The sequence below is a fragment of the Nicotiana sylvestris genome, chromosome 9 (assembly GCF_000393655.2).
Source record: "Nicotiana sylvestris chromosome 9, ASM39365v2, whole genome shotgun sequence".
Lineage (NCBI taxonomy): Eukaryota > Viridiplantae > Streptophyta > Magnoliopsida > Solanales > Solanaceae > Nicotiana > Nicotiana sylvestris.
This window is the reverse complement of record NC_091065.1, coordinates 124,407,109-124,468,056: the sequence shown is the minus strand read 5'-3', so window position 1 is coordinate 124,468,056 and position 60,948 is coordinate 124,407,109. Positions and strand designations below refer to the sequence as shown.

Genomic DNA, 60,948 nt, shown 5'->3' with positions numbered 1-60,948 from the left:
CATTTAAGCGTCATAACTATTATGTATCGACCACAACCTATTTTACGATGAAACGGACAACACCTCCCCTATATATATGACCTCACACCATTCAAAATAGTCACCAAACAGCCCAAACAACATCAATAATAAACATATTGAGCCTCCCAATATAGTCCACACACAGCCTAATCACTCCATACATACGACGACCACCATAGTCGTGTCAAACAATCTGGAAATGTTACGAATAACTATCAGCCCATAACCCTACATATATATGGTGTTTCCCCACACCCTTCCTCCTCCAAAACTCCACAAGATAGTAGTAAAATACGCAGCCCAACAACAACGCAAAACAGTCCACAAAACAATAACATTACTACCAAACCTTTCGATATATATCTCACAAGTTCTAGCTTCAATGGCTTAGCCGCAACTTGGATAATCTTAAATACATATAGAGTAAGAGGTTACTTACCTTTATACAGAAAGAACAACTCCAATTTGACCTTAAATTTCCAAGAAATATCCCTCCAATGCTGCCACAACAAAAAAAAAAAATGAAACTAGCGATCAATTAGTGTCTTTCGGCACTAGAATCACTTTAGAAGGCTTGAAATCACCTAGTATTGATATTAAGAACATTAGGGAGTATTTACAGAACATATACCCTTTAAAACAACCTCCCACACGAGCTGGAACGACACAAAAATGAGCAACAACAAGAAGAACAAGAGACTTACTAGCGCCACGGAATTCCCGACACTTGATTTGTGTTGTTTGCCCTTTTTTTGGGTCTTGAATCTTGAGAGAACCTTGAGAGGATGTTCCTAGGGTTCTAAGGTCTGAAAATAGTGAAAAGAAATGACTTAAAACGGGTTGTAGTCATCCTATATAGGTCCAAATATCTTAAACCGACTTAGTGGGCCCCATAGAGAGGTGCTTGGCGCAGTCTCGCGAAAACGCGAATATCTCTCTACTCCGAGATCGTATCGATGAACGGTTTAATGCGTTGGAAACTAGACTCATAGATCTTTAATTTGGTGGGTAGATCACCCCGTAATTCCTTGTAAATTATGAGAAAAGATTAGAAACATTTGACCTAATGTTTAAGTAAAATTATGAACCTAAGTTGCGACAACTTTTGTCGACTTTTGTTTCATAACTCGTTTGACTTCAAGACTTATGATACGGATATTATATGATTAAAATACCTTAATAAATGACCTATTGAGTGTATTAAGCACCGCTAGATTACCTGAAAATACGAGTTACAACATCCTTGATTCGTTTAACTTCTAATATTGGTTAATCACCCTTATACACTCTTGTATCACTTAAGACCAATAGGATTGACTTCTTATCATCTCAAAGATAATTCCTTCTTGGATTTATGTTAACTAATATATGGCATGAACTAACACATGTGGATATGGGTTGTAACAGGACATAACTGCGTGTAGTTAATATCGAAGTCGGGAGCCGCCCGTATCAAAACCCGAACAAAACGCCTGCCCCGGAGCCATCGAGATCATGCCCCCGGACCTGATTCGAATAGCGAGACCTCGGAAAGCATTGCCAAACAACCGCACACGATTAACAAAGGGTTGTGATATCGTGCCCAATATGATACCACGACGTGAATCTTGGCCCGTATCAGTGGTAGATCAGTGATTAGAAAAAATAATTTTTTTTACCTTTTTTTAGAATTGTACTTAGGGTAAAACTCCTCTACTATATAAAGAGGAAGTTGATTATTCATTAACTACTTTTGTAACACGCATACCAAGGCAATATACATCTATTTTTCTTTGTTTCTAAAAGTTATTGAAGGTTCTTTTTTTGGTTCATAAATTCTTTATCAACATTGATTCGAAACAGAAGGCGAGCTTTTTGTTAAGCCTTTAACCGAGCCTGAATTCATTATCATTATTGGTTTGGCTATTTACTCTATTTTTTATCTGCTTATCTAACATCATTACTCACTAGTATCGAATTAAATCACGTATCCTTAAAACCACGAACAAATTCAATTGCTATCTGTTTAAAGGGGTAAACACACATCTCTGCCAAAGCAAGAAAAATATGTCAAGCAATAGTGTTTCCTTTTTTAGGAGTTGAATCTGAAAACTGTTTCATCTTCTTATAAAGGAAACCTGACTGGAACTGTGGAAGAATGATGTTAGTCATGACTTTATAATTTCACCATGCAAAAGACAGAATTTATATCAATTAATTGAAAAATCTTTCGGGAAAGAGAGAGAGAGAGTGACCACTTGATAAGTGAAACTCACTGTATCTATGCAGAAGTAACTGAAAACATGATAAATATATAGATTACATATCCACACATATATATACACACATATGCAGAATCAAATCCGGAATTAAATTCTGGAGATTTTTCACATATATTTATACTTTGTGGTGAAATATTGAGTTTAGTCAAATCCGTATTGACAAGTTACGTCCGCCATTGCCAGTACATTATCTGTGTATGTAAGGCTGTATTTTGAGCTGGGCCTGGGCTTAAATATGCTAAACGGGCCAGGCCTAACGGTCCCGGGCTTTGGCGGGCTGGTCCCTGGCGGTCCCGCGCTTAAAGGAACCGGCCCACTATGGGCCTAAGCCCACATGGTCCCGGGCTAAATGGGCCGGGCCCACGAGCCTAAGTGTTCCGGGCTATGTTTTTTTGAAATTATTTTATCTAAGGCAATTTTTTGTAAACTATATATATATATATATAAAATAAGCATCTTGAAATTTAAAAAAATTGTGATACAAAATGGTTTAGTTATTTCTAAATAAAAAATGAGTTTATTCCAAACTGACATTCGATTTTTAGGCCATAATATTTGCCAAGGAAAAATTACTCCTATTCAAAGATCAATTGACTTTGCATCAAAATTTCCTGATAGTATTACTGACAGGACTCAATTACAAAGATTTTTGGGAAGTCTTAATTACATATCCCCTTTCTATAAGAGTCTACCTCGAGATTTAGCCCCTTTATATGACATGTTAAAAAAGGGTTATAAACAACCGTGGACTGACAGTCATACTATGTTAGTCAAAACTATTAAGCAACGTGTTAAGTCTCTACCTTGTTTAACTCTTGCTAATCCTGCATGGCAAAAGATTATTGAGACAGATGCGTCCAGTATCGGCTATGATGAATTTTGAAACAAGTAAATCCCAGTAATAATTGTGAATATCTGATAAGATTTCACTCTGGCAAATGGACTGAAGCCCAGAAAAAATATGCTATTGTGGCTCATAAAATGTTAACTATTGTTAAATGTGTGTTAAAATTTCAAGATGATTTGTATAATCAAAAGTTTTTGATAAAAACTGATGTTCAATCTGTTAAGTATATGTTTGACAAAGATTTTAAACATGATGCTTCAAAATTAATATTTGCTAGATGGCAGGCTCAACTAGCACCTTTTGATTTTGAAATTCTATATAAAAAGGGAATTGATAACTCTCTTCCGGATTTTTTATCCCGTGAATACTTAGATTGATAGTATGGTAGAAGATGAATTTTCTATCCAAGGTTATTCTGATGAAAATCAGAACTAGTGTGCAAAATTAAAATGAATTGTTATCTGTGCAGAATGGACCCTTCGTGGGCCAGAGGCAGAGGTAGAGGAAAAGGACGAAGATCATTGTCACGACCCTAACCCGGACCCGGTCGTGATGGCACCTCTCGTGAAGACAAGGCCAACCAACTATTCCCAATTTGACGTTAAACAGTTAATCAACAATAAAATAGCCTAAACCATGATTAATAATATGAAGTAGCAGATAATATCAATAAAATGCGGAAGTACAACCCAACACAGCCCTAACCGGGGTGTCACAAGTCACGAGTATCTAACAACACTAAGTCCTCAAATGTAACTACAAAGTTTAAATACTGAACTAAGGACATAAAGGAAAGAGATAGGGAGGAGCTCCAGGCTGCGAACGTCAACAACTACCTAAAGACTCCTCGAAGATCCGCCTGAAGCTGGAATGAATCAGCACTCGGGAGCGGGACCAGCTACGCCTGAATCTGCACACGAGGTGCAGGGAGTAAAGTGAGTACTCCAACTCAGTAGTAACAAATGCAAATAACGACTGAAATTAAGAAAATACGTAAGGCACACGACATTTTATAATGAAGCAGTAAAAATCATTTAAAAGCAGTAAACCAGTGAAAATCAAGTAAAACTTCTTTCAACAAGCAAACAAGTAATTGACAGGTAATTAAGGTAAAGTAAACAAATAGAAGTTTGCCCCTCGGGCACAGTATCAGCAAATCCGCCCCTCGGGCAACATCTCAGAACAATACCAGCCCCTCGGGCTCAATCTCATATCACAATGGGTACCCGCGCTCACTGGGGGTGTGCATACTCCTGGAGGGGCCCCTTACGACCCAAGTGCAATAACAAGCCATCTCGTGGTATCAAATCTAGGCCCTCGGCCTTATATCAATCAAGCCACCTCGTGGCGTATATATCTCAGGCCCTCAACCTCAAATCAGTATCACTGTTTCCTCACAACTGGGCCATCGGCCTTACTCAAACAAAAAATACTTACAAGCCCCTTGGGCAATAGTAAAATAGTGTTTCTGTGCCCAAACATCATTTAAAATATCATTTAAGTCTTAAAACTGAGTAAAACATGGCTGAGTATGAAAAATAGTGAAAAAATAACATGACTGAGTTCAAGTATAAAGTCAAAACAGTGAGGAAATATCAATAAAAAGCCCCGAAGGGCTCAAATAGTTGGCACTAGGCCCGAATATGGCATTCAACCCAAATCATGATGATAGCAAATAGGTTTCAGTCAAATACGCGGTAAAATAGTCATTCGGGACGGACTAAGTCACAATCCCCAATAGTGCACGACCCCATGCTCGTCATCAAGCGTGTGCCTCACCTCAACATAGCACTACGATGTGCAAATCCAGGGTTTCGAACCCTTAGAACATCATTTACAATCATTACTCACCTCGAACCGGCTAAATCTCTAGCTCGCGACACCTTTTCCCCTCGAATCGGCCTCCACGCATGTCGAACATATCCAAAAATCAGAACGAGTACATCAACATATGCTAAGGGAACAAAGCCCAAGCGAAAACAATCGATAAAGGACACAAATCCTGAAATTACCAAAACCCGACCCCGGGGCCCACATCTCAAAAATAAGAAATTTTTGCATCAATAGATTCCTCATCTCCCCACGAGTCTATGCATATCAAGAATACCAAAATCGAAGTTCGAATGACCCCTCAAATCCTTATTTTAAGGCCTCTTAAACTCAAGCCCTAATCCTCCATTTTTAGCCCTTTAATTCCTTTAATTACAGCCTTAATCCATGAAATACTACCATAGAAATGTGTTTTAGGTCTAAAATCCTTACCTTAATGAAGTTCCCTTGAAATCCCTCTTCCAAATCGTCCAAAAGCTCTCAAGCCGAAGTCAAAAATGGTGAAATAACCCAAAATTTCGCGAAGGACTCTTTTAATTCATCTACCCAGTTGTTCCGCATCTGCGGCAACTTTTGCCGCTTCTACGATACCGCATATGCGGTCTGTCCACTGCTTATGCGGAAATCACTTAAAGGCCAATTCCGCCTCTGCGGTCCACTCTCCGCATCTTCGACTATGCAGGTACGGTCCAACTACCGCATCTGCGGTTCCAAACTTTCCTCTCGAATATGCTTCTACGGCTCTCCTTCCGCACGTGCGGCACCGCACCTGCGGTCCCCAAACCGTAGGTGCGGAAACACTAGAAGCAGCATAACTTCATCAGTTGCAATGACATCTCAACTTCTCCGTTAACCACCCGAAATCATCCCGAGGTCCCCGGGACCTCAACCAAAAGCACAAACATAACCCAATACCTTATTCAAACTTGTTCCATTCATCAAAATGCCTCAAACAACATCAAATCTACCAAATCACATCGGATTCAAGCCTAAGTTTCTAAAATATTCCGAAATTCAGTTTTGATCAAAAACCCAACCAAACCACATCCGAATGACCTGAAATTTTACACGCACATCCCAAATGGCACAACGAAGCTACTGCAACTCTCGGAATTCCATTCCAACCCCTATATCAAAATCTCGCCTACCAACCGGAAATCGCCAAAATATCAACTTCGCCAATTCAAGCCTAATTCTACTCCGAACCTTCAAAACCCGCTCCGATCACACTCTTAAGTCACGAATCACCTCCCGAAGCTAACTGAACCATCAGAACTCACATCTAAGTCCTCTAACACATAAGTCAACATCCGGTTGACTTTTCCAACTCAGACTCCCTTAAAAGAGATTAAGTGTCTAAAACCTTACGAAAATCATTCTGGATTCGATCCGACCAACCCGATACTATAAAACATAGATAACGAAGCATAAAGAAGTAGAAATAGGGGGAAACAGAGCGGTAACTCATGAGACGACTAGCCGGGTCGTCACATCCTCCCTAACTTAAACAAACGTTCGTTCTCGAACGAGTCAAGAAACATACCTGAAGCCTCAAATAGGTGAGGTTATCTACTCCGCATCTCCCGCTCGGTCTACCAGGTATCCTTCTCCAGGGGCCGACCTCTCCACTGCACTTTCACTGAAGCTATATCCTTTGACCTCAACTTCTGAACCTGACGACCCAAGCTACTGGCTCTACATCATAGGTCAAATCATCATCCAGCTGAACCGTGCTGAAATCCAGAACATGAGACGGATCCCCAATATACTTCTGGAGCATAGAAACATGAAATACCGGATGCACACTCGCCAAGCTGGGTGGCAAGGCAAGCTCATAAGCCATCTCCCCAATCCTCTGAAGCACCTCAAAAGCCCCAATGAACCGATGACTCAATTTTCTTTCTTCCCAAATCTCATAACACCCTTTATGGGTGAAACCTTCAACAGAACCTTCTCGCCAACCATGTAGGACACATCTCGAACCTTCCTATCAGCATAACTCTTTTGCCTCGACTACGCTGTACGCAGCCTCTCCCGAATCACCTTCACCTTTACCAAAGCATCCTGCACCCAAATCAGTCCCCAATAGCCTAGCCTCACCGGGCTCGAACCAACCAACTGGAGATCTACATCGCCTCCCATACAAAGACTCATATAGAGCCATCTGAATAGTCGACTGGTAGCTGTTGTTATAAGCAAACTCTACAAGCGGTAGAAACTCATCCCATGACCCTCCGAAATCAATGACATAAGCACGCAATATGTCCTCCAATATCTGAATAGTACGCTCGAACTGCCCATCCGTCTAAGGATGGAAAGCTGTGCTCAACTCCACCTAAGTACCTAACTTTCTTTGCACGGCCCTCCAAAACTACAAAGTAAACTGAGTACCTCTATCTGAAATAATGGAAACTGGGACACCATGCAAGCGAACAATCTCTCGGATATAAATCCCTGCCAACCACTCTGAAGAATAGGTAGTACACACAGGAATGAAGTGTGCGGACTTGGTCAGCCGATCCACAATCACCCAAATAGCATCGAACTTCTTCAAAGCCCATGGAAGTCTAACAACAAAGTCTATAGTGATCCTCTCCCACTTCCACTCAGGAATATCCATCTGCTGTAGCAAACCACCTGGTCTCTGATGCTCATATTTCACCTGCTGACAATTGAGACACCGAGCTACAAATCCCAAAATATCTTTCTTCATTCTTCTCCACCAATAGTGCTGCCTCAAATCCTGATACATCTTCGCAGCACCCGGATGAATGGAATACCGCGAGCTATGGGCCTCCTCCAGAATCAACTCCCGAAGCCTATCCACATTGGGCACGCAAATTCGGCCCTGCATCCTGAATACCCCATCATCGCCAATGGTCACATCTCTGGCATCATCATGCTGAACTCTGTCCCTAAGGACAAGCAAATGCGGATCATTATACTGGCGCTCTTTGATGCACTCATATAAGGAAGACCGAGAAACCACACTAGCCAATACCCGACTAGGCTCCGAAATATCTAACCTCATAAACCTATTGGCCAAGGCCTGAACATCAACTGCAAGAGGTCTCTCCCCAACTGGAATATATGCCAAACTCCCCATACTCACTGCCTTGCGGCTCAAAGCATCGGCCACCACATTGGCCTTTCCCGGATGGTACAATATAGTGATATCATAATCTTTAAGCAACTCCAACTATCTCCGCTGCCTCAAATTAATATCCTTTTGCTTGAACAAATGCTGAAGACTGCGATGATCAATGAACACCTCACAAGATACACCATACAAGTAATGCCTCAAAATCTTTAATGCGTGAACTATTGTAGCCAACTCCAAATCATGAACGGGGTAGTTCTTCTCATGGGGCTTCAACTAACGAGAAGCATAAGCAATAACTCTACCCTCATGCATCAATACACAACCAATCCCAACTCTCGAAGCATCACAATACACGGTATATGAGCTTGAAGCTGATGGAAAAACCAACACTGGAGCTGTGGTCAAAGCTGTCTTGAGCTTCTGAAAGCTCTCCTCACACTCGTCCGACCATACAAATGAAGCACCCTTATGAGTCAACTTGGTCAAGGGCAATGCGAGAGATGAGAATCCCTGAACAAACCTGCGATAATAGCCCGCCAAACCAAGAAAGCTGCGAATCTCTATGGCTGAGGATGGTCTGGGCCAACTCTGAACGACCTCTATCTTCTTCGGATCAAATTGAATACCCTCGCTGGACACCACGTGTCCCAAGAAAGCCACTGCACTAAGCCAAAACTCACACTTGGAGAATTTTGCATAAAGTTTCTCCTCTCTTAATCTCTGCAACACAACTCTCAAATGCTCTGCGTGCTCTTCCTGACTATGCAAATATACCAGAATATCATCAATGAAGACTATGACAAACGAGTTAAGATAAGGCCGAAACACGATGTTCATCAAATGCATGAACGCTGCTGGGGCATTGGTCAACCCAAAAGACATCACCAAGAACTCATAGTGATCATATCTGGTCTTGAAAGCCGTCTTAAGAATATCTGAATCCCTGATCTTCAACTGGTGATAATCCGAACGGAGATCAATCTTGGAGAACACCCTCGCTCCCTGAAGCTGGTCGAATAAATCATCAATGCGAGGCAAATGATACTTGTTCTTAATTGTTACCTTGTTCAATTGCCTATAATCAATGCACATTCTCATTGTGCCACCCTTCTTCTTCACAAACACAACCAACGCACTCCAAGGTGACGCACTAGGCCGAATGGACCCCTTATCTAGGAGTTCCTGAAGTTGCTCCTTCAATTTTTTTCAACTCTGCTGGTGCCATACGATACGGCGGAATAGAAATGGGCTGAGTGCCCGGCACATGTCAATACCAAAATCAATATCCCTGTCAGGTGGCATGCCCGACAGGTCTGAAGGAAACACATCGGGAAAATCCCTCACAACTGGAACAGAATCAATACTGGGAGCCTCAGCTCTGACATCCCTCACAAACGCTAGATATGAAAGACAACCCTTCCCAACCATACGCTTGGCCTTCAAGAAAGAGATCACTCTACTAGGAACATAATCAGTCATACCACGCCACTCGATCCGTGGCACATCCGGCATAGCCAATGTGACTGTCTTAGCATGACAGTCCAGAATAACACAACACGGGGATAACCAATCCATGCCCAAAATGACATCAAAATCCACCATGCTCAATAGTAATAGATCCACTCGAGTCTCCAAACCCCCAATAGTCACCATGCACGACCGGTACACACGGTCTACAACAACAGTATCGCCCACCGGGGGTAGATATATGAATAGGTAATGCAAGAAACTCACAGGGCATACCCAAATAATGAGCAAAATACGAGGACACATAAGAAAAGGTGGAACTGGGATCAAATAATACAGAGGCATCTCTATGGCAGACTGAAACAATACCTGTAATGACAGCATCTGAAGCAATAGCATCGGGTCTGCCTGGGATGGCATAAAAACGGGCCTGACCGCCCCCTGATTGACCTCCCCCTATCGGGAGACCCTTGGCTGACTGACCTCCACCCCTAGTTGGCTGAGCGGGTGGTGGTGAAGAAACTGGCGCCGAAGCCGACGATTGACCCCTCTGCTGGGATGTACTAGCAACACGACGAGGACACTGCCTTCACATGTGGCCCATCTCACCACACTCATAACAACTTCCAGGTGCTGGAGAAGGGGACTGAAGGTAACCCCTAGCACCGGAGTGACTAGTAGATGCACTCGGCATAGAAGAGCCCTGAGCTGATGGAGCACGAGATGAACTTTGAGTTAGAAGGGCACTGAGTGATGACTAGACCTACTGAGATCCATGATAAACATGACCCGAAGATGCCCCACGATAACCTGGGCAAGCTGACTGAGCAGTCCTGAATGAACTGCCTCTGCTGTGCTGAAACTGGCCCCTCGAAGGAGCACCACTATAGCTGCCAGATCCTCGAGGCCTCTTGGCCTCCCTCTCCTCTCGCTCCTGACGGCGAACCGACTCAATCTCATGAGCGATATCAACCACCTCCTCGAACGTAGCACCATATACCCTCTCCCTGTTTATAAGGATACAAAGATGATAAGTAAGACCATCAACAAACCTCTTGATCCTCTCTCGATCTGTCAGAACCAACCAGATGGCATGACGAGCCAACTCAGAAAACCTCAACTCATACTGTGACACAGTCATATCCCCCTGTCGCAACCACTCAAACTGCCTACGCAGCTCCTCTCTGCGGGACTACAGCACATACTTCTCCAGGAAGAGAATGGAGACCTGCTGCCAGGAAATGGGTGTTGCACCAATAGGCCTACGCCTCTCAAAATCCTCCCACCAAGTGAAAGAAGCTCCTGAAAACTGATAGGTGGTAAAAGCGACCCCGCTGGTCTCCAGAATACCTGCAGTACGAAGCATCCTCTAACACTTATCCAAAGAGCCCTGGGCATCCTCGCCCTCTGTGCCACTGAAGGTCGGAGGCTGCAATCTACCAAATCTCTCCAACCTACGCTGCTCATCCTCCAATATGACAGGAACCACATAGTCCTGAGCAGCTGCGACCGGCTGAGCTAGATGCGACCCCGACGTCTGAAGTCTCTGCACGACCTGCTCAGTTGTGCGAGCGGCGGGAGTCTGATTGCCTCTCCCGGCCTGTGAAGTAGCTGCGGCTGTAGTGGCTGAAACCGCTGAGCCAAGCCAGTGCAAACTAACAAGATCTGTACCAAGGCCTCCTGAAGATCCGGAATCACGATGGGCACAGCTGATGCCTGAACTAGTGCTGCTAGAGCGTCCATAACTGGGACCTGGTCCTGAACTGGGGTAGCTGGTGGATCTACAGGTGCTGCCCTCGCTGCTCTGCCTCTACCACGGCCGCGTCCTCGGCCTCTGGTGGCCACAGCTGGTGGCACTGGTGGTCGCCCTCCCTGTCCGGTAGCACGTGTCCTCACCATCTATCAGAGAATAGAATAACAAAGGTTTAGTACTCGGATCAACAAGTTCGCACGACCAGAATTTCAAGAATATGAAGTTTTTCCTAAAGGTTCTACAGCCTCTCGAGGATAAATACAGACGTCTCCGTACCGATCCGCGAGACTCTACTAATCCTGCTCATGACTCGTGAGACCTTTGTAACCTAGGCTCTGATACAAACTTGTCACGACCCTAACTCAGACCCGGTCATGATGGCATCTCTCGTGAAGACAAGGCCAGCCAACTATTCCCAATTCGACGCTAAATAGTTAATCAACAATAAAATAGTCTAAACCATGATTAATAATATGAAATAGCAGATAATATTAATAAAATGAGGAAGTACAACCCAACACAGCCCTAATCGGGGTGTCACAAATCACGAGCATCTAACAACACTAAGTCCTCAAATGTAACTACAGAGTTTAAATACTGAATTAAGGACATAAAGGAAAGATATAAGGAGGAGCTCCAAGCTGCGAATGCCAATAGCTACCTAAAGACTCCTCGAAGATCCGCTTGAAGCTGGAATGAATCAACACTCGTAAGCAGAACCAGCTATGCCTGAATCTGCACACGGGGTGCAGAGAGTAAAGTGAGTACTCCAACTCAGTGAGTAACAAATGTAAATAACGACTGAAAGTAAGAAAACACGTAAGACACACGACATTTTATAATGAAGCAGTAAAAATCATTTAAAAGAATTAAACCAGTGAAAAATCAAGTAAAACTTCTTTCAATAAGCAAACAAGTAATCGACGAGTAATTAAGGTAAAGTAAACAAATAGAAGTTCGCCCCTCGGGCACAGTATCAGCAAATCCGCCCCTCGGGCAACATCTCAGAACAATACCAACCCCTCGGGCTCAATATCACATCACAATGGGTATCCGTGCTCACTGGGGTGTGCAGACTCCTGGAGGGGCCCCTTACGGCCCAAGTGCAATAACAAGTCATCTCGTGGCATCAAATCTAGGCCCTCGGCCTCATATCAATCAAGCCACCTCATGGCGTATATATCTCAGGCCCTCATCCTCAAATCAGTATCAGTGTTTCCTCACAACTAGGCCATCGGCCTTACTCAATCAAAAAAATACTTACAAGCCCCTCGGGCAATAGTAAAATAGTGTTTCTCTGCCCAAACATCATTTAAAATATCATTTAAGTCTTAAAACTGAGTAAAACATGGCTGAGTATGAAAACCAATGAAAAAATAACATGACTAAGTTCAAGTATAAAGTCAAAACAGTAAGGAAATATCAATAAAAAGCCCCGAAGGGTTCAAATAGTTGGCACTAGGCCCAAATATGGCATTCAGCCTAAATCATGATGATAGCAAATAGATTTCAGTCAAATACGCGGTAAAATAGTCATTCGGGGCAGACTAAGTCACAATCCCCAATAGTGCACGACCCCACGCTCGTCATCAAGTGTGTGCCTCACCTCAATATAGCACTACGATGTGCAAATCCGGGGTTTCGAACCCTTAGAACATCATTTACAATCATTACTCACCTCGAACCGGCTAAATCTCTAGCTCGCGACGCCTTTGCCCCTCGAATCGGCCTCCACGCGCGTCGAATCTATCCAAATCAGAACGAGTACGTCAACATATGCTAAGGGAACAAAGCCCAAGCGAAAACAATCAACAAAGGGCACAAATCCCGAAATTACCAAAACCTAACCCCCGAGCCCACATCTCAAAAATCAAAATTTTTTACATCAATAGATTCATCATCTCCCCACGAGTCTATGCATATCAAGAATACCAAAATCGGAGTTCGAATGACCCCTCAAATCCTCATTTTAAGGCCTCTTAAACTCAAGCCCTAATCCCCCATTTTTAGCCCATTAATTCCTTTAATTACAGCCTTAATACATGAAATACTACCATATAAATGTGTTTTAGGTCCAAAATCCTTACCTTAACGAAGTTCCCTTGAAATCCCTCTTCCAAATCGTCCAAAAGCTCTCAAACCGAAGTCAAAAATGGTGAAATAACCCAAAAATTCGCGAAAAGACTCTTCTAATTCATCTGCCCAGTTGTTCCGCATCTGCGACAACTTTTGCCGCTTCTGCAATACCACATATGCGGTATTTCCACTGCTTCTGCGGAAATCACTTAAAGGCCAATTCTGCCTCTACGGTCCACTCTCCGCATCTGCGACTACGTAGGTGCGTTCCAACTACTGCATCTGCGGTTCTAGACTTTCCTCTCGAATCCGCTTCTGCAGCTCTTCTTCCGCACATGCGGCACCTCACCTGCGGTCCCTAACCACAAGTGCAAAAACACCAGAAGCAGAAAAACTTCAGTAGCTGCAATGACATCTCAACTTCTCCGTTAACCACCCGAAATCATCCCGAGGTCCCCGGGACCTCAACCAAAAGCACAAACATAACCCAATACCTTATTCAAACTTGTTTCAATCATCAAAATGCCTCAAACAACATCAAATCTACCAAATCACATCGGATTCAAGCCTAAGTTTCTAAAATCTTCCGAAATACGCTTTTGATCAAAAACCCAACCAAACCACATCCGAATGACCTGAAATTTTACACACACATCCTAAATGACACAACAAAGCTACTGCAACTCTCGGAATTCCATTCCGACCCCTATATCAAAATCTCGTCTATCAACCGGAAATCACCAAAATATCAACTTCGTCAATTCAAGCCTAATTCTACTCTGAACCTCCAAAACCCGTTCAGATCATAGTCACGAATCACCTCCCGAAGCTAATCGAACCATCAGAACTCACATCCAAGTCCTCTAACATATAAGTCAACATCCGGTTGACTTTTCCAACTTAAACTCTCTTAAAAAAGACTAAGTGTTTCAAACCTTACCAAAATCATTCCGTATCCGATCCGACCAACCCGATACCATAAAACACAGACAACGAAGCATAAAGAAGCAGAAGTGGGGGAAACTGAGCGGTAACTCATGAGATGACTGGCCGGATCGTCACAATCATCCTCCTCCTCAGGAAGATCATATTCTTAAGGATCGTCGTACGGATCCTCATCCAACTCTCCAGTAATACAAATGGGAAAGGGAAGTTTGATAAACTCAAAGGTTTCTCTTAAAGCTGAATCTTCGTCAACTCCTTCCATTCATCTAGAAGATATTCCAGAAGATAGTCTGTTATACGGTCATCTACAGGCATATCTAGCCACCCAAAAGCAAAGTGATACATTTTCTTCAGTTGCTAAAGAAGAGGACACTGATGCTATCAAGTCCTATGAAAAATTATCAAACAAAGAAATGATATTTCTTGTAGAAAACTCTAAGATTCAGAGAAAAAATGAGCCATGGAAAATATTCCAAAGATATCTGATTAATGGATTATACTATCCGGGGGAGTCATACAAAACCCGTTCTTATTATGAGACTATTCTCACCAGTATAGGCAGTGCAGAATTTCAGCACTTCTCTGGCTATAACACGAATGAGAATGTTTATAACTTCTCAAAGATTATTATTAAATAGATTATATCTGTTGAAGATTGGGAAATTTCCATGATGAAAGAAAGGCAGATAAGTCTTAATAAATCTCTGATGAATTTTACATACTGGGATTATATCCAAGCCTTTGATAAAGTGCTTTATTACAACAATGAGAAATGAGAGACATAAACATACATGGTTTATAAAAGTATGTGCAAAGATATTTGCAGGACCAATTCCTAATTGGTTCCTAAAATGGTGGTTATACCATTAACAATAAAAATTCTTCCTGATCCTTTTCTTTCATTATACAGAGAATGGGCTAAGGTCTCACCGGATTTAAACAAGTTATGCAACACAGATTATATCTATCATTTAGAAAAATTTGACCAAGTGTATTTCTTTTTGGAATTCTCTATCCCATGGATTCATAAATGGACTCCAGAACTGGGATTTACCGAAGAACAAATTCCCTGCTTATATAGGGTATTCTACAATAATTTCTGCGACAAGTGGATGAAAACAGACCCCAAAACTAAAGTGTTATACAGTCAAGAGCTCTTGGATTCCATTAAAATAAAAATCCAGGAATACTCAACCAGTCCTCACAATAAAATGATCGATGATAACTAGGTCAAACATATTGCCAGAAGAATCTCGGTGTAAGAAGGAGATAAAACTGAAATGATTAACCAATACTTGGAAGAAGTGAAACAAAGTTTACTCCCGTCTCTTAATCAATATGAGAGATCTGACACTTCAATGCAAAGTGAAACAAGCGGCGATGATATCGCAGACAATGATTCCCAGCCTATGCAACCAGAGAAGATATTATCTGGTAAAGCCATAGACAAGGCGGAAGATTTCCTCCAACAGATGAAAAGATTAGAAGAAAGGGGACTGTGATCAACGATGATGCTACCAAAGACCCCTCTATAACAGTAGAAACACTGTTTAAAACAGTAGATACACTATATACACAGTAAATACACTATGTAGGGACCCACATAAGAGACCCACGTTACTGTACATAGATTCTTTATGTTTTTTATTTCTTCTATAAATAGGAGCCTTCTTCTCATTTAGAAGGCAAGGAAGAAAAAATTAGAACTCTCTCTCTCTCTCTACTGTAAATTCCTCTTGTAACCAGTTGAAGTAAATAAAGATTTGGGTTCAACATTTTCAGGCTTTGCCACCTGGCCTTTTAAAGGTATTTTATTTATCATAGTATTTTAATTACTTCGTCTCTCTCCCCAGCCGTGACTATGTCCGGCTAAAAAGGATTCATATCTATGTTGAAGATCTAACTTCTCTTGCATATTAACCATGAATGATCGAGACTCTTTCAAAATATAAAGAATTTAATATAGTTTCTTGGCTTGGTTCCGAGATGGTGGTACAGTCGACTCTAGTACTACTCTTATTGGCTTTGCCTTAGTGGCTCCGTCTAGCCAGCTGTGACACTAAAGCCCGCTGAAATTGTTAAAAGGGCGTTCTCTTTCACAGTTAGAACCGCTAGACACATGGGCTCAATAAGAGTATGTATTAGACCTAGACAGGCCCCTTGCTTGGGTAAAAGGATAGATCCTTCCATACAGTCATTAAATCTATAATACAATTCTCGTATATTTCGAATCTTTACTGGTCGTGCGGACTATTGCCAACCTTTAAAGGTACTAAACAGCTAGATCTGGATGGCCAACGCTATTTTGTGGTTGGCCGACCCGATCCTAGATGTAAATGGTATTGTCTCCTTGTGGTGACCTTTGACCTAGCAAAATTGGTTTCCACTAAAATAGTCTGATCCGATGTATCATATAATTTACATCATGGATTCAAAGTGGACAATAATTTGAAATAAATTCTATAAGATAAACATATAAGTTCAGAACCAGGCGCATAATTATAACCATGCGTTTTCACATTTAATGTCAAAGCATCAAGTATATTAGCATTAGAAAGAGATAGCTGCAGATTGGGTTGAGTATTAAAATATCTGGACCATAGGCCACAGTAGATTCAATCGAACCCATCAGAGACTGTCTGAAATTCAAATTTCTAGCATCTCTAAGAGCTGCCAAAAATGTCTCTGGTAACCCTTTAAGGGTTAATGGCTTAAACGCAATTTGAACCATGCCAATATGCAGGTAATTGTAATGTTGTTTATATAAATCAATATCGTGTTTGCTTAACAGACAAATAGTCTGTTCAGAAGAATTTAACGTCAAAGACTGTTCAGTCATTTTTATCAATTATTTTTATTATCATAAATGGTTTTAATAGAAACTTTAGGACGATATACTTTGATTAATATGAAGCATAGACATATTGATCTTTTCAATTAGAAGTATTGAGTATAAATATATTCGATACTCTAAAATCTCCTAAAGTACAGGAGAAGATTAAATTGATTGCTGAACAAATGGCCGTTGATATTTGTGCCGATCATCCTAGTGCCTTTTGGAATCAGAAAAGGCATATTGTCACTCTTCCTTACGAAGAAAACTTCTCCGAGGAAGATATTCCTACTAAGTCTCGACCTTGCCAAATAAACGCTGAATTGGTTGAAGTCTGCAAAAAGGAAATTGATAATTTGTTACAAAAGCGTTTGATAAAACCCTCAAAATCTCCTTGGTCTTGCTCTGCATTCTATGTAAACAATGCTGCAGATTATTTCTTCTATAAATAGGAGCCTTCTTCTCATTTAGAAGGCAAGGAAGAAAAAATTAGAACTCTCTCTCTCTCTCTCTCTCTCTCTCTCTCTACTACAAATCCCTCTTGTAACGAGTTGAAGTAAATAAAGATTTGGGTTCAACATCTTCAGGCTTTGCCACCCGACCTTTAAAGGTATTTTATTTATCATAATATCTTAATTACTTTGTCTCTCTCCCCAGCCGTGACTGTGTACAGCTAAAAAAGATTCATATCTATGTTGAAGATCTAACTTCTCTTGCATATTAACCATGAATGATCCAGACTCTTTCAAAATATAAAGAATTTTAATATAGTTTGGCTAGTCATAGATTCTTACCTACTGTTCAACATATTTCTCCTGTTGAACCAGTCTATGGACCAGCTCGCAATCGTGCAGCCTCTTTACACACTATCACTACAAAAATTAGTGATAAGCCTGTTGAAAGGGTTAAAGTTAACCCTCAAACAAATATTGTTCAGGACAATGATGATATTTCTGATAAGGATATTCCTTCTGCATCCGAAATGGATTTCAATGAGATTTAAATGATCCCACATCAAATTGATTTTAGCCCAGGTTCTCGGGCAAGGAAATATATTCAAAAAGAATTTTTTTAAGGGTTACCAGAGACGTTTTTGGCAGCTCTTAGAGATGCTAGAAATTTGAATTTCAGACAGTCTCTAATGGGTTCGATTGAATCTATTGTGGCCTATGATCCAGTATATTTTAATACTCAACCCAATCTGCAACTATCTCTTTCTGATGCTAATATACTTGATGCTTTGACATTAAATGTGAAAATGCATGATTATAATTATGTGCCTGGTTCTGAACTTATATGTTTATCTTATAGAATTTATTTCAAATTATTTTCCACTTTGAATCCTCGATGTAAATTATACGATACATCGAATCAGACTATATTGGTGGAAACCAATTTTACTAGGTCTAAGGTCACCACAAGGAGACCTATTAAGTGAGAAGAGATAAATTTCCCAACTACTTGGACTTTAAATTTGGTTATATCCCCAAGTCAGATCACCAATGATTTGTCTAACAATGAATTTTCACATGTTACTCAAAATCCGGATGGTAGGATTTGTATTCAATTTGATGATAAGTCCACGATTTATAATAGACATCATTTTCTAGTCATAGATTCTTACTTACTGTTCAACATATTTCTCCTGTTGAACCAGTCTATGGACCAGCTCGCAATTTTGCAGCCTCTTTACATACTATCACTACAGAAATTAGTGATAAGCTTGTTGAAAGGGTTAAAGTTAACCCTCAAACAAATATTGTTCAGGACAACGATAATGTTTCTGATACGAATATTCCTTCTGCATCCGAAATGGATTTCAATGAGATTTAAATGATCCCACATCAAATTGATTATAGCCCAGGTTCTCGGGCAAGAAAATATATTCAAAAAGAATTTTTTAGTGATAAATGGAGCCATTTTAAAACTTGGTTTTTCGACGCTTATAACAAAGATGATTTAAATAATATTTCTCAAGAGTTTTGTGAAACTTGTGCTTTGCATAATCAAATTATGTATTTTGTTCCCTGATTTATAAAAACTTATTTACCACTTTATATAAAGGTTTTGGAAAGATCTTATAAAGATGAGAGTGGTAATATTACTAAAGCCATATACCCTCCTCAAGCACCTTTTATTTTACCTAATAATACTGGTATCACATTTGCTGCTTTCCAAAAATTTGTTGATGAAAATGTTGCAGCAGTTAGTATCGCAGAGATCAATAAATTGATTTCTCAAAATAATTATTTGGGTTTATATGTAAAAATTTTGGGAGAACATATCGGTTCTCTTGACAAAAAACATGATGATTTGATTGTTTTGATAAAAGAAATGAGTACTAACAAAAAGATAATTGATATTGCCTCCACTTCAGGAAGCAAATCAAATGATCAAACTGTTCTCATTCATGTTCAAAGACCTCCTGAGAGTCAGGATTTCAAATTTAAATCTTTTGATGATTTAGAAGAATTTCTTGATAAAAAGCTTTCTGGTTTAAATATTAAACCAAATGATTTATCAAAAATATTTGCTGATAAAATTGAGACTATTTCTGATTATAAAAATGAAACTTGGTCAGAGTTTAATAAACTCAAGGGTTTAATTTAACCAAATAGTAAGTATGCTGGCAAACACAGAATGCAAACTTACTATTATCCTCGTCCTACTCCTCAAGATGTTTTGATAGAGGAATGCGATTGGAATAAGACTAATACGTCTTACAACGGTTCCGATATTTATGAATGGAATCTTGATGGTTTAACTAATAGACAGTTAACTATTCTTGTACATAGAATGCTTATGTACGCGACTATCTGTAAAAGTGTTAAAAATACCGATAAAACTATTTGCAAAATGATTATTGTAGGCTTTACTGGCCAACTTCGTGGCTGGTGGGATAACTATTTATCCACTGAAGAAAAAGCCTCAGTTATTAATGCTATAGCCACTGACGAGGGAGTTCCTAACTTAGGCATGACTCTAGTAAAAAATAGAGAGGATGATGTTTATACCCTCGTCCTTACAATTCTAGAACATTTCAATGGTAGATTTATCAATCAGCATGAGATTATCCGTACTCTGCTAAATGGGCTTAGATGTAAGACTCTTAGTGAATTCAGATGGTACAAAGATACCTTTATGAGTAGGGTTATGGAATTACCCGAAAATAAATATGAGCATTAGAAAGCTAAGTTTATAGATGGCCTTCCCTCCTTATTTGCTGAGAGAGTAAGAAAAGCATTAAGGGGTAGTTACGGCGAAATTCCGTATAAGAATTATACCTATGACAAACTTATAGGAGTTTGTACACAAGAAGGATTAAACTTGTGTAATGAGCTGAAACTAACGAGACAGATTAAAATAGATAAGCTTAAAGAGAAATCTCAATTAGGAGATTTCTGTACCAAGTTCGGTATACCAGAAATTTCCACCTATAGTAGGAAAAGAATAATAGATATCATAGATATCCTAACCCTGATAGCCCGTATAAGAAAAAGAGATCTAGATATAGATCTAAGGAAGAGCGTGATACTAGAAAAGCTTATCGTAAATCTACTAGGTTTGCGAAGAATAGGTCTAAGCGAGATCTTGCTGACATTAAGTACTATAAGTGCAGAAAATTTGGTCATATTGCTCCAAATTGCAACCTTCAAAAGCTGAAAACCTTAAAACTAGATGATGAGCTACGTGATAAGGCTTATAGTTTGTTATACACTTCTGGATCAGAATCTGATTATAATTCTGAGACTGATTCTGAAGCTGAAGTTGATTTACTTGATTTATCTGATAATGATAAAAATATTGATAATACTTGTACAGCTTGCAAAGGTGATATTTGTACTTGTGATGATGATGAATTTTATAAATTATAATCTCAATTTCAAGATTTGAACATGAAAACCGTTACATCCGAAAATGTAATATAACTTCAGAAAGAAGTTACCGATGACAAATTTCGTGAAAAATTATGAATTTAGCTGCAGGTTTTAGTTCTAGTGGCTCAAAATCTTTTGAAAAACAAAAGAACGAATTTGAATATTCTGCGCCTTATTCTTTGTTTGAAATTAATAATCGTCTTCATAAGGCCAATACGCCAAGCAGAGATGCTTCTTTTGACGACTTAGAAGTCGAAATTGAAAACTTAAAAAGAGATATTAAGTCTCTTAAACAAAATCAAATGATTTGTGACCATTGGATTACTCAGATAGAGAAAAATAATTCTCTAACGAATTTTGCAACTAATGGAATTTCTGTTTTTTTTATTGACAAAGGAAAAGAAATTTCGGATTGCAATGATAATGAAAAACCTGATATGTTTTTAGGTATGATGCAAATAGTTACTACTCATAACTGGTACATTAAATGTACTATTTTGATTGACAATATCAGTTTTTCTATAACTGATATAGTCATGATTGATAGTGGAGCAGATGTAAGCTGCAGCCAAGAAGGACTAGTTCCTACTAAATACTTTCAGAAAACCACCCATTAAAAATATTGAGTATAAATATATTCGATACTCTAAAAGTATATATAATATATATAAGCTATATATATAAGGCAATATATATATATATATATATATATATATATATATATATATATAATTATGACTTAAATCTTCTAATTAAAATTTAAACACAAAATAAATTACAAAGAAATATTCAAGGGAATGCCTTATAATTTTTATTATTACGAAATTAACAAAAAATGGCAATATATTTCTTAGTCTTCCTCCCTCCAATGGAATGAGCACAACAAGGTACTAATACCACCATTAAAAGGAAAAAAAACTAATGAAGATGTGCCAAAATACAAGTTACATATTAGTCTATGTATTATCTCTAACAAATTTCATAAATCCTTCAAGGTCCGGAGGAATTTCCGTTGGTGGTGATGGAAAAGAAGCTTGTTCATCACCGCTTCCGGGCGAAGCAACATCCTGCGCAAGTTCCGCTAGCATTTCTTCATAAGTTTCGTCTATCTCTGGTTGTGATTCAACAAATCCAAAATTTCTTCTTTCCGAACGGATCCAATCTCTGAAGAGTACTGATTTTTCCAAGCTCTCCCTCATAGAAGCTCTATAACCACCGATTTTTGCCAAAGTGAGGGTTAGAAGGAAAACTATAGGGTAATCACATAACAGTAACCATTTTTTCCAATTCTTCATGATCTTTATTTGGATCGTAATATAAAATGCCACCGGTAACAGTGTTAATTCCCGGTTGAACTAGATTTGACCCGGTACTAGGGTTAACCTCATTACCTACACTTGTCCCCTCTTGCGCAACTTTCATTTGAAGATATCTAGCTTTATCTCTAGGGTGTATCTTTATGTGTCTAGTCAAAGTACCCGTACCGCTATGGTCTCCAGTATATTTATGCGCCATCAAAGCCCCACAAGTTTTACACTTAGCCTTATTTTGAGCTCTTAGTTGAGTAAAAAAGTTCCAAACAAGAGATGTTTCAGGCCGTCTAGAAGGTTGTCTATTAAAAGTAGGGGGCACTACAGGGGGGTTAGGCGGGACATCATTTGGATTATTTTCAGTTGGGTTAACAACAGGACTAGTAGGTGTATCATCTAAATCCGGTTGCGTTTCATCTAAATCATCATTTTCATCGATAGTTTGATTACCATAAAGAGCATTCATAACTTCATCATTTAATTGTTGACCTGGTGCAATATCATGGCAAAACTAACTATCGAAAAATTGAAAACAAGGGTTATCACTATCAAGAATAACAGGTGGAGGAAGACGGGTAATAGGTCTGGGTCGGGGAGCCGGGGGAGGAGTAGTAGCTTGGCGAGTAGATTCACCAATTTTAGATTTTCACTTACCCTTACCACCAAATATTTTTTTCAAAGAAAAGTCCATATTAATTATAATTATACATACTAAAACAAACAAAACTATAATAGTTAAACTTAAGAGTTGGAACGTACCGAATTGACGAACAACTTCTTGAAAATTGTATATCGTTGAAGACTTCAATTCACCAACTTCACAATTGTTCACAAATTGCAATAATAAAGTAAGCAATTATAGAAGAAAATTAGAGGGAGATTGATAAATTTGTGAGTCAAAATGAAAGAATGAGGGGGTATTTATAGTTGAGAATAGGGAAAAAGTGTAATTATAAAAAGTTTGGAGTTAAAACAAAGTTTGGGGGCCAAATGACTATTTTTTAAAAAACCAAACGGTTAGTTTTTAATTTTTTTTTAAAAATAGCCGTTTGGCCCGGTTGAACCGGCCCAGGCCCGCCCGCCGGTCCCGGGCTCGCGGTCTCAACCTGGAGGACCAGCCCACAGTGGGCTCCAAGGACCGTTTGAACCGGCCCGTTTGGCCCGTGGTCTCGCGGTCTCGGGCTGGGCCCAACCCACTTATATGTATGTGTGACTGTCTGTAATTAACTGTATTGAGTCTAAATCCTGAACTTGTCTATGCCTTCGCACATTGTTCACAGCAGTGGCGGACGCACGTGGTGGCAAGCGGGCTCAACTGAACCCGCTTCATCAAAAAATAATATTGTGTATATGTATAAATTACGATTAAGGCTGCGTAAATTTTGTATAAATATTTTATTTGAACCCACTTGACAACTACTGTTTTACGACTAAAATTATATATTTCTAAGATTGAACCCGCTTGCACAAAATCCTGGGTCCGCCACTGATTCACAGGACTTGCTGAACATCTGTATACGGCATCTCCTTCTACGGAATTCTAATGTTATAGTTTATGTCTGTTTTGCACCCTGTATAATCTGGAATCTGGAGATCAGAAGGCATTGTTTCAAGACTTCTAACGCATTATCTGCTTTAATTAAGTTGACAGAAAGTTTTACTGTTTTAGGATGGGAACGTTCATATATTCAACCAAAAGAAATTGAAACCATCCTACCCCACTCCCTATCGACAGGGGATTAAAAAAAACAAAATAGAGGTATAGTAATACATATATAAAGTCAAAGTTCAATGGTAATGTTAGGGAAAGTCTCTCGCTCCTCTCCCTCTTTTTCTTGGTAAGTAATTCCTTCCGGAGTTGATCCAGTGGCATCTTAGTTAGGACGAGTGGATTGATTTCCTTTGCACCACGGAAAGAACTGAAAGAGAAAGAGATAGACTGATATCCAGACATTGCCTAAGAGTTAGTTATGGGCTCACGTGAATCCAATGATTTTTAATTAAGAAATTCACTAAATATCTCTTACTATATAAATGTGAGGCTGTTTTTTTAAAAACTTAAAAACTTAAAATTCTAGATCCACCTCTATCTGTTGATAGACAAATATTATCTAGCAATAGAAACGTGGAGAATAGGTTAAGATTTTCAAATTTATTTGTATGCTTTAATATGCACTAAGACAAGAAGTTATGCCCACAGAAATATTATTCGTTGAGTGCAAAAGTTGGTAAAGAAAATAAGATGCCTGCGTCGTGCTATCTGGGTCGGCAAATGATGTAAGGTCATTCAAGAATTTGCAGTAGTACTTAAGTCAATATATTCCACTTAAAGTTCTTTATTGTATAAAATACTACTCAATTGCTAAATCAATCAAATAATCTTTCGAAAAGCCATGCATTAATATTTCAGAAGATCAATTTGAAATAAAGCTTCTTTTCACTAATACGTTGTTCTTTCCCTTTCTGGATCACAATAAAAGGTTTAATTTTACAAAAGCATTGTACCACATTGATCTAATTATATTTTCTGGCTATAGCTTTAGTTAATAATCTGAATAAAGTAGTACCTTTTTGGGTTTAGATTAAGCTTCAAACTTGAAAAAGCTTTCAATAATGACAACCTTGTGTGTGAAAACTTACATGGAAAGCTCAAGAACGTACAAAGGAATATTTGGCCTTTAAGCAACCTTTGTTCCAAGCAATTCTAAAACTTTTTCTCTTTATGGCTAATTCGACAGAGTACAATCTTTATTTTTTGTCTTCTGTACCATCCATTAATTTTGAACTTGACCAAATTGATCTTCCTGTTGTTGCTGGAATGGCTGTGACTCATGCAGATCTTGCGCCAAGTCGCCCTAGTACCAATTTAGGTAGCAAAATGGGTGCATTTCTTATGGTCTTGTCAATACTTCTTGGCCTCCTCTGCTTCATTCTCTCCCTCATTGCCGAAGCCACACATTCTCAAGTAGGTTTCTTTTTCGTATTTAACTTATATACGCAGATGGTGTAAAAGAACTGTATACTATAAGTATGTCTTAACATATTGCAACATGTAATTTACTTTATGTTTCAAATTTACTTTATCGTTATCTTTTAGGTGACCTGATTTTTGTAAGAAGTTAAATTATGCTACATAATTTCTCTCAAAAAGATGTACCACAATTTCTGTTGAAAACAGGGAAAGGTTCATGAAAGAAGGCCAATTTTAGTTAAAAGCATCTTTTAGAACAGTGAATTGTTGCATATTGGAATTGAAAAATACTTATGTTAAATGGAAATTGCAGGTGATATTGAGTGGGAAAGGAGGAGGGAGAAATGAATGCACATATAGTGGTAGAGGGAAAATACCTCTACTGTGTGCTTCTGCTGCATTTTTGGCTCTGGCTATTGCCATGGTGATTGAGCACACATATTTGTTGATTGTTGTGAGCAAAGCAACTCCTCCTCATATACTTTATTGGGATCCTCATTCTGATTCTCTCAACTCTCTTGTTTGGCAAGCTGGCTTCTTCTTTGTTTCCACATGGTATGTATTATGTCACCTTTCCTTCTAATCATCTTAAAATGATGTTAACATATAACTTGAGATATGAGAAAATTAGGGGTGTCAAATAGTCGGGTTGAGCCGATTTTGGACGGGTCAAAATGGGTTGAGTCAATAAATGGGCAGGTCATTGACATGCCTAAAAATTACTTGGGCTGAGGTGAGATATGTTAAGATGTACTAAAATATTCGATCCACCCCTGGTTTCAATCTTGTTTTTCCATTTTGCAAATATCCTAACAATAACATACTATAATATCTAGCTTTTGTTAAACTAGAGTTTTAAAACATCATTAATGCGTGTAGTATTTCAATCTTATAACAGGGTTTTTTTTGCTGTTGCGGAGATATTGTTACTAATAGGGCTAAGTGTAGAGTCTGGACATCTAAAAAATTGGGAAATAGCAAAGGAAAGTTGTTTAGTAGTAGGACAAGGATTATTCTCAGCTGCTGGAGTTTTTGGTCTACTGACAGTTTTCTTGGCGGCTGGTTTATACATGATAGCACTAAGAGCACAAAGACTATTGCTTCATCAAGAAAGTATAAGTCGTCAAGTCCTAGAAACCTCTATGCTTTTTGCATCTCCACCAACATCTCCTCGAACTATCATTAGACCCGTTCCTAATGAAAATCCAATTTCAACAACAGCTCAGAGTAATGAACATACTACTTCATTAGCACAGTACCTTTCTGACTTTGATAAGTATTTATACTTGGTTTGAAGAAACACAAGACTTCTGAATTTCTCCATCCTAAAAATGCATTTCAAGTTCGTCCAAGAGCTGAGGAAAAAAATCTTGTATGTTTTTACTGTTTTCCTACAAGATTGATTTGTATATAAGTTTTTACCAACTCCCTTTTTTGTTTATAGACATGACTGTTTCTAAGTGTAAGTACTACACCTTTTGATATCAAAAGAATTTTCTGTTGGGATCTCTAAAAGAACTTATTGTAAAATATGGCCCACGTTGGTTACAAGTTATTTTGGGTTTAATAAATATTAAATTAAATTTGCTAAATTTCTTTTGGCTACTTGGGGAAGTTAATTTTGATTAAAACTCCCCACTCCCCACTATGATAGAAAGTGGGATTATGCGTTAAACTACGGGTCCATCATTATTGTTCTGAAAGAAAGCAGAAAGAAAAGAGAGAAAGAACTTTTTAAGTCACAAGTAAAGGTCATATAATTTCGCTGCGAATTATCAATGGAATCGGGTATGTTTTTTGATTTATGCATTTTATAAGAAAATCATATAGTTTGACAGTTCTAAATAATTGATAGGATTTTACATAAATTGCTTATGAACCACAATTTGACAAGAGTGGGTTGCTCTAGTAGTGAGCACCCTTCACTTCCAACCAAGAGGTTCTGAGTTCGAGTCACCCAAGAGCAAGGTGGGGAATTCTTGGAGGGAAGGATGTCGAGAGTGTATCGGAAACAACCTCACTTGGAGGGAGGTATGTCGAGAGTGTATCGGAAATAGCCTTTCTACCCTAGGGTAGAGGTAAGGTCTGCGTACACACTGCCCTTCCAGACCGCACTGTTGAGATTATACTAGGTTGTTGATGTTGCTGTTGTTGCTTATGAACCACAATCTAGAACATGAAAAATACTTACATGCGGTATCAAGAGCACAAGTTTAGGAACTAATGATTCTCCGTTAAAATTAAAGTTTCCTCAATTTTGTGAACCCTAATTATGTATTTAAGAAATTTCACAATTACTGTTAATAATAATAACGAAGCAGATGTAAATTGATTTTATGTGTTGATGACCAACAATATATTTGATAATCATTTGATTTCATGATCATGTTGGCGCTGTGGATTCAGCAAGTAAAAGGATGAAATACTCTCCATGTCGTCATGTAAATGAATTCTTTAAAGGACTTAAACTGACACTTGTACGTAAATTCTTTGTTATATGGGCTTGATTTGCTTCAGAATGCTTTTAAAGTTGAATCCATGTGAAGTATATTATCAAATATATAAACTCAGTGATTCATATGTCTGCTTTTAACTTATTGTTATGAAATTGACTTACTAATTTTAAAAGGTATGCATACTGTTACTATGGTTCCTATGAATAACCTGATTATGGGATTTGCTTATTTTGTTCAATGGTGATTACAAGTACTTGTAGCTATCATTTTTAATATGATTGATAACCGTAAGATTAAACACCATTGGAACTTCTTTTACTGGAAATACTTGTTGGCACAGTAGTGTAAATTATGACAGCCCTTCTAGTTAGACAGAGTCTAGTTAAATCCAAACTTACTAATTATATTTGCAAGAATCACTACTAGAAATCCGGGAAAAAGCGATAAAAAATTAGCGACCAAATTTGGTCTGTCAAGAAAAGCGACCAAAGTTGGTCGTCAAACTGTCGAAAATAATAAAAAAATATTTGAAATACTTTTGGTCACTATTTGGCCGCAAATTTAGTCAAATTGTTGACTGAACTGGTCAGACTTGCTTGGTCAAATATATACTGAGATTAACGACCAATATTGGTCGCTAAAGTGGGACCCACATTAAATTTATTAATAATTTTATTATTATTTTATAAAACTTATAAAATATAAATATATATAATTTAAAACTTGCGACCAACGTTGGTCGCTAATTGAAGGATAAGTTGATAGCGACCAACATTGGTCGCTAACATGGGACCCAGTTATAATATTTTAATAAATATATATTTATTTTTAAAAAAATTAAAATATAAATAAATATAATTCAAAAGCTAGCGACCAAAGTTGGTCGCTTAATGAAATAGAGACCAACGTTGGTCGCCAATGTGAGACCCAGTTCTAACGTTTAACAATTTTTATTATTAATTTAAATATTATATAAAATATAAATAAATTTGATTAAAATTTAGTGACCAAATTTGGTCGCTAAATTAAATTCATGTACTGTTAGTGACCAAATTTGGTCGCTAAATTAAATTCATTTACCGTTAGCGACCAAAGTTGGTCTCTATATGGTCAAAATAAAAAATCACTTTTGTATTTACTATGTAAATAATATAAATGTAAGTCGTTAATACTTTTGTAATACAAGGGATGAATAGTACTACGAAGCGGGCGTGTGTGTCTATATATATAATATATATATACTTACGCTATATACTATGCACTAAGTATAAGTGTATTAGGTAATACTGTATCGAATATAGCTTATATATATAATATATGTACTTACGCTATACTATGCACTAAATATAAGTGTACTTACGCTATACTATGCACTAAGTATAAGTGTATTAGGTAATACTGTATCGAATACAGCTTATATATATATAATATATGTACTTACGCTATACTATGCACTAAGTATAAGTGTATTAGGTAATACTGTATCGAATACAGCTTATATATATATAATATATGTACTTACGCTATACTATGCACTAAGTATAAGTGTATTAGGTAATACTGTATCGAATACAACTTATATATATATATATAATATATGTATTTACGCTATACTATGCACTAAGTATAAGTGTATTATACTATGCACTAAGTATAAGTGTATTAGGTAATACTGTATCGAATACAGCTTATATATATAATATATGTACTTACGCTATACCATGCACTAAGTATAAGTGTATTAGGTAATACTGTATCGAATACAGCTTTATATATATATATAATATGTACTTACGCTATACTATGCACTAAGTATAAGTGTATTAGGTAATACCGTATCGAATATAGCTTATATATATATATATATATAATATATATACTTACGCTATACTATGCACTAAGTATAGACTGTTTGACCAAAATAGCGACCAACATTGGTCGTCGTTTTTGACCGTTTGACCAAAAGGCGACCAAATTTGGTCGCTTTTGTAGGATATATATATATATATAAAAGAGGAAAATAATTATTTTATTTATTTAATTTCAAATATAGCGACCAAAGTTGGTCGCCATTTTGGTCAAACGGTCAAAAATGGCGACCAACGTTGGTCGCTATTTTGGTCAAACAGTCAAAAATAATTTGGCTACCAAAATAGCGACCAAGTTTGGTCGCTATTTTTTTTAACAGGAGCCAAAACGGGTTTCAGGTCCATTCTTTCAAAATTATTCCCCAAATTAAAATCTTTCTCCTCTAACACTCAAAACCCCTTCCCCCATCTACGCCCCCGCCACCGGCGACCCCTGACGGCAGTAGCAAATTCCGGCGACCTCCACTCCCAAGGTTAGTTTCTCTCTCCTTTCTTTTATTTTTCCGAAAACAGTGATTTTAGGGGTTCAATTCCAATATATTAGGGTTCAAAGTTATATATTATTTGTTCAACTATGTTTAGTTCAAAGTTAATTCTATGTTAGGGTTTAATTTCTCCATGTTAGGGTTCAATTTCTCCATGCCAGGGTTCAATTTCTCCATGTTATATATTATTTGCAATTTTTAGGGTTCTTATTAATACTTTTAGGGTTCAAATAAATTAACTATTTAGGTAGACTAATTTATATATGGTGTTAAATTTCATTTTATGAAGCAACAATAATAGGATATGAATTGGACTTTTAGTAAACTAAAAAAAGATTAGGCTATGAATTAACTAATTTAATTTGTTCTTGTTTTATTTAAATAGATGGAACATCGTTCTTGGATGTACAATAGGAATTATCCTAATCGGCGGAGATTGCGGGAGGATTTTGTAGAAGGGGTTGAGGACTTTATTAGACATGCAATGTCACTTCCGCCATACATAAAAGAAGGAGTAATTAGGTGCCCTTGTGTTAAGTGCGACTGTATGAAGTTTGGAAAACCGGAGGAAGTTAAGGTTCATCTTTATATGGTGGGGTTTATAGCGAATTACTTTGTGTGGACTAATCATGGAGAGATGGATGGTAGCCATGGGATATTTCATAACATGGTTGTTGGTGAAAGTAGTAGGTCGAGAGAGAATAGAAATAGTGATTCCAGAATTCATGATATGGTTGCGAATGCTTTTGGAATGCACTTTGGGGGTGAGCCCAACGAAAATGTTGAACAAACTCCTAATGACGAAGCAAGACATTTTTATGAACAGTTAGAGGAAGCTAGTCGTCCACTACGTGAAGGACGTCCGCACTCTGAGTTGTCTGTTGCAGTTAGATTACTAAGTATCAAATCTGATTGGAATATTTCTCAAGCAGCCATGGATTCTTTCATTGACCTTATGCGTGAACTAGTTGACGAGGAAATCGAATTACCTGGTGATTTCTATAAGGCAAAGAGATTAGTTTCTAAGTTAGGACTTTCGTCAATGAGAATTGATTGTTGTGAAGATGGTTGCATGTTATATTATAAAGATGATGCAAATTTAAGCAGTTGTAAATTTTGTGGAAAGTCTCGTTTCAAGAGGCTTTCCAGCGGGAAGATGGTCGCTATCAAGGCGATGCATTATTTACCTCTTATACCTAGGCTAAAGAGGTTATATGCGTCGATGAAACCTGCTCCTCATATGAGATGACACTTTGAAAATAGAAGACCACCTGGTGTTATATGCCATCCTTCAGATGGAGAAGCTTGGAAGCACTTTGATAGGACATATCCATGTTTTGCTAGTGAACCAAGGAACATTCGGTTAGGTCTATGTGTGGATGGCTTCACGCCTTTTTCTGTATCTGCGACACCGTATTCATGTTGGCCTGTCTTTCTTACATCTTATAATCTACTACCCGAGTTGTGCATGACTAGTCCATATATATTCTTAAATTGTATTATCCCCGGTCCACGTAATTCGAAAAGTTTGATAGATGTATATTTGCAACCTTTGATTGATGAGCTAAAACAATTGTGGTACGATGGTGTTGAAATATATGACATATCAACCAAGCAGAATTTCAATTTGCGTGCTAATTTAATGTGGACAATTAATGATTTTCCTGCGTATGGAATGTTGTCTGGGTGGATGACTGCTGGGAAGCTAGCTTGTCCTTACTGCATGGAAAATAGTAAAGCGTTCACTTTGAAACATGGCCGAAAGCAATCATGGTTTGATTGTCATCGTCAATTGTTGCCCGACGGTCATGAGTTTAGAAGGATGAAAAATGCTTTCAAAAAGAATAAGCTGGAATATGATTATCCACCTCCGATACTTTCAGGTGATTAAATTTGGGAGAGGGTCCAGAACTTCAGCAAAGTTACTGAAGTTCCACCGCATAGATTCCCCGGATACGGTGTTACTCATAATTGGACCAAACAGAGTATATTTTGGGAGTTGCCTTATTGGAAGGATAATCTTCTCCGTCACAACCTTGATGTCATGCATATTGAGAAGAATTATTTTGACAATTTGTTCAACACAATGATGGATGTTAAAGGTAAGACAAAGAATATTGTAGGCATGAAATCTATCTACAAGCCTCTAAGAGTACATAAATGTCATAAAAGTCGGGACAGCGCCCCGCCATACTAATCAATATATGTCTAAATCATACTGACCAAATAGACAACTCCAGAGCAAGTGCAGTACACCAACACCTTCCACTGAGCTGATAGCCTACTAGGATGACTCTCAACCTGTCTATCGGGATTTGCGGGCATGAAATTATCAGGACCCAAGATCCGCTAGTCGTGATGGCACCTAACCCAACCCGGTAGGTAAGCCAACTAATAACTTTCAATAATGTTAGCAGGTCAATTAAACATAATAAATTATCTAGATCTAATATATTTTCCAAGGAATGGTAGTACAAATCATGAGCTTCTAAGAGTAGAGATTTCAAAACTGATAGAAAATAAATGCATCTTCTGTTTGTAAAGAACATAAACAGAGTTATATAATCTAAGGCTACCATGAACAAGAGGCAGCTACAACCGGGACACCGGTACATCTTCCAATCCAGCTTCCGTCGAACACAACAACATCGATATCCGAAATCTGCATGCAATGTGCAGGAAGTGTAGTATGAGTACAATCAACCCCATGTACTCAATAAGAAATAAAACTAAACTTAGGTTGAAAGCAGTGACGATCTGGAACATGGTCGGGTCCAATGTCGCGCCCCTTTTTTCCCTCCGCGGAGAGGAGTCCGGGTTTCGACATTCATGGGGTGTAATGACTCATTTCCTTTTGGGGAATTGGGTATTTGAAGAGTCGTCACCTAACGATTTTAAGGTGCGTTAGGGAACCTATAAGGTTTAACTACAACTATGTTTGATAACCAGAGATAGGGTAAGGGCTTGAAATTATCCTAAGGGGAAGGTGTTAGACACCCCTCAGGATCCACTAGTGTGATTCCCGGCCAGACAGTTTTTGTGAATTTGTGCAATTAGCAAGTAAACAAATAAGGCCCAAGTAATAGGGGATTTTAAGTTTAAATACACAAGTGTTTGAAAAAACGATTAATAAAAGTAAGGTTTTGAAAAGAGTTATAGTCTAAGCATACTTATAAAAATAAAGGGGGTGTCCTAGGTTTGTTTGTAATATGGATCACTTCAATGCAATACCCGGTATGACACTCCTAAGAAGAGGGGATACACGTGGTATCAGCGCACCGGTCATCATATCCATATCTACCATTTTCTGCCCTATTAAGGTAATTAAAGCGAGGGTTGGTCTCGACCTCTATTGCATGCTGTTACCCGTCCCATTCCTATCAGTCTCGGAGGAATCTAGGACTCCTATTCCTATAAGAAGGAGGTTCTAGGCTGGCTCTTAGGTTTAAAGGTAAAATGCTAAGGCGACATACAAAACATATAAAACTGCAATTAGGGGAAACATATAAACAAATAGAAGGCTCAGTTATACCTCCGCAAACAGTGCACATAGACAGCATGACTTATACACAGTTAAGGTTTGAATTTTAAAATCCTAAAGCAAGGTGTTTAAATCAGAAACAAATTCATTATATAACTCTGAAAAGAAGTCCGAATCAGGCCTGCTTACTGGTTGTAGTAGTTTATAATTAAACAAAAGCAGCTCCAGTTTTATTTAGGTAATTACCTAAGGCTTGCCTAGGCGTAAGCAGTGTTTAGTAGTTATTCAAGATTGCTAAGATAGTTTGGAGATTATTATATTACCTACAACATGCTGTTCTAGATGTTCAGCATACAGAATTATGGCCAGTTGCCTTTAAAAAAAACTGAGTAAAATTGTTTTATTCCTTTTATGCATTCATAGTTAGCCTAAGCGTGTTTAAGCGAATGAAATCCTAAAGACATGGTATCTAATATACATAGATGCAAAATAATACAGAATCCTAGGCAGGATTTCTATATGCACAAATATTACAATGTTTGAACATGATTTCCAGGATATACAGAAATGACATGTTTGTTAGTGTTGTTTAGCGTAAAACAAGATCTCTAAGTGTGCATGGCAGTAAGAACATGATCCCAGAAACACCGATTATTAACACATTTAATGCAGGATTTTCTAAGTAATGTGATAGTGAAATGGACATGCTGAAAACAATAATGATCTCTAATGCATAAAATGAGTCCTAAGCATGGTCTCTATTACGCAAGTAGGAATATAAACCTAATAACATGTTTTCTACCCTTTTGATAGCTAAAGCATGCATAGTCACCCCTTCCCTTTTCACTATCCACCCCCAGAGTTGTTTAGAAATTATTACAGACCAAATGATTGAATTACAAAAGAAGTGCAAAAATAAGAAGTTACAACCATAGGAAGCCTGATCCTGACTTCCTCTCTGAGTTATATAATAAACCACTTCAATGCCAATATTGTTCCAAAAGCCTTTCTCATGTTTGGGTGTGTCAGAGTTCCTTAAGGACCTCAAAGGATCCCGGGCAGTGCTCACACCCAGATTGCATAACCAAGAGTAAGTGCAGTGTGGAAGGGCCAATTCTTATGTGTCCAAGTTCAGAGGGAGCTCAAGGGTCCCAAGGCAAGGCTTACACAAGAGGGGCAAAACCTAGTATTCTAAGAGTCTATGTGAGAGTGCTTGACATAGTTTGAAAAAGAGTTTGTGTAAAAACTGGACTGTCAAATTCATTTTTATGAAAAGCAATCAGTAACAAAGATGATTAAAATTAGTTGTAGTAGTAAACAAAACCCAAAACTACCAATATGGGATCACACATAGAATCAGTAGTCACACAAGGGGTCAAGGGGTTTGGGACACACAGACATTTGACTGTAAACCCATAACCCTATCAAGGGTCTTAAGACTAGTTGGACATGCAAAACAATAGCTGATACTGTCATGATCACAGGCTAGTCAGAAAGAACATAAGCACATTGAAGGGATAGGGACTTAGGATGGCAAGTACACAATAAGTGACTGACAAAGTATGCCTTGAAACATACATAGGGGAGTGCATTAATCTAAAGGGGACAGAGAGACATTATAGCATGCTGGTAATGTAACTTGACTGCAGGTTTCACAACATAATCACAAGTAGAAGTAGACAAAAATGAGAGAAACTGAAACAATTAAAGAAGCATGTTGTTGTTGGAGCTTTAAAATTAAACTAGGACATACTAGTCAAAGAAGCAAAGTACAGAAAAGAAAAGTAATCAGGGTTCCAAAGTCCAGCCTTGGCTTCCAGCCGGCTAGACATGGCAGTAGCACAAGTAGTAGAGAAATAAAGAGAGTTTGAGTGTGTAAGTGTGTGTTTTTGAACTCAGTTGTTCGTGTCTTTAGAGAAGAGAGAGTAGGGTATTTATAGCTTTGAAAACGAGTAGAAAATAAGGTAACAAGTAAAGTTTTAACACAAACATAGAAATAATCACAATCAGAATCAATTAATACAAGTACTTTCTTTTAATCAAGGAATTACTGTTCAAACGGATACTGACAGGAATAATTAAGGAAAGAAAACCAATTTGAGAAAGATTGATTTTCGACCATATAGGGGATAATAAAAATATAGAGTAAATAAATTGAGTCTAAGTACAAAATATACTTAATTGCGTAAAAGATTCAGCATGGGTACAATATCACGACAAATAAAGGAAAGGAATCAATCAATTCAAACAAATGGGTGGAATTAGGGGTTTATAAGAAAACCTTCGCAATCAATCAAGATCAATCAAGAAAGAATCATGATTCTGCACTTCGCCATATAAATAGAGAAGAATTAACAAGAGTATCAGTCATGCAAGGCCAACCATATTGACAAAAGAAGCAATACAAACATACAGTAGTAACAGGAGTAGGCTAGGGCTCAGTAGTAAAAGAACCTACTCGAAGCATAGTACTCAACATAGTCAAGTAGTCACATAGAACCAAAAATGAAGGAAACAGTCTAACACATAGCAACAGGTAAAGAAGATCTTCTTTAAAAACACTCAGTAACAAGTGAGAAGAATTTTCAGGAAATTAGGGTTTTAACAGAGCTGAGTTAAAAAGGTAAGAACTTTAGAATTAGTCAAGTTAAACGAAGAAAAGGATATAAACACAAAGAACTCAGTCGAAACCAGTATACATACAAGACAAACAAAGACAGTTTCCAAAACTCGGATGAAACCAAAATACTTAGGGTTTTAAACACGATGAACCAGGTTGAAGAAGAACATAAACAAACCGTTTAAACATAGTTAAATCCTAAAACAACACTGAAAATAGGAGAAAAGATCTTTTAAAAAGAGTCTAAGAAACCCTAATTTTTTAAGACGGAGAGTCGCTTTGAAAAAAATCAGAAAAGCTTTGAGGAAAACACTTAAGGGATTCATAACATACACAGATCTAAGATAGATCTGAAAGAAAATTGAAAGATCTTAAAGGTTAGGGTTTCAGAGAACCCAGAAAAGTGAGAAAAACTTCGAAAAGTTACCGATCTAGCCGGAAAAGACATGGATCTGATATATATATATATATATATATATATATATATATATGCTATTTTGAAAGTATTTTGCATATTGAAATTATATAAGAAAAAATTGGGTATCAACATCCAACACCAATAACCAACAACAGTTCATAACAATGTAGAGCATATATAGATAAGGAAGTAACTAAGAGATAAAATGCTCAGTTTTTCACAATTTTCCGAAGGCAGTTCCACTTTTCAAGTATACCAATGAAAGTCCAAATCCTTTACCGAAATCGTCAAAAATATGAGTAAGTTTGAAAACTGTAACTTTTTCCCAAAAATCCTTTCAATAGTAAATATGATGTTTCATTTTCTTCCCAGATAGCATGTGTGAAATACCTCTCTATAACCACATCAATGTGTGTGAAAAGTCATAAATGACGTAATACCGTACAACATGAGGAAAAATGCATCTCTATGCATGTATGTCATGTGCACGTCAAATGCAATTCGACTTAGTAATAAAACCATATGCATAATCTCAGAGTATCAATTCATTTAGTCCTCCTAGTCACTCAGTCCTCACAGCCACTCAGTCCTCCTAATCACTCGGTACTCACACTCAGTAGGTATCTGCGCTCACTAGGGGTCTGCAGACTCCGGAGGGGCTCCTTCTACCCAAGCGCTATAACAAGCTAATCATGGCATAAATCAATCAGGCCATCGGCTTCACTCAGTCAAAAATCAATAAAATATGTTGTGACGTACAACCCTATCCCATAAATATCCTCATAATCAGGCCCTCGGCCTCACTCAATCATCAATCTCTCCAGTCTCACGAGCTCTCAATGTCATGAAACTAGCCTGACAACAATGGTATGATGTATCAATACAAAACAACTGAGACTGAGATATGATATGAATGCATGAATATGACCGAATACGAAATATCAATGAAATCAGTAATTTGACAGTAAGAAACGACCACTATGAGTCCTAACAATATCAGCATAAAGCCTAGACATGATATATAGCATGATGTACAACTCATTTACTTTATCACATGGTGAAAACATAGATATCAACAAAATAGGGCCAATATTTTGTGACTAAGAAACAACAGAGTCACAATTCACAGGGTGCACACTCACACGCCCGTCACCTCAATACCAATCACACAACACGTAATTTGGAGTTTCATACCCTCAGCACTAAGTTTAGAAGAGTTACTTATGTTAAAAAGCCAATTCCAATACCGAACAAGCCAAGCGATGCTCCAAGAATGCCATCACACGCATAGCGACCTCTGAATGGCTCAAAACTAGCCAAAAACAACTCAAATATATCAGATAAAACCCAAGGAAACAATTACAATTAATAAAGATCGAATCCTAAGTGAAATCCCAAATCCGGCCAAAAATCACACCCGGGCCTGCACCCTCGGAATCCGACAAAATTCACAAAATCCGACAACCCATTCAATTACGAGTCTAACCATACTAGTTTCACACAAATACGACTCCAAATCGATGTTCAAAACTCAAAAATTCATATTATGAAACTTTAGGCCAAAACCCCCAATTTCCTCTTTTAATTCATCGACCAATTGCTAAAAATGAAGATAGATTCATGAAATGTAATCAAAATTGAGTAGAGAGAATTTACCCCAATCCTTGTGATGAAGTTTGCTCCAAAAATCGCCTCAATCCGAGTCCTACATCTCAAAATATGAAGAAAGAACAAAATCCTCGATTTTTATAACTCTGCCTAGCACTTCTGCATAAGCGGTCAAAATTTTGCATATGCGATCACCGCATCTGGGGTCACTACTTCGCTTTCGCTACCACAACTCACTGGGCGACCCTCGCACGTGGAACCATTTCCGCTACTGTGCACTTGTAGGTGCGAAGTCAAACATGTATCTGCGCTAAACCTCGCTTCTGCGATCAATTGTCTGCATCTACGGACTCGCATCTGCGCCCATACTTTCACAAATACGGAAACACCAGAACCAACAATGATACACCTTAGCCAAAATTTCCAAAATGCTTCGGAATCAATCCGATACTCACTCGAGCCCCTTCGGAACCCGTCCAAACATACCAACAAATCCCATAACATAACATGGACTTACTCGAGGCCTCAAAATACACATAACAACATCGAAACGACGAGTCACACCTCAATTCAAAATCATTGAACTTTGAAACTTTACACACAACCGATGCCGAAACCTATCAAATCACGTCTAATTGACCTCAAATTTTGCACACAAGTCACATTTAACATTACGAACCTGCTCCAACTACCAGAATTGGATTTCGACCCCGATATCAGAAAGTCCACTCTCGGTCAAACTTCCCAAAAATTTCAACTTTCGCCATTTCAAGCCAAATTCTACCACGGACCTCCAAATCACAATCCCGAGGCGCTGCTAAGCCCAAAATCACCCAACAGAGCTAATGGAACCATCAGAAATCCAATTTGAGGTCACGTACTAAAAAGTCAAATTTGGTCGAACTTTTCAAATTTAAAGATTCAAGCTGAGAATCATACTTCCAAATCAATTCCGAATAACCTGAAAACCAGAACCAACGATTCACATAAGTCATAATACATCATACACAGCTACTTATACCCTCAAACAACTGAGCGAAGTACAAATGCTCAAAACAACCGGTCGGGTCGTTACATCCTCCCTCACTTAAACATACGTTCGTCCTTGAACGTGCCTAGTGTTGTTCCAAAAACCATCAAATCGTTATGTAACCTCACTGCACATACCGGCGGTGATCCCACGTCACCCTATCCCATATAGGTCTGATAACATAACATGACTAAAATTCCTTTATCCAACCTAGCCCATAAACCTTAGAATCCAATTCCATATCCGAAATTTTCTATAAGATCATAATCTCGCATCTACACACTGTATATGTCTGAACAAGCTATATCCAACCATAGCCATAACCCAAGATGAAATCACACGATACACCACATAACTCAAACACTCATAGCGATAATTTATAATCATAGTAGTTGCTCAAAACAACCCAATATCGGTAATAAACCTCTTATCAAATAGAGCCTCGTGCTAACACCTTCATACACTGCTAACGATGAAAGAAACACACTGAAACTCATAACCATTCATCAGATCAACCGGTTGTGGAAATCTTCCTCTCCTTTGACAAGAACTATAACAAATTTTCTGAGCCGACTTTCGATATTATCCTTCCAACATTGTTGTAATCAATTCCGATAGTCTCTATTCTAGGTCCAATGACCTCATCTCATCTAACACGACCACTCGGTGACATGACACCTCAATACAATCTAAAACCACAACCCGTGCAATCCATGCACCAATAAGCAACATTCCAAATGTACTTAAACATGAAAAATGACTTAAACAAGAGAACCATCCTGCAAGCTCAACGGGTACCAACACAATGAAATGCTAAGAACCCATTACACACCAAAAAATCAAAACACACGAGTCTCACACAAAGTATCGCACCTCAATACAACTCTGGTACAATGCGTGACCCCATCCAAATGCTGGTCCATATTATATACCTCGAGCCACCCTGCTGAAAATCAATAACCATGCAAAATTCGACGTCAAGCACCCAACGTGCATTACCATAACCTTGGAGAAGCAAATGACACAATGCCACACGAAACCCGAAAGAGCATAACCAATACGACATCAACCAAGCAATACCTAATATCTTCTCGCTCAAATTCCGCTATAAGGCCCCAATAGAACCGCACCATATGTGCATATAACCAAAGAATCACAACTCCTCATAGCATAAGAGTAACTCACAGATCATTTCACAACATGAATAAGCTCCACAAAAACTGAATGACACATCCCTTAACAATACCAGTTCGGAGTTAACAAATCTGACCTGGTGCAGAACACACCTCTATATTGGGCCTAACAATGGACCCCAAATCAACTCTCACCACCCACAATAGATAAATAACCCTCTGAAAATCCACAATGACTGAATCATAACACATACTATCATCTGGCTAGCTTTGCCCACATCTTCACAGTCCATAACCATGAAAGAATCTACTCATAGAACTCCTAGTCTCCAAATCCACAGAGCATACGAATCACCATATCTGATCTCCAACTCCACCGACCGAATACCTACACATCTCTCATACACGATCATCCCATGAGGAATACTTCTAAATTCTTTCGTGCCACATAGCAAAATTCGAATATCAGCAGTCGATCAATTATGAGAGCGCTATTATACCAATAAAGTATCCATAAATCAAAACACATTGCCCTTTCTGAAATGTATACTCTCATAAAGCCATACCAAATAGTAATATCATATACGTAGTCATCTGAAACTATCCATGCTGCCTAAGGACTCATGGCCTTCCCTTCAAAACTGAACTATGACCTTGCTCATACAAATCTACATCCCATTCAACACACCACATATACCATCCCATCATATGAAAAATAAAATACGAGAACTCCGTAATCCACTCCGAGTCATGAGCAACTACATACTCAATTTGCCAAGAACTTTTTCATTTGATCCCATTCAGGAGAAAATCACTATACGCAATATGCCTCACACACCAGTAGGAAATATACTTCTCGAACTATGGTAGAAACCATTGAGAACTCTTTGAAGCCCATTTGCACATAACTCAGCTGACAGAACTGAATCTCTCTAACTCAACCAAGCCACGAAGGTCGTCAAAACCCAAGAGCATTGCCACGAAATACCTTTAGAAACCCACCACATCAGAAGTACCCAAAGAACTGATAATATCCATTACCATGCCGATCCAACATACTACCAAGCTGTCCTATTTCTCCGAGTTTCTTCTGAATTACTTTCAAATTTATACTTCTCCTCGCCATAATACCACAATCCTCAACAAAAATCACCACATGAGACCCTAGAATAAAACCACTGCCTTAAAGCTCATAAGCCACCGAATGCTCTCTTAAGCACCCCAAAATACCACAACTGAGATACTCTCTCCGAAGAGACCTCCTGCGAATTTCAAGCTAGTCTTTCACCTTCCCTATACTGAAATGTAGAATCCATAATGATATAGAAATTCCGAGAGTCCCGACACCATCGAATGTATCCCTCCGATTCTAGCCATATACAAACCCGCAAAAATTCTCAATTGCCACATATAAATCTTGAATTCATTATAACCATTCTCGAGAGTCATCCACTTTACTCAAATCTCAATAGCACCACCCAAACGGACCGAACGACCTCTGCCCCATTAGTACAACAACACCCAAGGAAGTAATCCATTCTTCTAAGCAGCTGAGCGATTTCCTACTCCATGGTCGCTACATTCTTTACAAATAACAACTAAATCCTCCAATGCTTCTCATATACCCATAAAGAATAACACAACCTTTATATAAAATTTCCTTTACTCGAGTCATCCTCGATCTCAACCTCTATAAGCCATAACTGATTCACTAGTATACCTCAAACTGAAACCAATGCAACACATAACTGGGTAATCAACTTATCAATATCAGAATCCCCCACTTGGCTCAAAGCCACAGATCAAACACGCAATAACTCACAATGCCCATACTTTATTACTTCCATAATGCCATAGTGAGATTCAATTAAATCCCTCATAAGCTCATGCAACACAAACCATCTAATATCTCAAATCATTTGCAAATCTCGCATTCACCATTGTAACAGTCAAGCCAACTCTCATAAGCGATCCAAACTCAAATTGCAACAGATATAATTCACTGGTAAAAGAGTACTCGCTACAAAACAACATAGGGATCACACAACCCTCAGGACACCCCGTAGGAGATAACCCACCTGCTTCGCCTCAAACTAATATATCTTTATAGCCTTCCACGATTATAAATATTACGCAATCCGTTAATCTTCCTGAGTCTGAACTCATATCACGACATGAAATCTACTTTACTCCTCAACCAAATAACATGAAAAGATCCTTCAACACACCCATAACTCGGGGCTATACATCAAATCAAGATGGGAATCAAGCACCAAATTGCTCTTTCTACACCTCAAGCAGACCCTTCTCGTCACATTCAAATCATATGAACACATCTCGCAGTCACATAATGCTCATCACGTAGCCATCCAGCCATCAATTCCACTAATAGGGACACTACCAGATATATAAATCCAAATGCACGTGCTCACACAATCGACACCTTAGTGCTCAAAAAACAGTCAGAAATCAGCCTTAATTCCTCTAGACTAGCCCATCATTAGCATTTCGAAATCACATCTCGCACCTCTTCCAGGGAATCATAAGTTGTCGATGCACAGCTAATACCGAGCTCTCATGTGCGCATACGCATGCGTGGAAAGAATTCAAAGGATTATGCTTACAACTGAATCAATGCCGCATGATAAGGAAAGAAATATGGGAAGTATATCCTAAAAGTCATGTAGCCTCTCAAAGATAGGTATGGACGTCATCATACCGATCCGCAAGACTCTACTAGACACTTGCTCATGACTTGTAGAACCTATGAACCTAGAGCTCTGATACCAATCTATCACGACCCAAAATCCTCTAGCCGTGATGGCACATAACCTAACCCGCTAGGTAAGCCAACTAATAACTATCCAATTTCAATAATGTTAAAAAGTCAATTAAACAGAATAAATTATCTAGATCTAATACATTTCCCAAGTACTGGTAGCACAAATCATGAGCTTCTAAGAGTAGAGATTTCAAAACTGAGGAAATAAATACATATTCTATTTGAAAAGTACATAAATAGAGTTATATAATCTAAGGTTATCATGAACAAGAGGCAGCTACAACCGGGACGCCGGTACATCTTCCATTCCAGCTTCCGTCGAACACAGCAACATCAATATACGAAATCTGCATGCAATATGCAGGAAGTGTAGTATGATTACAACCGACACCATGTACTCAATAAATAGCAAACCTAAACTAAGGTTGAAAGCAGTGACGAGATGGAACATTGTTGGGTCCAACACCAATAACCAACAACAATGCATAACAACGTAGAGCATATATAGATAAGGAAGTAACTCAAAGATAAAATGCTCAACTTTTCATAGCTTTCCGATGACAGTTCCACTTTTCAATTATACCAATGAAAGTCCAAATCCTTTATTGAAATCATCAAAAATATGAGTAAGTTTAAAAAGTGTAACTTTTTCCCAAAAATCATTTCAACAATAAATATGATATTTCATTTTCTTCCCAGATAGCATGTGTGAAATACCTCTCTATAACCATATGTCAATGTGTGTAAAAAGTCATGAATGACATGATACCGTACAACATGAGGAAAAATGCATCTCTATGCTTGTATGTCATGTGCATGTAAAATGTGATGCGACTCATTAATAAAACCATATGCATACTCTCAGAGAATCAATTCACTCAGTCCTCCCAGTCACCCAGTCCTCATAGTCACTCAGTCCTCCCAATCACTCGGCACTCGGCATTCGGCACTCAGTAGGTACCTGTGCTCACTGGGGGTGTACAGACTCCGGAGGGGCTCCTTCAGCCCAAGCGTTATAACAAGCCAATTATGGCATAAATCAATCAAGCTATCAGCCTCACTCAATCATAAATCAATAAAACATGTTGCGGCATGCAGCCCGATCCCATAAATATCCTTACAATCAGGCCCTCAGCCTCACTCAATCATAAATCAATAAAACATGTTGCGGCATGCAGCCCAATCCCATAAATATCCTCACAATCAGGCCCTCGCCCTCACTTAGTCATCAATCTCTCCAGTCTCTCGGGCTCTCAATGTCATGAAACTAGCCCGACAACAATGGTATGATGTATCAATACAAAACAACTAAGACTGAGATATGATATTAATGCATGAATATGACTGAGTACAAAATATTAATAAAATCAGTGAGATAATAGCAAGAAATGACCACTATGGGTCCCAACAATATCACCATTAAGTTTAGAAGAGTTACTTATCTTAAACAAGTCAATTCCAATGTCGAGCAAGCCAAACGATGCTCCAAGAATGCCATCACCCGCGTAGCAACCTCCGAACAACTAAAAACTAGCCAAAAGCAACTAAAATACATAAGATAAAACCCAAGGAAACAATTACAATTGATAAAGATCGAATCCTAAGTCAAATCCCAAATCCGCCCAAAAATCACACTCGGGCCCACACCCTCAAAATCCGACAAAACCTACAAAATATGACAACCCATTCAATTACGAGTCCAACCATACTAGTTTCACTCAAATCCGACTCCAAATCGGTGTTCAAAACTCAAAAGTTCATATTATAAAACTTTAGGCCAAAACCTCCAATTTCCTCTTTAAATTCATCGAACAATTGCTAAAAATGAAGATAGATTCATGAAATGTAATCAAAACTGAGCAGAGAACACTTACGCTAATCCTTGTGATGAAATTTGCTCCAAAAATCGCCTCAATCCGAGTCCCACATCTCAAAATATGAAGAAAGAACAAAACCCTCGATATTTATAACACTGCTCATCACTTTCGCATTTGCGGTCAAAATGTCGCATCTGCGACCACCGCATCTATGGTCACTACTTCGCTTCTGCAACCACAACTCACCTAGTGACCCCTCGTTTGCGGAACCATTTCTGCTCCTGCACACTCGCATGTGCGAAGTCAAACATGCATCTACGCTAAACCTCACTTCTGCGATCAACTGTCCGCTTCTGCGGACTCGCAGATGCGGATACACCAGAACCAGAAATAATACACCTTAGCCAAAATTTCCAAAATGCTCCGGAATCAATCTGAAACTCACCCGAGCCCCTCGGGAACTCGTCCAAACATACCAACAAGTCCTATAACATAACATGGACTTACTCGAGGCCTCAAAACATACATAACAACATCGAAACGATGAGTCACACCTCAATTCAAAATCATTGAACTTTGAAACTTCAACTTCCACAACCGATGCCGAAACCTATCAAATCACATCTGATTGACCTTTAATGTTGCACAAAGGTCACATTTGACATTATGAACCTGCTCCAACTTCCAGAATCGGAATCTGACCCCAATATCAGAAAGTCCACTCCCGGTAAAACTTCCCAAAAATTTCAACATTCGCCATTTCAAACCAAATTCTACCGCATACCTCAAAATAATAATCCGGACGTGCTCCTTAGTCTAAAATTACCCAATGGAGCTAACGGAACCATCAGAATCCAATTAGAGGTCAAATACTAAAAGGTCAAACTTTTCAAATTTAAAGCTTCAAGCTGAAAATCATTCTTCCAAATCAATTCTGAATAACCTAAAAACCAGAATCGACGATTCACATAAGTCATAATACATCATACAGAGCTACTCATACCCTCAAATAACCGATCGAAGTGCAAATGCTCAAAACGACCGGTCAGGTCGTTACAGAAATGCATTGTCCCCAAGCAAATGGACGTTAGTACAAATAAAGTACCGAGTATGTAAGGCATCAAATAAATGGAGTGCACCAATACCTTCTGCTGAGCTAATAGCCTACTAGGAAGAATCTCAACCTTTCTATTGGGATCTGCGGGCATGAAATGCAGCGTCTCGAGGCAAAAGGGACGCTAGTACAAATAAAGTACCGAGTATGTATGATATGAAAGTAGAATAAAAAGGACATTCTGAATAGCTCTATAAATCATAAAAATTTTATAATGTCATGCATGTGCATATAAATGTCATACTATGTATAGGTATATGTGTACATAACATCATCAAGCCTCTGAGGGCATCCCATCATATCATCTCAGCCACTGAGGGCGAAATCATCAACGTATATCAGCTGATCAGATGGTGGTGCGTATATAACGCCATAACCTTTTCCCATACCCCATAATATAATATACGCATATATAACGTGATCTGGTCATGGGTCAATGTACATGTATAAATGAATGCAATGCATAATGAAGTAAGTCAATAAGATCTCTTGGAATGTCTTAAGATCAATATGCCTTCGGATAAACTTTAGCAACTTAGGAATTTTTTTAGACCCATGAATAGAAGATATAATAATAGGACACCTGGGGAATCAAGAACATAGGCACCCCTAATACTTCTATGAATAAAGTCATTTATGAAAGTTTTATGTTTGCTCGTTTTGTTTGTATCATATGGATCATGCCAAAAAGAAAGAAGGGATAGACTTAACATACCTTAACTCCATTGAGTCCTTAATACCTTCCAGGAAATCCGTCAAACAACTCAATTCAATCTACCATAGCATAAGAAGATTCAAAATCAGTGTTGAGTAAAGGCTAATTCCGCAACCTAAACTAGTAGGTCATTTATATAAATTTGGGTACCATACCCCCTGTAACAAGAGCCTTCTCCAATACCATATCCCAACAATAATGACAATAGCAATCAATCAATATTTAATTATCAATAACAAGACCCCATATAACCACAAGTTACAACTACTTTACGACGAGCGGCAAGCTCTGATTGGAATCCGTATACCCCTTATAGACTCTTAATTTAACTTACCAATATCATTTAAATGATAATGAAGTCATTCATCAATGATTTCAGCCTTATACCATATATCTATAATAAAGAAAATAACCCACAACTCCAATTATCCTCAATTAGCAACTTTATTCACTAGTTCATGTCTAGCCCATCCATTTAACTTAATAAATATCAAGATAACCTTAAGCACATGTAAGAATATAATACAATTACCTCCTACAGTGGATGCAAGTAGAAATCCATGTTATATTTAGCTTACAACAGTCCAGCACACCCCAATTACTTCATACCCAAAATAACAATTATAGTAGTGTCAAACACCCCGAAAATATTACAAAGAATGACTAATCCACTATTTTGCCATTATGTGTTATTTCTCCACACCATTTATCCTCAAAAAAATCGATTAAATAGTAGCAAAATATACCACCCAAAAGCAACACGAAACAGCCCACAAAACAGTATACTACAAGTCAAATAACTCGAACTCACGGCTTCCGATCACTGTCCCGTGAGTTCTAACTATTAGGAGATGAAAATATCAGCCTTTCTTGATATTTAAAAGCGTAAATACAGAAATTAGGAATTTTCTTAAATATTAAATACCTTCCAAAACTCAAACTACAAAGAAAAGAGAGGCGATATAGCAATACTTATGTCGTAGGGATCGTTGTAATGTTATCGCTACGTGATTTTGTGCCCGGGATGATAATCTTGTTTGAAACCCTTGTAGAGAGCTTAAGGGTAAGGTTAGGGGTGTTATTTGGTCGTGCTCTCTGGAAAATGGAGAAAGAGACGAGTTAAGGGATGTGAATATCCCATTTTCTAAAAAGTGAAAAAGGTACTACTTGGCACCCTATCATTGGCCTTCTTCATACACTTATATCTTTTTATTCGGACGCCGTATGAATGAACGGTTAAGAGATTTGGAAACTAGATTCCAAGAACTTCAATTTGGTATATAATATGTCCCAAAAAGACCTCATATAACACACAAAATATATCCTTACAAGACAAATCCTTAGTCGATTTTTCCGCAACTTAAATCCGATTTTTTCCAAACTTTATATTTTATATCCAAACATCATATATAGTCATATCATGACTTAAAACGCTTTTAAATCATGATTAACAAGTCTCATATTCATCTTAACTTACTTAAGACTTCGGTAAATCTTTCTTATCCTTGTAGAAGAATTTCGTCCTTTTTGAGCTTACATTAGATAATCCTATAATGACAATGACGTCTGAAGTATGGTGTGTAATAATATTAAATAACTTTATATACTTTTAAATAGGATCTCATCTCCAAGCTTACATTAATTGACTTACAACGTAATTTGACGTACTAAAATATGGGGTGTAACAAATCATTTGACCAAAGCCAAAGTAAGAGAAACAATGGTGCAAGGCTTACCTTTTCCTTAGCCCTATAACTTTCTTCTATTTATTCCATATGAAACAATATCCCTACGTTTTTCACACCTTGCCAAATACCCAACAGTGACAGTAGAAGTTTTAAAATTTTCTCGCTATTTTCTTCAAAAATCAAACCACAAAATCACTATTTTCATCCATTCATTACTATTGCATTGCCCAAGTTTCAATCCCACTCTTGTTAATCATCCACCAGTCAACTTTTTCTACCATACCATTGCTCATTTTATAATCGTCATTGGCAGCATGTCACTAGACCAACATATAATTATCTCTTCTCTTTGTTCTATCACAATATTATGGTTGTTATTTTTTTGACATGTTCCATCCCAGACCCCACTTGTGGGATTATAGTGGGATGTTATTATTGTTTCCATCTATGGATGCCGATATCAGTACTTGCATCCTTCCGGACAACAGACATGCAGTCTGCTCCTTATTCCGGCTGTATTGGTAAAATCTGGCCTTAATACGTCGCTAGTTTACATGGAGACACAGCGCTACTTAGGATAAGTATCTACCGGGGATATGGATGAACTAAGGAATTAATAAGCAGCGGAATTTTGCCTTTGCGTGAAATAATTTCTACATGGTAACTCCTTTCTGGGGAGATAGAAGCAGTGCCCCCAAGAAGTACTATGAGGACGGCTCTAGGGACCTATCAATGAAGTTGTAATCCAGAGTCTTGCCTAGTCTTCAACAATCTCTGAAATATTCGGGGTTTACTCGTATCCACTACGCCTAATGCTTATCTTACAACCGGCGAGTAACTTGGTAGTTAACAACCACCCAGAGCAACGTGTGGGAGTAGAACTAGGGATGTAATGTTAGGCTTAGACTATAAATACTTCCACTCTCACTTGTAATACATTCTAATTCCACTATACTCACTCATTATTATATGCAATTACATTTTGCTTTTGTAAAGTTTGGTGATTGATCATTATTCCGCAACATTGTGGCTCGAAAATAGTTTTAATAAGATTATTCTTTACTTTGCTTACCAGCTCTAATCGCATTGTTATCGTCATTTGTTGCTTACTTAGTCTAGCCAAAGGCTTTATTCAATTAAGATCAGATTTGAACCGATTGTTAGTGGTCTCATTAAATATAAATTTAATTATTTTATCTTGAAACAATTTTTGGGTGAAATAATTTGAGGCCCACCGTGGATCCATGGCAATTGAGCGTTTGAATCAAAGACTTAGTTGTTTGTTCTTATTAAAATGCTTAACTCTCACTCATTTATTAATTTCCTTTATACTTTGTAACTCAAAATGACTGGAAAGAATGCTCAGCCAACTAATCAGAGCAAGGTGCCACAACTTAGTGGACAACCGGGGGACACCGTGAATCCTCAAGAAAAGAAGGTCCCACCTATGGGTAAGGAGATATTGATTAGCAAAGATGCAATATCCAGCAAAGGAGCTCCACGCGTCACAGAACAAAGACTTGCCTTCCAACATGGAATTTCCAACTCATAGATTTACCGAATAGAGTGGCGAATCATCGCCACGAGGTTCCTGAGGGACATCACCCCGGAGAAGTTCCCGTAGGGCGTCACCTCGAAGATATTCCTTGGATCAACCTAATTTAGAAGAAACCCTAAATTCTTTTATAGCTCAACAATTGAACTTGAATGCTCAAATAGGTATAATGTTTGATGTATTGACTGGAAGTAATAACCATAACAACACACCAATCCTAGGTAGCATATAGATGTTGCCTCGTTAAAAACCTTGCTGGTAAAACCCTTTTTGGGATAAAAGCCGATCAAAGGAAAAGAGTGCAATGCATGCTTTAAACCCTAAGATCTTCAAGCTGGAAGGTGTTTCGATTTTTCTAACCGGACACATGCACACAGGTTAGTGTAAGATGTAAATAAAAAGGGAGATGATTATACCTTAGTAGTGATGGCGGTTCGAGCCTCGATATGCTTCAACTGCTTGCTCCGGGGACGCGGTACGGTCCTTTGTTCATTCACTCGGGTGCAGTCGAGAATGTAGCTTGTCATTACTGCTTCGTTGTTTGCTTATCTTTTGGCTCCTTCAATGTTGAAGGTGTCGATGTCGGTGCTACATCGTGCACCGTGAACATGTCTCTTGCTGCATGTTGCTCCCCGTATACCGTTTTTATTCCGTCCTTCATTGTAAACTTCATCATTTGATGAAGGGTTGATGGTACTGCTCTCATGCAGTGTATCCACGGCCTTCCTAGCAAGGCATTGTACCTCATGTCTCCTTCGATGACATGAAACTTGACATTTTGGGTTGTGCTGGCCACGTTGACTGAGAGGGTGATTTCCCATTTTGTCGTCTCGCTTGCCATATTGAATCTGTTGAGGACTCGAGAGGCGGGCACGATTTGGTAGAGCAGTCCGAGCTGGTCCACCACCCTCGACCTGATAATGTTGGCCGAGCTACCTGGATTCACAAGTACACATTTAATTTAAGATGTATTCACAAGAAAAGAAATTACCAATGTATTGTTATGAGGCTGAAACAGGGCCTCGATGTCCTCTTCGCTGAATGTGAGAGCATCCTCGGATACGTAACCTCGAGTTTGCTTTTCCGTGGTGATGGATATTTTTGTTCGTTTGATAATGGGTTTTTACAGGACTTCGATTCCTCCAAAGATCATGTGGATAACATATTGTGGCTCTTCTGTTTCATTTTTCCTGTTCGCCTCTCTTTCCCGAAATTGATTTTTGGCTCGGTCGCTGAGAAATTCTCGGAGGTGCCCTTTGTTAAGTAGTCAGGCTACTTTTTCTCGGAGTTGTCTGCAATCTTCGGTCCTATGACCGTGTGTGCCGTGAAATTCGCACATCAGGTTAGGGTTCCTTTGCGACGGATCTGAAAGTATGGGTTTTGGCAACCTGGTGTCTTTGATTTTACCTATGGCTGATACTGTTGATACACAATTTTTTCCTATATATTTTCAATATGCAAAATACCTTCAAAATAGCATATATATCCATATATAATCATGTCCAAGGTTTTTATTATTTTTTTCATAATTTTAAGGCTTTAAATTGATTTATTTTCTCCCTTTCTATCCATAAAATCCCCAATAATTATTTCCAAAAAATATTGTGTTGATAATTCATCTATTGAATTTCTATATTTATGCCAAAATATGGCTAAGGTAATTTTTACATATTTGTATAATTATATTTAGTATTTTTAAAACTAAATTACACATAATTGCAATATTAGCCCTTCTAAGATTTAATTACGTTTTATATGCATAAAATTAGATCCTGTATTTTTAAATTTCCAATTATATATTATAAATCAATTTAGCATTTAAATTATTTTTTCAAAAATTTATCTACTATTTTCTATAAATTAAATAGGGAAAACTAGCTATTTAAAATATAGCCAAACTGCCTTTCAATTATGGCCAAATCGGACACCAATTCCCAGCCCAATTTACAATTAAAAAAAAAGGACCAACACCCTATTAACACATACCTAAACCCGAAACCCACCAACCCCATTTAATCTCGACCATTGATCTCTCAGATCAACGGTCCACGTCGTTTCTTTCCATTTTTAATCCAACGACCCCCCAAACCCTACCCCATTATTTCATTTACGCCGCCTCTGAATCCTCTCCTCCTATCTTCTCTCTCAAACATCCTCAAACCCTAATCACTGTCCACCCTTCTCCGGCCATCTCCCTCGCCAGAAACCATGGCCTCTCATCATCTCCTGGCCTCTGCTTCCCCCCAGACCGGTTTGACACTACCCTAAGGTCCTCAGGTGAACCTGGAGTGGTTCAACTCCTATCCATGGTCTTTCATGCCATTTGCCGGCCATCCATGGCCGTTCGAGTAAGATCTATGACTTTTCCGGCTCAATCCGGTAACATTTTAAGGTCTTCTCATCTTCTCTGGGTTCTCTGAAACCCTAACTCTTGAAATTTTTCACTTTTCTTTTAGATCTATCTTAGATCTAGGCATATCCATGAGTTTTTAACCGATTTTTCTTCATCTCTACTATTTTCTGAAAATCCTAGATTCGCTATTGTTCGATTCTTTTCAGATCTTTCTAGATCTGAGGTGATTCGAGTATTATTAAGCGTTTTCCTTAAAAAACCTCTTGTTTTAACTAACTATTTCGATTTTTTAATCACTCTTCCTAAACTAGGGTTCATCCCAAGTTGTCTTTCAAAGGGTTTTTCTGACTTCTAAGTGTTTGATTAATTATCCTTTCGTCTTCGTGACAGATTTGTGCAAGAATATGAAACCCTAGTTGATTCTATGTGGTTCTTTCAATCTTTGCTTCGATTTTGGGTGTTTTTGTGGTACCAGTCATGCTAGTTTACTCTATCTTTGTACTTAAACATTTTTCTTAGTTAAATCCAGTATTTTTGTGGTTTTGCCCTAATTAATCTTTTTTAGGGTTCGAATCTATTTCTCCGTCTAATTTCTATATCTTTGTGAGGTTTTACTTAGCCTAATTTTTGTTTATGGAAGTTGAGTATTTCTTTCTGGAAATCAGCGTTATTTTAAAAGTTTGGCTGGTTTATTTACTCTGGTATAGATCCATATGCGTAAATCTTGGGTGTTTCCTTTTTTATGACCGTAATTGGTCATACTGACCTTATTTGATTGCCCGTATAATTGGGGATTCTTACTGATTCCTTTGCATGGTATGATTGAGATTCTTTCCTTAATTATATCCCTGCTATTACCGTTTGATCAATTACCCCTAATTAAGGGGTCTATTCTGAACTCCTTTATATGATTGGTTTCTGTGATCCTATGATTTCCTTAATTGACTGAATGTTGATTCCTTTACCTTATTTTGTTCTACTCCCAAAGTGATATATATACACTCCTGTTTTACCTCTCAAGACACGAACACAGTTCGGAATACACACACTCAAACTCTCTCTTCTTTCTCTGTTACTTGTGCTAACTGCTTGTCTAGCCAGCTGAAAGCCAAGGCTAGACTGTGGAACTCTACTTGCTTTACTTCCTGCACTTTACTTCCTTAACTGGTATGTTCCTAGTTCAATTCTGAAACTCAACTCTATGTGCTCCATGTTTGTTAAATCCATGTCTCCTTCTGCACTAATTTAATGGCTTATGTATTTAATTGCCTTTCTTGTTTACTGCTTTATTCAGCATGTTTAAGTTTTGCCCTCTCTTGTTCAAGTGTGTAATCAACATGTCTACTTGAGTTCTCGTTTATTCCCCTCAACTAGTATGTCATGTTAGCATTATAGACTCTTAAATGTTCTTGGTTAACACTAAGTTGCATGACTAATTATGTGTAATAGACTCTTGCCCTCAGTATGACTACTCCTACACCCTGTCTCTATGTCTTATTGCCTATTACTATTCTAATTTCAAGCATGATTCCCTTGTTAACATTTTGAAGTAGTAGTTGGTGTTCTGGAGGCCAATTAGCTCCCATATGTTCTTTGTACTTATTGGTCTATATGCTTCTCTTCTCATCCATGTTTGTGTGTTTCTGATTCGAGCTCTCTGTGTCCCCAACCCCTTACTTCCTTGCCTGTGAATGTTGAAATGATACTATTCTTTGAACTTGTTCTGTGTGTGTTGGCTTGTGCCAAGTTGTTGTTCCTCCTATTCCCTCCTCCTTTCTAAACTGTTTTTCCTAAGCAACTCTTTTGTTGTTTTGCAAACTTATTTCAGACGTGCTTTATCAAAACTGTTTCCAATTCAACCCTTTTTAAATCTATGTCAAGCACTCTCACATATACTCTTAGACCACTAGGTTTTGCTTCTTCTGTGAGCCTTGCCTTGGGACCCTTGAGCTCCCTCTGAACTTGGACACATAAAAGTTGGCCTTTCCACACTTCACTATGAAATCTGGGTGTGAGCACTGCCTGGGATCCCTTGAGGTCCTTAAGGAACTCTGACACACCCGGATAAGAAAAGACTATGGAACAATCTTGGCACTTGATGTGATTTATTACATAACTCAGGGAGGTAGTCCTAATCAGGCTCTCTATAGTGTGACTTCTTAGTTTTCATTTCTACTTATGTAATTCATTTCAATGTTGGTCTGTAATAACCTGTTGTAAACAAGTATTGGGGTGGATAGTAAAAAGAGATGGGGTAAATATGCATGCCACAGTTGTTAAGGGGTAGAAAACATGTTATTAGGTTTATATTCCTAATTGCACAATAGAAACCATGGTTAGGATTCGTATGTGCATTAGAAATCATGCTCTTAGGTCCCACGTTTATTGATTCAGCATGTGCTCCCTTATAAAATTATGTGTTAAAATCTGCCAATAACTAGCACTTTACTATTACATTATGCACTGCCATGTACACTTAAAGATCCTGCCTTAAGATAAAACAATGCTAATAAACGAGTCATTTTTTCATGTTCTGAAAGTATGTAATACTAATGCATTTCCTGCTCAGGTCCTGCATATACATCATTCTGCATTTTTGTGCATTAGATATCATGCCTTTAGGATTGCATTCACATCCGCTTAGGCATCTCTAGTGCTGATAATAATTTCGGAATTCTTAACATTTAGAACAGCGATACAATTCAAACAGTCTTCTATAAGTAACTCTGATAACTGGAACACTATTTTACACCTAGGCAAGTCTTAGGTGTTACATTTGTCAAAACTGGAAACATGATTTTTATGTATGCTGTTAAAATTAGTAGGCAAGCCTGATTTGGACTTCTTTTTTGAGTCATGCAATAAATCTGGTTCTACTGTTATCACTTAGATACCATGCTTAGGATCTTAATTCAAACCTTAATTGTGTATGAGTCATGTTGTTTATGTGCATTATATGTGGAGGTATATTTGAGCCTTTCGTTTGTCTTCCATGTTCCCCTTAACTGAAGTCCTACTTGTTATTGTATGTCGCCTTAGCATTTTACCTTTAAACTTGAGGGTCTGCCTAGAACCCCCTTTATAGGATAAGAGTCTTAAATTCCTCCAGGACTGGTAGGAAAAGACGGGTAACAGCATGTAATAGGGGTCGATACCAACCCTCGCTTTAATTACCTTTACGGGGCGGGAAAGGGTAGATATGGATATGATGACTGGTGCGTTAATAACACGTGTAGCCCCTCTTTGAGGAGTGTCATACCGGGTATTGCATTGATGTGATCCATATTATAAACAAACCTAGGACACCCCCCATTCACAAATGCACTTAGATTGTAATTCCTTTAAACTCTTGCTTTTCATTAATTGCTTTTCAAACATCTGTGTTCTTAAACTTACATCCCCTACTATTTGAGCCATACTTGCTTATCTGCTAATTGTACAAATTCACAAAAAACTATTTGGCCATGAACCACACTAGTGGATCCTGAGGGGTGCCTAACACCTTCCCCTTGGGATAATTTCAAGCCCTTACCCTATCTTTGGTTACCAAACGTAGTTATAAATGTACCTTATAGGTGCCCTAACGCACCTTAAATCGTTAGGTGGCGACTCTTTAAACCGCAAACCCCCTTTCCCAAAAGGAAAGAGTTGTCCCATAACCAAAAATGTCATAAACCCGATTCCGCGAAGGAAAAAGGGGGTGCGACAGCATGGCGACTCTACTGGGGATATTTAGGCTTTTACCATTTCATACCATTTTTGTGAATTTGTACCCCTCCCTATGTACAATTATTTGTTTAATTTCTTCTTCAAAAGAAAAACTGACATATGTTTCTTGTTTCCTTCCTTCATAACTGCTTTAAACTATGAAACTGTTGTATTTATCACTTTCTTAACATGCAAATACATGTCAACATGCTTTTAATTATTGCATAATCATGCTCAACATCATACTCCACTCATGCCAAACAAATACTATAGCAACGCTTGACGAGTGGTTGCGCCCTTCCTATATCATAACCCCCTAAATTCGGAAAGGCTTATTTGCGGTAAAACTAGTCGATTAGTGGTGCAGTCGATAGTTTCGTGCCTTCCCCCTTGAGTTTTCCGCTCAAGGGTACCAGTATAAAACCCCATAGAAATCTTACTCTGTTTAAATTGCGCATGCATCATGGACAAACCTAGTCGGGTCAGTTATGTTGTCCACATAATGATCCTTTAAGATAGCCTTGTCCAAAAGTCCACTGGGTTTCCCTAAACCCAAATGGACATCTTCACGTTCTATGCATTTATTTGGAGAACTAAATGCTTCATGCTAATTGTTGATATTAAATAGTCGAGTCTGGTAGGGGTAAGGGCCTAACCTTGTTTGTCTTGCAGAAAATGAGACACGAGGTCCCTAGTTTCGGTATGATTAGCACGCCCCCGCTCTTGCTAGACTGGTGGAGGAGTCTTCCATCAAATGATCAAATTAATGAGTGGAAAGAGAGGGCCGCCAAAGCTAGCAAAAAGTTGGAATATCTAGAATACAGTCTACTGGAATTGGAAGGAAAAGTGAGGAAGAGAGTCACCGACTGCCAGAACGCTGAAGGAAACGAAGGAGAACACCTGGCAAAGGCATTTTTACTGGTGAACCTACACGAGCTGGAGGATTTGATCAACAAGAGCATTCAACTTGAGGAAGGTCCTTCTGGGACCAAATAGATAGGAATTTACTCTTTCGCTTTATGAATGTAATAAGGCCAATGACCATTAGTAACCTTTATTTCTTGCTTATGTAGTGTCATTTTGGGATTCGTCTATTTTTATCAATAAAATGAGGCATTTAGCATTTTAAGTTCTCCAAGTCTATTTGTCGCTAGGCCTACCTTGGGCACAAAAGAGGTTCCCAAATTAGGACACGCTTTACATTCCCGCACTATGTATTTAATTATTGCAATACCTTTTATAATCCTTACTAACATGATTACATTTTGTTTTACTATTCCCCTCCCCAAAGGTTAGTTCGTGCACTCTGGCATCATCATATTATTTCACAAAATCCAAGGGTTCTCCACCCACTCCTCCTCTTAGTATTAAAGGCAAGAACAAAGGCAAGATGGAAGATTTAAACAATATCAGGAAGGAGAACACGGCTGAATGGGTTGAGGCCACTGATAGTCAGGGTATTCAGGTTCGTAACGAAAATGTGTCACAACTTGAATAGAAACTGTTGAAATTCCAGGAAGAGCTCGATCAGGCAAACATGTCATTTTCCCTCAGCACCCTAGATAATAACTTCCCCAACGATCAAAACCCTACACCTCCTCAAAATATCCCAAAACAGCAGAATCACCTCACGCCTCATCATCACGCAGCTCCACCAAAGAACCAATGCAACACCTGCCATACCCCCAAACAACACTCCACTACTCATCCCAGAACCTCAGAACTCCACAAACGACCATTTCCACACCCATACACCAGGCCATCATAACAATCTTATCTACGTGGAGACTATGCCACACTCCACCTAACCTATCTCATGCACACCTAAGTCTTATAAAAAGGATCTGCTTATCAAGAACTTGGCTGAGGAACTTAAGAAACTGGCCAGCCGGATTCAGGACATTGAAGGAAGCAAAGGAATTGAGGGGCTGAACTATGAGGACCTTTGCATACAACCTGATGTCAAACTACCTAAGGGGTATAAGCCTCCTAAGTTCGAAATATTTGACGGTACGGGTGATCCAGGGGTCCATCTGAGGACATATTGTGATAAGCTGGTTGGAGTAGAGAAGGATCCGTATGAAGCTATTCATAAGGAGTTTGAAGGGAGATGCATTATCTTGGTACATCAGCCAAGATCCCAAGAAGTGGTCAAGTTGGGTGGGTATGGCATCTGACTTTATGGACAGATTCAGGTTTAATACAGAGAAAGCACCAGACGTATTCTATATCCAGAATTTGAAGAAGAAGCCCACAGAGACGTTTCGCGAGTATGCTACTCGCTGGAGATCTGAAGCTGCTAAGGTCAGACCCACCTTAGAAGAGGAGCAAATGAACAATTTCGTTATCCGGGCTCAGGACCCGCAGTACTATGAACGGCTGATGATGATTGGGAACCACAAGTTCTCCGATATTATCAAATTAGGTGAAAGAATTAAGGAAGGTATTAAAAGTGGTATGGTTACAAACTTCGAAGCCTTACAAGCTACGAATAAGGCTTTACAGTCCGGTGGTGTGTCCAAGAAAAGGGACGTAGGGGCCGTAATGGTTGCACTAAGGACCAAGTCTCCCCTCAAATACCAAACTTATCCAACACCTCCACTCACATACTAGCCAACCCCAAATTACCAAGCACCCTCACCTTCATACCAAGCTCCGCCACCAACTTATCAGTCATCTCCACCTCCTACATATCAACCTACTTCACCCAGATACTCCCAACCCGCTCATGTCTACCAAACCTATAATACTCAACCATCCCATTATCAATAACCCCCTACATGCCAAAATTTCCCTAGACCCCGACCTAATTTTGATCGCAAACCTATAAAACAATATACAGTCATTGCTGAACCCATCGGCCAACTGTATGACTCAAAGCTGCTGGTTATGCCACCCCCATCCCTGCTGCAACCCCTGAGAATCATTCTCACTGGGTTAACCCAAACAAGTTCTGTGCATACCACTCCGACATGAAAGGGCACACCATCGATGAATGCCGCTCTTTGAAAGACAAGATATAGTCCTTGATTGATAACAAGATCATTGTGGCAAAAGAACCCGCTCCAAATGTTTGTAACAACCCTCTGCCAAACCACAAGGGTGGAGGTATCCACATGATTGAAGTAGAAGATGTTTGGGACCCCGAGGGATCAATCGGGTTGATCGCAGAAGGTTATGACCCAAAGAAACCAATAATTACTCTCAATCCAATCATAGTCCAGGTCCAACCGTCTGAGGACACTGAGGTGAATATGTCTATACCTCTTGAGTTTGAAACAACTCTATCCGCAAAGGCACCAGCACTAATTGAGGTTGAATTTGTGTCTCCGGCAAATGCACCCGCATCATTTGAGGTTGTAGTCTTGCCACCCAAGGCACATGTTCCGTTCAAAGTAAGGATAGCAACGCCAATCCCATTGACAATGTCTACCATGCCACCATCCTATACAAATGTTGTACCCTAGGACTATACGGCCGAGACGAGAAGGAAATGCAAGGTCAAGATTGAAGAAACTGTCGCAACACAGGGTATGACAAGAACTGGTAGAGTCTATACCCATGAACATCTAGATGAATCGAGCAAGCAGGCCTCCAATCGGCCGCCCCTTATTGAGATAGGTCTGGACGACCTTTGGAGGAAAATACAGGCCAAGGAATATTCGGTCATCGACCAGCTAAACAAGATGCCAGCACAAATATCCATTCTCTCTTTGCTGTAAAATTCTGAGATGCACAAGAATGCTCTATTAAAGTTTCTAAATGAAGCATACGTACCAAGTAACATCACTAGCGGGGAAGTGGCTAATATAGTAGGACAAGTGCTGGAAAGCCATAAAATCACCTTTCATGAGGACGAGCTGCCACCTGAAAATCTGGGGCACAACAAAGCACTGCACATCACCGTGCAATGCAAAGATTATTTCATCACCAAAATCTTGATTGATGGAGGTTCTAGTCTTAACATTTGTCCGCTGGTAGCACTCAAGAAGTTGGGTAAAGGGTTGCATGAGATAAAGGATGAAGCAATCAAGGTGAAAGCCTCCGATGGTTCTCAGAGGTCCACCATTAGTGAGATTATTCTATGCCTACAGATGGGACCAACCTGGTTTGAGGTTGATTTTCAGGTAATAGATGTACCAGCATCTTACAACTTGCTGCTGGAACGGCCATGGATTCATGCTGCTGGGGCCGTAGCATTAATGATGCATCAGGCAGTAAATTTTGGATGGAATCACCAGGAAGTGATCATTCACGGCGACGGTAGCAACCCTATATACAGTCGCCAGACCATTTTGGCGATTGAAGGAAAAATAAAGCTGGGTGGAGAAACTTACCACCACATTGAGCGGGTCAATGATATTGACAAAGACAAATGGTGGGATAGCAAAATCAAGAGTATACTGAGTTGGAGTGGGTACAAACCCATCAAAGGGCTTGGCAAGAACCTCCAAGGAATCTCTAAACCCATAAAACTCAAGAAACATGGCACTACATTCGGTTTGGGATACGAATACACCTGAGAAGAATTCAATAACTGGTTGCCACCATGGCGCGGTCCTTACTACCCACTAGAGCAGCCAATACCTCACTAGAACAGACCTTCCAACATGCCGACATTATTTATGGGTCGGATGAAGAAGAACCACTTACAGCTGTGAAGAACTTGTTTCTAGAGGACAGTGATATGGACTGTTATGTTATTCTCGAGGAGGAGGGGGAGGAAGGCCCTTACATACAGGCTGTGAGAAGAGGGGCACATCTCAAGAATTGGACCATCAGGACAATCAAAGCCCGACGAGCCTCGGGGTAGCAAGGCTAA

The 60,948-nt window shown here is 38.6% G+C and overlaps 1 protein-coding gene across 2 annotated transcripts; it reads left to right on the top strand.

Moving 5' to 3' along the window:
* Positions 1-24,808: 24,808 nt before the first annotated feature.
* Positions 24,809-27,627, top strand: LOC104244041 (uncharacterized). 2 transcript variants are annotated; one of them, XR_011402306.1, is made up of 4 exons: positions 24,809-25,289; positions 25,609-25,850; positions 26,194-26,667; positions 27,151-27,627. XR_011402306.1 is itself a non-coding variant. In XM_009799340.2 (3 exons), the coding sequence occupies exons 1-3, from the start codon at positions 25,047-25,049 to the stop codon at positions 26,588-26,590; spliced, it is 882 nt and encodes a 293-aa protein (XP_009797642.1). In that variant the 5' UTR covers positions 24,809-25,046; the 3' UTR covers positions 26,591-26,810. The 2 variants fall into 2 exon arrangements, 1 of the variants encoding a protein (XP_009797642.1); XM_009799340.2 differs by lacking the exon at positions 27,151-27,627 and having other exon boundaries at positions 26,194-26,810.
* Positions 27,628-60,948: the final 33,321 nt, after the last annotated feature.

Excerpts from the sequence above, each read along its gene's own strand:
- LOC104244041 (XM_009799340.2), top strand. The coding sequence starts at position 25,047 with ATGGCTAATTCGACAGAGTACAATCTTTATTTTTTGTCTTCTGTACCA. Across the intron at positions 25,290-25,608 it reads CCGAAGCCACACATTCTCAA|GTGATATTGAGTGGGAAAGG; the intron begins GTAGGTTTCTTT and ends TGGAAATTGCAG. Across the intron at positions 25,851-26,193 it reads TTCTTCTTTGTTTCCACATG|GGTTTTTTTTGCTGTTGCGG; the intron begins GTATGTATTATG and ends ATCTTATAACAG.